Raw genomic sequence first — 72,089 nt, 5'->3', positions numbered from 1 at the left:
TAATAGTCCAATATTACGGAACCGTCCTTTAATCAAACCGCTCTTCACCGTAAAGGAAATGTGGAGGAAATATTTATTACAAATAACGGTAACAGTTATTGAAGAGTCCAAGTCGATCACATTTTTTCGGCTCTTGTTCTGTTTTTTATTTTTCATCTCTCCCGTTATGTTTCCTCATTAAAATCTGTTAAAACTACTTCATGGTTTGTTGAGCTTAATATCATTAACCAAGCCTCCATCTATTGTCGGCTCAGCTAGTGAAGTTCAAATATTGCCATTTAAATTTAATGTCCAAAAACAAAATAACATTAAGAATGATCCTAACAAGGTTACTGTTAGTTGAGAGTGATTTTGCTTATAACTAGCATGATAAGTGTCGGTTGGTGCTTAAATAATTATCATTTATCAATGTTATGCTAGGGAGTAAATTGTATTTGGATGGCTCGAATTGAATCCAGTTCATATGGATCCCACACAGGTCTTTTCATGTGAAATGGTTTGGTTTAGGGTCAGGCTCACCCAAATTGAAGCGTTTTATTATATATTATATATAAAATATAAAGCTTGAAGAAGGTGGAATTGGAAATTGGTCGTGCTTGGCTAACAGTGAAAAAGCTAGACAAGCGACCTTTGGTATTTGTTGAATCAAAAGCATGAAGGGGCTCAAGTTATATCATTGTTCTCCCTTTCCCCCGCTTTTATCCTTTCGATCCTCGAACTGCGCATCAGTTTCTGCAAAATCAACCGACTAACGTAATTCTCGTTTCACAGAAAATATTTTCAAAGAGTTAGTTCACTTTAAAATGGGCTTAATTCACGCGGAATATCACTCAACAAAGACTAGTATAGGTTAAAAAATCAATAAAAATTAATTTAATTAATAAAGATTTAACTAATAACTCATAAAATCGAATCAAATTTCTTTGTTAATATGAGAATCCTGATGGTGAAGAAATCATCTCATTTTTTTCATTGTCCTCCAGATAAGTTCTTTAGCAAGTGGCATGGCCAAACATAAAATTAACATGGTTGTTACTTGCTAAATGCTTGTTTATCATTCAAACATATGTTGTAAAACAGCATCACTTAAAATAGCTGCAATACAAGACTTCTTTGGCATAAATATGTCCAGCTTCCCGTACGAAGTTTCCCGTTAAATTTAAATTACCCCTGTTTCGCGCATATATGTTAGTACATCTAATGTAAAATAATTACCAAACACCAAATATTTTGAAATTAAGATAATTAATATTTTATTTCTTCTAATTTATTAAATTTTCTTCTCAAAGGGGTTACGTAATTTAATAAATATTGTATAGAATTTAATTTTTTGTTGTTTACTGTGATTATTGCATTTTTATTGCTCCCTCTCTAGGATTCATGTTTGTTATTGGTTTTCTATTAAGTGTATTTTAACTTATACTTTAAAGTAATATATTAATTTTTGAGTTTACAAAATATATTTTATGTTCGGTGTACAAGAATTCTCTTGAGTAGATTGTTGAAAAATAATACTTTAAAGAAAAATAATTTTTACTGGGAAAAAGTGTGATAAAAAATTACAAGTTTAAAGATGTGAATATTATCATGAGAGAATTTTAATTAAAAATCATGATAATGAGTCTTAAAAAAATTAAAACTTTGATTCAGTTTAAGAGAATTAAAGTGAAAATAATTTTAACAATAAAAAAATCAAACTACCTTTTACTTATTATAAAAAATTATTATTTATTAATTTTCTTACTTCACTTATTAATTTATTAATATGAATTGTAAATTATATGAATTTACATGTTAATAATTATACTTAACATCAATTATTCAATTACAAACAACAATATCAATTATTAAATTTTTAGCTTTTTTATTAATATATCAATTGTTAAATTACTAATTTTTTTATTAATTTACTAACATCGATCGTAAATTATACAATAATTTAATTAATGTTTGATCTGATATTATTACTCCTCCAATAAATGAATGTAATTTACAACTTATATTAATAAATTAATAAATAAAATGAAAAAAATTAACAAGTAACAATTCGATATAACAAATAAATAATGATTTAATCATGTCACTATTAAAATTATTTAAACTTTAATTTAAAATTTTTTAAAATTCACTAATAATTAAATCTCATCCATAATCCTTAATTAAAATCTTTCCTATTATAACAATAAAGACTAATTGATTAGTTATCTCTTCATCTTTAATGGGATTTTCCGATTCCATCTCATTATCAAACGAGACAATACGATCTCTAGGACTGGATGGGATATGAAACTACATTATAGTCTCGCCCACTTTCAAGTAGGACAGCCTTGACCCCATCCCTCACACCTCCCTAAAGGTCTGGCACATCGAGTCGGCTCAATCGCGTCCCATGTAACGGAGTTGATAAAAGCTTTTACGTTTAATGTCTGATTTTTTTTTTTTCATCTAAGAATTTCCCTGAATTTCTCAGTTTTTGCTCCTTTTTTTTCTATTTATTTTAAAAATTAAACTATTGTCCCATCCCTAAACCCGGCCCAATCTCATTAAGTTGAGAAACTCCAGAAACGAGGATCCCAACAAAAGATTTCCTCGGCATGCACATGAACATGATACCAAGTTTGTGTGTGAGCCAAAAAGGCCATATATGATGGTCCCACCACCCCAATGGAAGAAAAGGCAATGGAGAACCCTGAATTTTCTGAACCTCTCAAATGCCTCTCGATGCTATCATTGTGAGATTTGTGTCGGCCAAAGGCAAATACATTGCAAGGACCATTACTTTTGTGTATGTGTGTCTATGTATTCAAAAGGATCAAATATTCTCCACTAAAAGCCTCATCTTATAATTACAATCCTCATTTTTTTCCCTCATGCTGCAGATCGCAGCAAGATTCTGCACTTTTATGTAACCTCCATTTTCATCTCTCTCTGGTGGTGGCCCCGTCATCCTAGTGACAATTAAGAATCTCCATAAGATCCATTTCAAAAACTTGAGGTTTTGCATCACCCTCGTGAAATTTCATATGAAATCAAACCCGCGTACAGCCCAAAGCCATTGACTCATTCAAAACCTTCAGATGCAAAACCAGCACATATCTATTTCAAAATAGATATATATCAAACTTTCATATTAAATTATTTTTTTTTCCTAGTGATGTCATGGTTGCTCCGCAGTAAACAGTCCATGCCCCTTTAAATATTTACTGATAAGGACATGCAAGAGGGAAAAAAAAAACAGCCTTGTTAATCGTTAACCCCAAAACCAAAAAACCAAAAAACCAAATAAATGAAGGGAACGTTTAACAATTGATAACTGACAGTTAGAGAAGGTTAGAGCCAACCAAACCAGAGAGGCATAAAGAGGAAGACTTGAAGGCTAATAATTAAAAATTAACTCTTCCTCTTGAAGAATGGGTCAGCATTCCCTTCCAAATCTAAGCATATACTACAATTTTTTTTTCTAGGAAAACATTCAAAACTTCAGACTGATACTGAACCACTCGATATTTTCCCATTCTTCCACTCTCCCAGAAAATATGAAAGTGACAAAAAAAAAACAGGAACAGGAACAGAAAAGGCAGCTCTGACTTCATGGTGCGACTCAATTTTTTCCCAGCAGTAGCATCAGCACATCATCATTCATCATCTCCCACTCTGTATACTTGTGATAATAATCAACACAAAAAGATTGCATGGCATCAAAATCGAACAACGATGATGACCAGAAGGTTAGGATTGTAGAGGCTGGTAGTTGAGATTTGGCAAAAACAAAAATAAGAAAGAAGCTGATGGTGATATGATCGAAGCATAACAATGATGGCAAAGAAGGATCTAATAGCTGCTAATACTACTCTATGAAACCAGTCTTGGACAAAATAGCATTTCTTACTTTGCTAAGATCTCTCCCCTTGAGCGTCCTCCCAACCCCTTCACACACAGAGAAAGAGGAAATCTGGTTCCTTGCAAGCTTTCTAGCGAGCCATTCATGGGGAGGAATAATGCGATCTTCATCTCCATCTTCCTCCTCCTCATCACCATTATCGTGGTCATGTTCTTGACCAGCATCAACCTTGGTCCCTCTCTTGATATTTTTCTGATAAATTTTTGACCAGTCAGGAATGTTCAGAGGAGCTGAAGAACCTTGAAGAGCTTCAAATTTATGGCTGGTTTGTGAGTTTGTCCTCGGAATCTTTCTTGGAGCAGCAGGTGAGAGCCATGCAGAGGAAGAACCAGAGGAATCCTTAGAAGCCAGCATCTTCATCACTTTGGGGCTTGAGTCATCTCTCTCGTCCGCCAGTCCCCACACATCTTCTTCATCGAACTCTTCATCGCCTAAGCGTGTTTTACTCAGAACGCCATCCCAAGCTGCCATTTTTTTGGCTGTAAAAACCCTGAAAAGTCAGATGGGTCCTTATGATAAAACAGAGAAAAGGAGGTTTGAGGGATGATGGATGACAGAGTTTGTTGTTTCAGTATATATAGAGAAAGATGACAAACAGAAAATTTCCCCTGATGAATGAGGATACTATGCTAATAGCATAAAATAGGCTTTTTTAATTATTATTTTTTATAATCGAGTTTCTCTTATTGGGAATCAAAAAGCAGAAAGGTGTGTAAGAGAATAACATCAGGAATCTACCTTGCTTTTGTTTTCAAAACCCTCCGAAGGAACTAGGACTTTTCAAAATAAAAATTTCTGAAATTGGAACTCTGAATAAACCTCCAAAAAACGCCAGCCAACCACCACAAAGGAGGATCAGGAAGCTTTGTGAATCTTTCCCTACTCTCCTCCTCACCTTAAATACCTCCAAAGATGTCACAGGTTTTAAGATACCAGGCTCAACAGAATGGTACCTGGAAAAAGACAAATCAAGAGATATAGAAAAAGACAAGAGAAGTAGATGAGATGAGCATAGAGAGAAAAGCTCGGTATTAATATTCCTGTAATGTAACGCCTAGAAAAGAACCTCATTTAGTAAAGAAAAAGCAAAAGAAAATGATGGGTCTTGGCGTGAATCTCAGTTTCATTAGATGAGCCCATTTAATAGGCCAACAAACAAAACTCGCTACCTAGAAATAAAATCAAATAATCTGTAGCTACAGAGGAAGGTTAATCGCTAAAAGTCAAACGAGAGATCAGAGCAAGGACAATGAGGGGGGGGGGGGAGCTCCTCGCCTGCATTGAGCAAACCCAGAGATGTCCAAGTCCCATCAAAGCAGGGTCTCCATTAAGAAGAAGAAGAGGAAAGAGTGAGAAACAGACCCATTTTATCAAAACTTGTTTTTTCTTCTGAAAAGGCTGCAGCTTTGATTGGGAGAGGTGGTGAAGAAGGATTGGGGCGACCGTACTGTTCTGTCCTGGGTGATTCGCAAACCTTATCTAAACCCGCATTAAAAAGCTCGTTCGGCGGATTCCAGAGAGAAAAAGGCTATGTAGGATGTGAGCCTGTGAGCCTGTGAGTGAGGTGATTTTCTCTTTCTCTATCTGTATGCCTATGTGAAAGTGTGAGCCGAGGGAAGGCTTTAATAATAATGTGCATAGAAGAGGGTGCTCACAGCTTATGAATGAAGTAAAAGCCAGTTGGTTGGGTATTACTATGACATTGAGATATGGAGCGACTTGTTGCTGACGAATGACGATGCGGTTTCTCGTTTTCAACTGTTATCCACTCTTCCCCTGCTCTTTTCTTCTCTTTTCCTCTCCTTTCCTTTCCTTTCCTTTCCCCTGTGTGTCTTCTCTCAATGCTTCCCTCCTCCTTCCTGTGTTATGGGACTACTAATACTCCAAAGAGAGAGAGTATGGAGCGAATTGGCTGGGGAATCAGGGGTTTGTCTAAATTCATACAACAGGAAGCCCCGTCTGACTGTGATATGGATAGGAATTACGATCACGTTTGGCTATGTCTTCTTGCCTCCTTGGTATTGTTGGAGGTCCGATGTACCGCTTTTTTTTCGAGGAAAAATATGAAGGTGTGTATATATATAATACGTATACGATATATATCTTATGTGTTATGATACATACAACATGTTTTAATTCAAATATGCTGTCTTAACTATTGTATATTTGCTGTGTAATTTTTTTGTTGCTTATAAATATATCTAGGTGTGATCAGTCTTTTTAACAGGAACTTGAATTTTGAGTCAGCAATTGATGAGCTTTTTTTGTTAAACCGAAATACCGAACCCGCAACCTTTTCATGATAAACCCAATACTTGTATACTCCCTCCAATCCCAAATACAGGATGAAATTATAATGATTGATAATTGTGTTTTGTGTAAAATCCTTGATAATAAGCAATAAAATTTTCTTTACTAATACACAATTAATTAGAACCCGAGGCAATTATTGGACTAAATCCAATTAAATTATCAAGTCTGTAGGTATGGGATTCCAAGTTTTTTAAATTTAAAATTACTTAAACATCATTTAATAAAACATTTAATCAAAATAAAATATTATTATGAAAGTATGGGATATATCATGAAAGTTAAAGGACTCAAAACTAATTGAAAAATATTGAATAATGAAAAACAAAGAGACATCGTGCGGCCTGTGCACATGTGCCATAACTATCCTACCCCGCGCCATACACCGTGGTATATGTGCCATATATCACAGTGTGTTACACGCTATTAAATAGCATTTTGTTGTCAAATGATAACAACCAAGGGCAATTTTTGATGCGCTCCATTTTTCTGTCCAACTTTTAAATGATGTGATTTAAGTATCTATAAAAAAAACTCTTTTCATAAAATAGTTAATGATATGAATTTTACTTTCAAATTAGGTTACATAAGGAATATGAATACCCAAACATATTTTCATAACTTTTTACAACTCAAGGGTGTCTAAAATTTCATACATGTGCTAAAAGATATCACTAACGCCTAGAACACACTCAATGGCTTTAGGGCTACTTATACAACACACTACATACACATAATCTCTACAATTTCAAAATTTCACTTCTTAATCCCTTTAATACCTAAAAATAGAGGGGAAGTTTTAACATTGCATAATCATTAAATTTTAAATCCAACAACATGACAATATTCCCTACACTTACATTAATATTTTGGCCTTATCAACATTTAAACAACTTACACGCAACATTTTATGACCCATAATACATCCCAAGATTATAAACAACAACATAGTACAAGTGCCACCAAAAATGCATTTTCTAATTGACAATATTTTAACTATTACACAATAAATGAGGTTAGGAGGCTTTACAATAGGAATACAAGATTCCTAAGCCTTTAGAGATTTTTTCCTTTCCACACTCGAGCTAAAGCATGTAAAATATTAAAAGAGAGAGGCGAGGATAACCACTCAATAATTAAGGTATGTCTATCTTATACAGTTGCATATCAATTGATAAAAGTACATAAATGGGAGTTAAATACTCAAAATTTTAAAATTACACACAACACAAGTCATAATTTTATAATTTATCTTATTATCATTTTTTACAATCAAATCATAAGGCACATTTCCCCAATACAAAACAATATGTGATAATGGCCGAATTACTATCACAACTTGTCACCAACTTATCAATCATGTGACATATTATATAAATATATGCATGATTGATTTTCTCCTTATACTCTCCTTACTTCTTCTGACTGAAATTATGGGTTATAATATCAATCAGGGCATTATCCGTGTGACTGGACTACCTAAATTCATCAATTATAATGTGTGACCCGGCCAAAAATCACAATACTCACTCTCAAACAATGGCTTCTCCTATTCTCAATTTATTAGGATGTCGTAAACCTTAAGTTAGTTTCCTCAACAAATAGGCAAAAATAGTTAGGTTTAAATCTCTCAACAAATTATGGGACAGTTCTTTAATAAATTATGGGACAATACTGGTCTTCATGCACCAAATTGCAGCCATATAATACTATATGATTTTTTCTACTCTTCTTTCCAGACGAACTCACATTAAATGATCATGCCATGTCTCATACTCACACACACATTTATACATGCTTGTAATTTACTATAACAAGTTTATTATTTTCAAATCAATTAATACATGTGAGCATCAACAATTATCACTTATCATATATACACTTCACTTTACTCAAGCATCAATTGCTTTGAAATACACAATCCTCACATTACATCCTATATACTCCTCATTCCAACATATAATGATAGTTTACAAATCATTTCAATTTCAACTTCACATTTTTAGTTAAAGTAAGGTTAATAAATTATCATATGATTTTGGCATGCATTTACATTCACAATCTCAGTCATTCATGCAAATGAATCATTTCTTGCATTATAACTCAATTAATGAACAATTATATAAAATAAGTTTCTTCTAGTTACCTTAAACCTTTAATAAGTTAAAAGTTTGCCTCTCAATATATACTTCCAAGCTTGTTCTTCAAGGCTGTAAGGATGATTAATCTATAATTAATTAAGTCTAAACTCATCAACATTGTCATATGCATACTTTCAACTCTATTTTTCATCTTTAAAATATCTAAAGCTCTTATTTCTGATATTTAGACTTACCCATTGAGTGTATTAACTTCTATTAATCCCTAACTAACAATCATCAATTTCACATAGGGATGTTAATACCTCAACAACCCTTATAACTTAGATTGAATGTCCATTTTCTTATATTAATAGCCAATCACCACCATTAATGAGTAAACCCATAATTTTTATATTTAGATGCTCAAAACAAATCCCATTAACTCATTAGAGTCAATGGGTTTGAACCCATAATCTATATGGATAAAAAATCATCTTCCATTTACAAACCCTGACCATCAACTTATGAAAATGGAAGAGGGAAGAGAGAAGATGAGTTATGAAACTTACTATTAGTAGTTACTAGCTCCAAAATGCTCTAATTTCCCTCTAGAAGCAAACCCTAGCAAAGCTCCTTGCTGCTTCTTATGTTCCCTCTCTTTTCTTTCCCTTTCTTCTCATCTATTTATGCTTTATTTTTGTGGAAAATAGGTCGTGCGCCACAGTGCACACCACATACACCACAACATGTGGTACACAGGAGATTGATTCATGTTTTCTAGCCCAATACACCATGATATTTGGTACAAAGGCTTCTCTCCTTTTTTTCCTACTTTTGATGCCCACATGACCAAATTTTACTTTAAGCCTAAATTTATGGCTGACCACACACCACATAAATTTTACCTAATTACTTTTAATTAAGTTGATTATCAAATGGTAAATTTTTAGGATATTACATTTTTTTCTTGTGTAAATATATCTTTCACTCATTACAGAGTGTATAAGAAATGAAAACAGTGTATATTTTTATGAGAATGAGAACTTTATTAGTTTGCAAATTTTTTCAAAAAACTACTCATATTTTAGACCAAAGGGAGTACATGATATGCGTATTTTGTATTTGTGTACCATAGATAGGTGCATTGTAAGCAAAGCCATCCTTGACCAATTTTTTATTCTTATAAACTTATATATATCTTCTATACTTCATACATGATATGAGATTTATAAGAAATCAATGTCACAAGATATCTCAATACTATATGGTTATTTTTGCTAATGGTGCAGCATATATTACAATTATTCTTACTTGATGGTTAAAAATCGTCAAATATTTAGGGGCTTACTAGACATTTATTTAAAAATAACTGTCAGTCATTTTCAAATAATCGTCAAGTATGTAAGAATATTTAATAGTTATTTTAAAATAATCGTCAAATATTTATAGTTTGTTTGAATAAAAAGTAGCCTCCTACATAAAGATACATGAAATAAAATAAAATAACTAGCCAACAATAAAAAATAATGCAATTAATGTTTTTATTAAGATTACCATTCAAGTACATTAAAATTCTTATATTTTGAACCTTAAACCCTTAAAAATCTCTACTCATAGCTTATTTATAAACTAAATTGCCAAAATTAAGTGGCCTAAGGCGTAAAAATTGGCCAAAAATATGTAATGTGTAAAATGTATGCACCTAACTAATTATTGGGTTAGCTTAATTGTTGTTGCCACTCACATATTGAACATAACTTAGGCCACCTCTTTAAGGATTTCGTCCACATGTACAACTATATACCGAACGTAGTAGACGTCCTTGAAGTATTATAAGCAAATAGTCACAACAAATTCAAATTAATAGCTAACTATTTAAAGTTGGTTAAAATTCATAATTAAAGTGTAATTAAATTTAATATATTCTTTGTCAAATAATGTGGTAGGGGCATGGAAGATGACATCGTTTAAGAATTTCATCGGATAATAACTACAATCATTGCTTTGATCTGGCTGGAGTGAACACTGTAAAAAATACATATAAATGAAATTGTATAACATATCGTGATTTCTTGATTAAAAACTTGATCAATTAAATGAATACCTTAATGATGACCCATTTCTCAAAAGAGTAAAATGCCTTCATGCTGAGGGACACATTCTTGTTGATCATAATGCGATACAACACCACAGCTTTAAGAAAAAATATCGAATGAATGTGAGAAGTGTGTATGTGGAGGGGGCGGAAATTAAAATAACAAGAAATAACAAATGAAAAAAATTCAACTTACCGACTAAAAAGTATGGTCATATTTTCTTGTTGCTTGATTCTCCATTAAGAGAATCAAGATATCATATTTTTGGAACAATAGAATTAATCACAACAACCATTCTGTAACACACCAATTTTTTTTTAAATAATTTAAATAATTTAACTCAACCATAGCTGGGTTATAGCCACCCAACACATTTTTATATCAATAATTTTAATATAAAATATTTTATAATTGGCTTCAACTCACACAATATAACATTTCAGATAAATTTTTATCTCCCACATGCTATTAGGCTAAATCACATTTGTCTATCCTTATACTCCCAACAAGTAAACTAAACAATTTAGTCAATTTTCAACACAAGCCAGTTATTTAGCCTCATAATCATACCATTTTAATCAATTCAAAGTAAATAAAATATTAAAATTACAGTCATCCAAATTGCACCAACAATATAAATAGTTTGAAAGGCATGATTACATTTATATATTCATATAATTGTCAATAAACAAAAAGCTCTAATATTGGCAATATAACACATTATAAATCATAAATCAAATACCCAAAAGAGACAATGGATCTATGCCACTCAGCCTCTGGGACTCCTCTACATGTTACTCGTGGCTCTTCTCCTGAAAATTATTAACCACATAATGAGACTCAAAAGTCCCAGTAACCAATACCAATTTATGATAGTGTGTACAAACAGTTAAGTGTGTGCTTACTAAGTGAAAACCAAAAATAATATAATTCCAACAAAATATAAGAAATATTACAATATACATAAGCAACCATCCTTATCTCCCTTCATTAACCTCGAGCCGTAGCCTTCACTTAGTGCTAAATTACTCGGCCAAAAGTAGATTAGCCTAAACCCTTACAAATCACCTATTGAGCTTCAAAAGGGGCGTACCACGTGGCACATAAATACAACAACAATAGCAAGTCTCCCAACACCTCCCACAATAATCAAACAAATTCATAATAATATTGCACAATTATACAATATTACAAAAATTTATAATTTTCTCAATAATCACCCAATTAATATGAAGTAACACTAATCATAAATTAAAAGCATGGTTACCTTGTGGCTTTTTCAATAAATTATTCCTTACAATTTATCTCCCACCACAATCTTCACCAATAATACAATCTACAAATAACATATTATTTATAAATATTAGTTTCAATTTTTTGAAACTAATAAAATAATTCTAATAATAGAAATAAAAAATATAACATAACTCCTAATCTCAATCTTAATACAAATCTAGAGTTAATACTATTAAGTAAAATTTTTAACTCCTCTTTTACTCATCAATAAATATTAATAATTTAAAAATCAACTTCTAAACTAATTTCTATTATCAAAATTTTTTTTATTTTATAAATTCGCTTCTAAAATACTCAAAAATTAAAAATTGAGTCTCTAGCTTAGAATCATAATCCTATAGCTATAATAATTTATTTTTATCCCAAATAATCATCTAAACCTCAATAAATCAACATATATTTTTAGATTTAATAAAAATCTAGTCTAGGATTTGATCCATAAGCCATAAATTCAAAAATCATCAATAAATTTATACTTTAGAACATTTATTATACTTCTAACAACCTCATAAATCATATTTATTCAACATAAATTCATCTCTCTTCCAAATCCTAAATTTTTTACCACCACAAAATTAGAAATCAAAGAGGAAGGATGATTAAGAAAAATTTTTAAAACACTTACTTACTCTTGAAAAGCTTGAAATCACACTCTAAATATCCTATTAAAAACTTTTACCTTAAAAATTTAGATCTTTTGCACCAGCGACTCACGCTCACAGACGCTCTCTCTCTACCTCAGCTCGCGCACAGGGAAGAATGAAAAAACGAAGGAAACAGGTGAGTTTTTATAAAAATTCAGTGGGTCTCATATTTTTTTATTATTTCTTCTTTCCTCTATCTTCTTTCTTTCTTATTTTTTATTATTATATGGTAATCATGCGCTGAAAGAGCATGCGCCGAAAGAGGAAGCCAACTTTCTTCTTCTTCTTTCTTTTTTTAATACCTTTTCCCTTTTTTTATTATTATAATAATAATTTAATAATATTTTTTTTAATTTTTTTATTTTAATTTAGAATGATATCCTAAGTTAGATTTAATAATCATCTCCTACTAATTTGCTTACCTCTAAATATTTTTTAAAATTTTTATTAATTTAAATTAACTATAAAAATTTAAATTGAGATGTTACACATTCAGTGTCTCCTAACAAAAAATAATAAGTGTTAGCATACGAGTAAATATAAAAAAACCTTTGCATAGGTAAACAATTCTAGTAGGGTCTTCCGCATGCTTAATTACAAACTTAACGAAATTTGCCACTCTATCCTAATATTCCTTAAACAGATGATTAACAAACATCCATTCCTCATTTATGATTCCTAGAAAGATTACTTCTAGACATTGAGAGAGTTGGATATAAAGGATCAATCAGTCAATGAGTCAAAAGCACATGTTTGCACATTCTCTCTTTAGTCTTGTTTAAAACTAATAATTATTTCTTAATACTAGCCATTGAAATAATTTTAACAAAATAACGGTTCAAAAAAGAAAATTTCTTGAGCTTTATGCCCTTTCTTTATTAATCCAAATGACAACAGCAATAACAACAATGACATAAAGTTATGCAACAATTAAAAAAAAAAGCAATAATACAATAGTTTAAAAATGAATATCTTTCAGGTTTTATGCCCTTAGAAAAATTATATTATCAACAACAAACATTATATATAATTCAATAACAATAATAATAACATCAACAAGAAGCTAAATTTTAATAAAAATTATATAACCCGTATCAAACATTATATATATCAACTTAAAAACTAAAAATTATAACCACATATACCAATTTTCAATCATTTCAAATGACAATTCAAGCTATAAAAAATAAAAATTAATCTTTTAATTACAGAACAATCACCATTAATTACCCAAAACTTTAAATTTTAAATACCCACTAATAAGAATACCAATGGAGAGACAAAATAATCAACATTTAAACAAACCCATTAGTGTGTAAATCAAAATTAACAATTAACAATCCACGAACTCAAAATGAGAATTAATGATTGAGAAAACAAGAACTAACCTCGAGAAGAGGAGAATGTGCAAAAATGGAGAAATGGCAATCAACTAGAGCAGCAAACCCATAAGCATGAGCACAATTGAGTTCAAAACTCTAAAATCCACAATGAATCAATTGCAGAATCATGTGTTGTGGCCATTGGAGTGACGAAATATAGGTTTCGAGAGATTTGGATGTGTTTCTAACAACATTTGAATTGCAGAAATGTAACTTGAAAAGGGTTCTAGAGGGATTTTAAATGTTAATACTTGACGATTATTTTGTAATTACTATCAAATATTATATATCTGATGCTTGTTTTGAAACAACCATCAAATATATTTAAACATACTTAACGTTTTTTTTCCTAAAACAAGCTTCAAGTGTTTATTTTTTAAATTTTTTAGAAATTACACATTTGATGCTTGTTTAAAGATACCTGTCAAATATATATTTATTATACTTGATAGTTATCTTTAAATAAGTATCAATTATATCTACCTCCAATGTAAATTAAGGTAAAATATTTATTTGATAGTTATTTTCATATAACTATCAAGTATAAGTTTAAATACTTGATAATTATTTTAAAATAATTATCAAGTATTTAATGTTTTTTTTATTCATTACTTTTATCATATAATTGTTAAATATGTGACATCTGATTTAACTAATTATGCGGTAGTGAATGACACTTATGACTAGTGTGATCTATAACATAAACTCCATACAAAGGATATACCTAAATATTATATTACATTCCCTCTTGTCTTTTACGTAGACCACATTCTATTGATTATTTGTTTAAATTTAATATTAGTGCCAAATGCCAAGATACTAATGTACTTTTTTTTGCCTGAACCAACAGCTAATGTATTAAACAGCGTCTTTATGCAGGGTAAAAAAAGCCATACTCATGACTTGACTTGTTTTTCCGAGTTAACTCAGAATTCGATTTTTTTTTTTCATTTATACGTATGTACTTCTAAATTATTATTATTATTATTATTATTTGCAGTAGGAAGAGAATCTAAGGTGAAATCAACTGGCATGACATTTTGTATCTTAAAAGGTACTGTTATTGGAGAATAATAACATTCCAACCAAAGAAAAATGGGATTTACATGACCTAATATTCATAAATGCAGGATAGCTTTTTAACCGTGCAAGGTCACGTCGTCGTGCTGTAGCCACACATTTCTCTGGTTGATCGTGATCAGCATCAATTTAACTTCATTTTGATATTAGAAGACCTGGCATGTGAATATGTGATATTTATAGTAGCTATTTTTGCTGGCTCAGCTTATTTATTTAAATTATATTATATTAAAAGATAAATATTTAAAAAAGTGAGCTTCGTTCTAAAAGGAAATTATAATAATTTCCTGTCAATATCATGGCTAACACATGATGGTATAATTAATATCAATATCATGGCAACAATTATGCAATTGAATGAATTGAGTAGGGAAGACTCAATATTTTTTCCACATGGTCAGGTAATTATTCACTTATTCCCAACTAAACACGATATCACGGTAATATCTAAATCTAACTTCACAATACTCCTACTCAATGTGATGACTTGACTTCTCTTTGCAATGCTTCCTTGTGATTATGAGTTGTTCGTATTTAAAAAAAGAAAAAATTGCTCAAAAATACTTCACCATATTATTTATTACTCATTACTCATAAGGACTTGGACTTTGAGAAAGGACTTGGATCCTACAGTATCAACAAATGAAATGATCAAAAGACCTAAATACCCTTGGTCAAATCTTCTCCCTCTCAACTCTCCATCACTTCTCTCGCTCCGCTCCCATGCTCATCGTTTAGCTGCGGCTCATGATTTCAACGGTGATAGTAGGTGTCGCAAATTCAATGACGGCAGCCGCAACATCAATAGAGGAGTGTAACTCTATAATTCAGGCCGAACCTGACTGACTAATTCGAATACACTTAAAAAAAAATTTAAAACTGGACCTTAAAAAATTATAGTTTTTTTATGTTGGGGTCTATTCAGGCTAGCCCAAATAGGTCCGAATGCCCGAATAAAAAAGTTTATTTTTTAAAAATATATAAAATATAATAAATATTAATTAATTTTTTAAGTTTTAGGTCGTTTTATACTAAAATATTATATATTCGAGTCATATACATCGTTTAAGTATAAAAAATATACATTTTTTATTTTTATAAAATAAAATAATTAATTTTAAAGTTAAAAAATTTTAAAAATGATTTTAAAATTAAAATTTAGGTATTCGGGCTTTTCAAATAATCAAGCCTATTCGGATTCAAGCTTATTCAGGCCCCCAAATAGGCTTGGTCCTCTTGAATTTTCAACTCTAAATGTAAGGTGAAGTTTTTGATTTTGAAAATGGTGGAAAAGGGAGAAGAGGTTTGAACCTTGAGAATTTTTCTACTCCCTCGCGAATTCTTTGAAATCACAAAGCTTCGTGCCACCTGGAAAATTTTCCTCTCGCTCTCTCTCTTCCTCTCAAGCGTTACCTCACAAACAAGCATGTTTTGGTCTCAAGCACTCCCAGTGTAAATTTGAATCAGGTAAGATTGGTTTTGTTCAATCTCGATTTAAATTTTTTTGCCCGCATCTCTTTCCCTTCAATTTTTACATTTTGATATTGGGTCTCCATTTTCTTTGAAACCTATTTGGGCAAGGGAATTTGTTCACAGCATCAGTATATCCATACATCACAATTATAGCTAGTAATTCAGGTCAAACCCGGCAAACTAGCTCGAACCCATAAAAAAAAATTAGGGTTAGGCTTTGAAAAATTATAGTTTTTCTATATTCGGGCCTATTCGGGCTTCAAATAAGCCCAAAAAAATTCAGACCAAGCTCAATCGGGTTTGAGCTTGGCCTGAATACCCGAATAAAAAATTTTACTTTTAAAAAATATATAAAATATAATAAATATTAATTAATTCTTCAAATTTTAGGTCATTTTATGGTAAAATATCATATATTTGAGTCATATATCGTTTAAGTGTGCAACATATATATTTTTTATTTTTTATAAAATAAAATAATTAATTTTAAAGCTAAAAAGTTAATTAATAAAAAATATATAAAATATAATAAATATTAATTAATTCTTCAAGTTTTAGGTCATTTTATGCTTAAATATCATATATTTGAGTCATATATCATTTAAGTATGCAAAATATATATTTTTTATTTTTTATAAAATAAAATAATTAATTTTAAAGTTAAAAAGTTAATTAAAAATAATTTTAAAATTAAAATTCGGGTATTTTGACCGCTCGAAACCTGAAGGATTTCAAGTTGGCTTGAGCTATTCGGGCTTTTTAAATAATCAAGCCTGTTTGGGTTCGACCCTATTGTGGTCGAGCTTATTCAGGTCAAGCCCGATTAGGCTCAACCCGCCTGAATTTTCAGCTCTAATCATGATTGATTTGCTATTAGGATTTTTCCTCTAAATAATCCAATATTGTTTTCTTTGATGAAGTAGGGATTTCCCACCTTAAATGGTTTGGAGTCGAGGGAGACTATAATGTCATGGTTATTGACCAAGTCTAGAAGATTTGTTCAACTATTGCAACTGAAAATTCACATTGAAGGCTATATTAATGCTTGCTGATCAATTAGTGAGTCTAGTTGGCAATTGTGCACCTACTGCTCTTAAATAGTAACCCCATCATTTAAATTTTACTCTATATTATTATTTATTTTTAGATTAACAGAGTTGAATACAAGCATTCAAGAGGTTTTCTTCATCGTGATTTAAAGCCAGACAATTTTCTCATGGGCCTAGGATTTAAAGTAAGCCAGGCATGTTATTTAGGAAAATGATAATTAAAAACCCTCTCAGGACATTAATTTTAATTAATGATCAAAATATTTTGAAATCCTAATCAAAGATCATGATTTTTGATTGGGTTAAAAAACATATCTAACTTTACAAAATTACCACTTCCCTAAACACTAAAAGCTAATAGCAAAATAGCTTATATCATCCTCTCTGTTATTGTTTTTGGCTATAAAAAATCTACTTTCATGTGCTCTTGTGCGCGAAAAATTAGTGGAGTAGATCATCATTTTTTCTTTTCCTGATAACAAGTAATTATATGTATTGTTTCTTTTACATCTTCTCCTCTATCATGCATGCAAGAAAAATTTATAATTTCCTTTCTTCTATCTCTTACATCTCCTCTATCATGCATGCATGAAAGAATTTTTATATCTTTATAAATGTTGTCTTACACTGTCTCTCTTTTATAGCTAAGAAAAAAAATTAATATTCTTAATGATTAATAGATTATATGTAGTGAAAAAACAAAAAAGATGTAACATGAATGCTGAATTTTTTCTGTTTTGTGATGAAAAATGCGTTAATGTTGAAAAATACAACATGAATGTTAAATTGTTGTTGTCATGGTTGAGATTATAGGAAGGATAGTTGTGAAATAATAAATTTGTGTGTTGTTTCTAATTGTTGCAGGCTTATTTTCCATGTAACAACTGCTTCAGTAAAAGAAGCATTTTGTTATTTTCACATTAAAGGACATCTTGTAAAAGATTCACAAGGTAAGATGACCTATGAAAGTGAAAAATTAATTTCTAAATTGATTAAAGACAACGTAAATCATGAAGAGCTATTGAAGACGGTGTCATCAATGATAAGAGTTAAAAGTATTCTAGCTAACTTAAAATTTATAGTTAAATTTTTCCACTGAATGACTTTGTGTATAAACACTCACATCATATTTTTTATGCTTGTGAAGGTGACAAGTTATATAAATAAGTTTGCAGTTTATGTTGTTTGTTTTGGGAATAAGACTGCAGAAGTATCATAAAGGTAGATAAGATTTTTTTTGTGTAAAAAGGAATGCAAATATGGTGTACATGTATTGAAATTAATGTAATATAATGCTGATGTCTAGTTCAAGTTTAAATATGCGCTAGTGTAAATGCTATCATTGTATAAGACTACTAAAGTTACTAACGTAGCATAAAAATATTGCTATTGTAACTATTGAAAACATAGAACTTTACTTGAGAATAAATTTTTTTGCAATATTTCAGACTTTGAAGTGTAAATGCTATCATAACATAAAAGTTATTTTTAAAATGTTCCAAGGTTGCTTATAAAAATACAACCATCAATGAAGAAATCACAAACTTCAGTGAAAAATATGAACACTAACATGACTCGTCAAATTTTACCAACTTGACTTATCAAATTGGGATCCACTAACATCACTTTAAAATTTATTACCCTAACTTTAAAAAAATAACTAATGTATATTGTAAAAATATTAAAAGATATTATTTGAATGGATAAAAGTTTTATTGCATATAATAAAAATTTAAATATATATAATGAAAGAATCACAATATATAACTAAAGACTATGCATATGACCTTCTTCAATAAATTGACACTAAAAAATTTTATATTAAATGTTGATATAAAATTATTAACAATAAAAATTTTTGCGACACATTAATAGTAAAAGGGTCTATGTAAAATATTGACAGTAACAAACCTCACTTCTTTTAAAAAAAGTGTTTATGACATTTAATCCTTAACAATTAATGCCAGCCACGAGCCTCATTCTCTAAAAGTCTCCAACTTTTTTTTTAGCAATTAAGTTGGTGTTGATGATGGTTTTTTATAAAAATTAAAAAAAGGAAAAAGAAAAAGAAGGAAAGGGAAGGGAGGCGTAGGGGTGGGAGGCATGAATCAGTCAAATCAAAGGGAAAGAGCGAGCGTGTCGTGTCGCTTCAATGCCAACCAAATCAAAGCAAAAGAAGCAGTGTTGAGGCATCCAGGGCGTTCTCCCAAAATGGCACCCCCTGACGTCACTTTCCTCTTTTTTAGTGCCTCCCCTTCTTATCCTCTTCCTCCGCCTTTTTTTTTGGTCCTTGTCTTCTTTCTTTTCACATCATTATTTTAAGAGTCCACGTCACCGGCCTCATAAATAAAATGATGTTTATGAAGGAGGGGTTTAAGTTATTATTATTTTTGAACGAGTTATCTATTTATTTTTTAAATTTATGTTCATAATATTATTGTTTTCATGGAGATATTAGTGTCCTGAAAAGTGTTACTCATATAAGGTTTTAATTGTCTACTGTTAAACAAAAAAGATTGTCATGAGTCTCACTTTAAAAAGTGGAATAAATGAAATAAAATTTGATAAATGTAACGAGATCTTGCATTCTTTTAGGTGGATTTTGCTTTTGAACTTGAACCAAAGGCATTCTCATGATACGTATTAACGATTCCACGCTCTGTTGGGACGAGTGTAGACAAGCAGGGATGAATGTAGAAATGTTTTCACCATAACTGCCCCTCATTTGGAGTCCAACTTTAACCACTGAGCTCCCAGAAGAAGCCTTTTTTCCCCCTTCATACTTTTGAAACATCGACAATCGTCAGGTTCTTAATTGAAAATAATATTTTGATGAGCACGCGATCACATACATATCCTAATTTTTTATTTTTTTAAAACGTAAGAGTCATATAATTTTGGGCCCATCAAAATATATTTGTGTGCATTTGATTCCAAATGCTAAACCTATTTTCTTTTTAATAAATATAAATTAATATATAAAAACTTGAAACAAATTGATATCTAAAAATATGTTTTCTTTATATATAAATGTAATACAATATATTATATTAGGTAAGTTTTCTCATTTGAATTGAGAAATAAATACATACACTCATTTGAATTGAGAAATAAATTAATAAACAATGATTTTGGCTGAATTGGTGAATCAATATAACAATCCCTCTATATTTTGACCCTGAGGCTTTCTTTTCTCTTTGTTTTTATTTTCTTCTCACTGAATGGATAACCTTGGCTGCAATCTCAATCTCATGAGCTTGGTAGTTAGAGCCATTAATTAGGATTACCCAATCCTAAAAGGTATGTCTTTAAAGACTCAAGGTTTAAATAAACTGGCCTTAATAAGCTCGATTATGTTTCAGGTTTCTTTTTATAAAGCCTAGCCTCAGCCCTCAAGGCTAAGAGGTTGCCCTTAAAACCTCGACCCTTTTTTTTTCAATTTAAAATCTTAAAAATATATTTATAATTTTAAAAAATTATTATACATAAAATTAAGTTTAAAAAATAAATTTAAATTAATTTACACTCCAACAAATAAAAAAATTTAAAAAATAAATTTAAATTAATTTACACTCCAACAAATAAAAAAAATTAAACATTTAGGTCTAATATTAAATAGTAATATCAAAATTAATATCAATAAAAATTAAACTTGGTTAACATTATTAGTTAAATCTTAATGAATAAATGAAGGAGAGACAAATGAGTCTAATATGTTCATTTCTTTTAGTTATGTATTTAATCTTTTATTTTTTTATATTGTAATTTTTAAAAAAATAATAAAAAGGCTTAAAAGGGTGAGCCATTTATTTTCAAGATTAAACCCTTTTAAGCTTGAATTATTATTATTTCTTTCAAAATAGAAGCTTGATTCTAGTTATTTTTGAATTTAAAAGGGCCGATTTGATGAACTTGATTCTAATTGACAGCTCTATTAATAGTATATCAATTATGCAAACATAAAAGATAATATTAAGGTAAGCCACTCCAGTCTTCATATGCCTTTCTCTTGTATTGTTTATCATTGTATTGTGCAATTTCTGTCATAATTTGCAATGCCTTATATTATATTTAATATATTGTGTAGTTTATGTTATAATTTTTTTAGTTTTTTATTTCTTTTAATATTTTTCATAATATATTTTATAAGCCATATTTTTTAGGATTGCAAAATTGATGTTTTTTCAAAAAAAAATATTACTTCATGGCTTCACAATAAGATAAAAGATAAATTTTTTATTAATTTAATAATAATTTATATTGAGAATTAGATTGCAAAAAAGTTTACTATAAACATGATAATTGATGCCTTTTATGTTATAAAAAATTAATGAGTAAAACTTAAAAAATGAAAACACATATTTTTGTTGATTATATATTTATAAAATTGAACGTGAACATGCTTGTTAAAATATTTATGTTATATATATATATATATATATTCTCTCTATTTAAAAATATAAAGTATTTTTTAAAGAGTTGGATATTTAAAAATACAAGATAATTTTAGTTTTTTGAGGTGTAATCATTATCTTTTTTTAAAAGCACCTATATTTATAATGACTTTATAGTTATTGTAGGTAGAGCTGTCAATTAGGATCAAGCTTGTTGGATTAGCTCTTTAAGCCCAAAAATAACTAGGGCTGAGCCGCTATTTTAGAAGGAAAAATAATAATTCAAGCTTATAAGGCCTAACTTTTTTAAATCCAAAAATAAAAGGGCCAGCCCTTTTAAAACATTTTATTATTTTTTTAAAAAATTGTAATATAAATAAAAGAAAGATTAAATATATATAACTCAAAGAAATGAACATATCATTCATCCATCCCTCATTCATTTATTAAGATTTAATTAATAATGTTAGCTAAATTTAATTTTTATTGATATTAACTTTGATATTATTATTTGATATTAGACCTAAATATTTAAAATTTTTTTATTGTTGTGGTGTAAATTGATTTAAATTGATTTTGTTAAACTTAATTTTATGTATAATAACTTTTTTATGATTATAAATATATTTTTTATAATTTTAAATTAAAAAAATTTAAAAAATGGGCCCAGGCTAAAGGGTTAAGGCCGGGCCTTGTAAAAGAAAACCCTGACATATAATCAGGCTTATTAGGGCCAGCTCGTTTAGATCTGGTCTTAATTGATAGTTCTAATTACAGGGTATTTAATAGGAGTAAATATAAAAAAGTAAAGTTAGTTAAAAAGTAGGTAATTATTTTATTAAAAAATAAAATTTAATTAAAAATATTTTATATTTTTAAATGAAGGCGTATTCTTTTCTTAATTACAGTAGCATATATTTTGCGTTTTGGCCACCCTAATTTAAAATTCTGACTTTCTTGTGAAAAAAGTCACATCTCTCCACCAGTCACATGGATTAACGCAAGCACTGCAACAACAAACCACTAGAGCCGGGAATTCGGACGGGCACCCAAATAGGCCCAACTTTTTGAAAAGCCTGAATAGCCAAGCTCGGCTCAAATTCCTTCGGGCTTCGGGCAGCCTGAATACCCAAATTTAATTTTTAAAATTATTTTTAATTATTTTTTACTTTGAAATTAATTATTTTATTTTATAAAAAAATATAAAATATATTTTTTAATACTTAAATAATGTATAGGACTCAAATATATGGTATTTTAGTATAAAATAATCTAAAACTTAAATAATTAATTAATATTTATTTTATTATATATATATATTTTAAAAATATAATTTTCTTATTCAGGTATTCGGGCCAAGCCTGAACCTGATCGGGCTTGGCTCGAATAGATCCGAACATAAAAAAAATATCTTTTTTTAAGCCTGGCCTTAAGTTTTTTCGGGCTGGTTCGGGTTAGCCTGTAAGGCTTGGTCTGAATTATCAGCTCTACAAACCACAAAAATTATTACTGTTTGTGGGTGTTGGCAGCCAAAGCTCTAACTATAGCAACAAGAGATCCAAATGTCTCCAAGTCTTGCCAATGCAAGACTTGAAATCACAATCTCTTTGCTTACCTAAGAATACTGAAAATTTCAATTCTCTGAATTTTTTAATTATTTTACACAATGAAAAGGAAAATTCATCTTGTTAATTATACAATTCTGCAATTGAACACCTCTTCTTCTTTTTCTTCTTTTTTATCTACAATTATTGCATGAAGTATGGTAAATAAATCATACACTATTATCCATGAGTTGGAACTAATGTGATTTGTTAGAATTTTTAGATAACAAGCGGATACGCTAATTTAAGTTTAAGTTGGGATAATTATACGTATGTTCTATGACATTTAAATGTTATAAAGTGTATTTACAACTAAAATTTGATTTGCTATTTTTTTTATTATTCACAGAATATCCTTGTATTAAAAATAAAGGTAAACATAACTTTTAATTTTTATATTTTTTTACTATTTTAAGTCCTAAATTTTTATTTTTATTATTTTAGATCTTTTTAAGATCCTTATACTTTGCTCATAGAGGGATCAAAAATAATAAAAAATAAAAATATAAGGACCTAAAACATAAAAAAAGTATAGGGATTAAAATCAAAATGAAAGTAAAATACATAAATCAAAAATTTTGTTTATCCTAAAAATAATTATATTCAAGACATAATAGAGTGTTAAATATGAATATTTTTTCTGATAAAAATTGAGATTGATTGGTTATGTTATCAAAGATTAACTTTTTGTTGCTAAACCTAAACTTCTGGGTGTTTGATTTGCTATTTTGTGAAATAACGTTATAGTATTTAAATCTATTGCGTGTGACTCAAACCAATTCTCTCTTTTAAACTTGATTTTGGGGGAAAAAAAAATACAGGCGGCGCAAATGCAATAAACAGGACAAAGGGCAGAGACAAACAGAACAGAAGAAGCCCTAGCTAGCTTTCCCCGCGCCTTCCCTTACTTTGAATTCTCCGCCTCCATTCATGCCTCTCTTCGCACACGAGACCGTTGTTTCCCGCCACATCCTCCTCCTCCTCCTTTATAACCTTCACCTTCCCTACCATCTGTGTGTGTGTGTGTGTGTGTGTTATATCCAGAAACCATGAGAGGAAGTACGGCGAGGAAGCCGTGCGCAAACCTTGCTTCCAAACAGAAACCAACGATATGACTCTCACAATAGGTTTCTTAAGCCTGGAGCTCTGGCCCGTTTCAGGGACTTCAAACTAAATGCAAGATCCCGGATCTTCGATTCGCATGCTCAGATTTCTCTATCCGATCTTCTTGTATCCCACTCGTCCTCCTCCACTTCATCATCTTCCTCCAGCGATCAGACCGATTCGGTGCTCAACCAAATCGGTTTTGGGGTTCCTTGCTTTGCTTTGGGGATCAATCGCCCTCGATGCTTGCTCAGAAAGAAACTCTGCGCCGTTGCTCCAGTTTTCTCGGAGAGTGAGCAGTTATAGACTTATAGTTTCCTGATGTTTCAATAATTGATCTATATGATTCTTGTCTAACCTAATAAATGGCACACTTATTTTTTCTTTCCCCTTATTAGTTTCTGATATTCCTCTTCGCAATGTCTTACACCTTTTTGGTCAATCTGGATCCCATTGTGGTCGATTCACACTAGCCATTCATCATTTCATGTAGAATCGGAGACGTCTGCGATCTTCATTAAATGGATCACATCAGTCGTTGCATTTGATTGAGAATTACTTGCAAATGGTAGAAAAAAATAATAATGTATTGAGCTGCTTCACATCTAAATGAAATGATCAAATAATATATGAAGCAGTGATCAAGTGAACCACAAAAAAAAGTAACAACCATGAACTCCTTGGATCTCATTTGGCAAGAGATTAACAAGAAGTCATTGCTATTAAATGTAGGAGTTTTCTCCATCGCAATCCTGAAATCTCAACAGAGTAATGTTAGGTTAAAAATGGCCCAGTAGGATCATAACTTTGATCAGAAGGATCTTGGTGATTATAATAAAATTCGTCAGTTAAGTTCGGGTTGAAAATAAGTTAGTCTTCATAATTAAATGAAATCACAAAGAACTTTTAAACACACAGAGCTTTCGTGTGAAGGGGCTCAATTTTAGAGATTGTAAGAATATAACAAATGATTTTTCACTTTAGGGTTAAACATTTGTACTCGAAATGCTTTTGACTGGATGAACTCAAGTCTGCTGTGTTCGTGTTGAAAACTCATACACACTCTGTCCCCCCCCCCCCCCCCGGGTTCTCTCTCTCAAACGCTTAACTTACCGTTCATTTCACTTGAAGATCGGCTGTCATAACCTTAAATGGTTCTTTCAGATATACAGTGTCTTTTGGTCATCTCGTGAGCAAGAGTAGCATATTGTGTTCTGTTCCGCTCCGTCTTCTTTACTGTGCCTGCAGTTCATTGTAGTCTGCTTCTCCAGGTGAACTTGGATTTGATACTGCAAACTAATCTCACGGCCAGCTTGGCAATCGGAATAGCATCTTATCTGGTTATGTACTCAAGATTTTTCCATTTAAATCTGAATTAAAGCTTCGGAATAATTAATAATACACCAACGTAGAAGCGACACTGGATTATGTATAATACATCAGACTGGTCGAAATGTCTTGGATCATAAGGAATTGGTGAATTTCAAGACTTACCCAATCGACATGAGGATCAAGTTCTGATGGAGTTTCCAGACACTCCTTAAATTCCATGAATTTGACATCGTAGCTGAATTAACTTCAAGCTGTGTGTATGTACGAAAAGTCAACCGAGTCTTAGAAAATATCTGCGTGAAATTTTCGTAAACTAGATACATTCGCACTTGCATTTCATGGAATTTAAAGGTTAAGTTATTTATAATTTGTAATGTGAATAATACAGCTTGTCGTAACTTTTATCATATATTTTCAATTGATCTGCATCTTCTATCTTGTGCCTCATGTAGATTGCGGAAGCATATTAAAGAAAATTTCAATGGCCCAACTGAAACAGAAGATTCTCTTAAAAATAGAATCCCGGGACAACTTGGGCCATTCATTAATTTTTAACTGGGCCGAGATGAAGACTCATCTGTAATGGGAACACAATCCAGATTCCAATGGACGTTGCATTATCAGGCTCAATCCAGAGGCCAGTGTTGAATTGGGCTGCTGGTCCATTTCATGTTTCTTGATTGATTGTAGACTAGGATCTTTTCCACTGAGGAGTACTGTTGTGTGGCATCAGACCCTTAGTAGTGTTAATAGTTAGAGCATCAATTGGTTAAGTTGTTAATTTTGTCAGAAAGTTGGGTCCCTGCTATAAAATAAGGGGATAGATGTGTGATTGAACTGATTACCAACGTCACGTCATCTAATCCAATACTATGGTTTTTACTTTTTTGGTTGATCCAATTCATTTAAGCTATATTTAAAAAAGCAAGTGATTAAGCCGACTTGAAGATCATGTGAACAAATTTGACCCGGACTATATCTTATGAAAAATTTTTCCAAAAAAATTCCCGAGCTCGAGGGCACTACATATTAAACTATAGATTTACGCATCAAACATGAGCCACCCATGGCAAATTTTCCATTGGTAATTAGTTGCGAGGGAAGCATTATTCCGGCGATATAATTTAAGGTTTGAAGTAGCGATCATAAGAAATACAATCAATCAATCAATTTCACCACAAACTAGGGGTTACAACAATAAATTTCTGTACATCATGATTAGTGTACATGAGCGAAGCCCAAATTAAATTTTTTGCTTCATATTTACAAAGAAAAGGAATAATGCCACTTGGGGAGTGCAAAAAAGAAAATTAGTACGAAGCATCATTTTCATTCATTCGCAAGCAGAACTTGAGCTCTGATTTACTTGCTATCGTCACAACTACAAATGATAATTAATACCTAAATTACCAATATGGACAAATGCTAAAAAACCTAGGTTAGTCAAGATGGTGCATCAATCAATCATCTGTGATTATCACCATGGCTGGAACTTTCAACAGTTAATCCTATATTCAAACCTGATCTTGATTTACCAGAATGCTTCCGGGGCTTTTTCGGGGTGGCAAAGACAACAGGTCCCAGATGCAGCTGCTGTACCATGTCTATAGCATGTCTGTCCTCGGCGCCTGCTTTGCCGCAAGATTTTGACTTCTTGCCGCATCTGCCAGCGGGAGACAATTCAACGTTTTGGGAAGTTGGAGCGTCACCGATTGCATCCACCTGCATGGTTTTGCTGATTCTGCCGACCTCATGAACGGTCTTTGAGAGCACAGCATTATCTGCTGAAAGTGAGTCCAAGCTCAACCATGCAGTGCTACTTTGGTCGCTCTTTCCCTCACTAGACACAGCCATTTTTGATGCACACGTATCATCTATGAGGAGACTATCATCGGCTTGAGTACTGGAATCGGACCTGAGTTCAGATGATTTTCCTGTAAAAACTGTGTCTGTCGCAACTTTTTCCACTGCCGAATTTGGGGTTTCCTATCAAAACAAAGAAGTAATAAAGAAAATTAGTTTTTAAGAAAAAATAAAAAAAGATCTCAACAGAGATCTCAACAGTTAACTGAGAATGTGAATCAGCAATTCAGCATCGTACAAGAACAAGATGATATTCTTCAAAGTGATATGAACGGTAACGCAAAGCGTATGACTGAACATACATTGGCACAAAGGTTGTAGTGAAAGAGAATCCTAAAGTCGGTTCATAGTGCATCAGGTGGTCATGATCCAAGAAGCAGCCAAAAAAGAAGTGGATAGCTTGACAAATAAATATCTTTATCAAGGCATGAGACAACAAAATTAAGAGGATTTTACATAAACGAGAGAATAGTTGCGCTTGTAACCAACAAGTCATCAAGCCCTCCTTTAGACATTGCTGGCTGGGAGGGCCCTGGACCTGAAAAAGATAATGAGGTTCCAAACTGGAATATTCTTTTATTTGACCCTTAATTGGCTTTTGATTGTAATAAGCTGAAGGTTGTATAATCTTAAACTCGAGGGGAAGCGTTGAAATAGTTTGAGTATGTCAAGGTTAAGGCAAGCTATGTTAGTGATTTGGCAAATGGACATGTCCCAAATGACCTTTAATTGGCGAATTGACAACTATGAATAGTATGTTGCATGCCTATCTAAAAAGTCACTGCCTTCCCTTCCATACTCTTTCCCCAAAATAACACAGCAAAACTTTGCAGAATTTTCAGCTTGAGAGGAGTGTTAAAATAGTTTGAGTATGTAGTGATTAATGGGCCTGGGCTTGTACTGCATGTACTAAATTTGTCTCAAGTAACACTTTAAACAGACGTCCTAGATTCTTGGTTCGGATGGAGGGAAAAGTGGGAGGAAAATAGAGGGGAAGGATTATTAGGAGGGAAAACTATTCTCTCCTAGTTTTCTTTCCTCTCTAACTCTCTCTCCATCAAACCAAAGGTTAAAGTATTTTTCCTTTCTTTTATTTTTCTCCCTACAATAACACGAGGAAAGTGCATTTTTGAGAAATACACTTGATTCCTTATCTAATGCTCCGCAAAAAATTGCATTTATGATCTTTAAAAGTTTAGCTTCATGAAATAAAAAGAAAAAATAATTGTTTTTAGTGAGGAGTAGACATTAAATTAAATTTCTTGATGAAAGGTTATAGTGTTATACTCAATGAAACATTCGCTAGCAAGAAAATCACAGTAGAAAAAAAAATGCCAGCAACTAATTAAAAAGACACACAAATTACCTTATCATGTGCCTCAACAAGTTGTTCGCAGCCAGAACTATTTTCTCCTTCAGAATCAGCCATCTCCTCACACTCAAACTCCACGTGTTCTTCCATTTCTTCCTCAGAGTCACTTAATTCTTCCTGTTCCATCACAATCTCAGGATGAGAATTATCACCAAGATCGTCCATGTCACATCTGCTGATATTATCAAAAGAAACCAACAGCTGGGGATGAGCACATGAAACAAGCTTGCTACTGCTAACTGGAGGGCTTTTTTCACCCTCCTGACTGCATGGAACACCAGTCTCTAAAGGTTTTGCTGCAGTTCCACAATTTGTTGCATTTATTGTACATCCCATTGCATCATTTGCTTCTAAGTGTCTGATTTCAATAGATTTCTCCTTTCCAGATGCATGACTTAGGTGAATATCCAAGTCAAGTTCACTGGACTTTTCATTTACACTAGAAGATGTATCTATAGCTGGCATACAGCTAGGAATTGGTGACTCAGTCTGAATGGCATCAAAACTTGTTTGCAATTGCGAGTCATTTGATTTCTGCAGAAGTGGATGGAAATCAAAGCCACTGGACCCTGAAGTGCAACCTTTTGACTTTGAAGATTTATTAGAACCATCATCAACATGGTTTTGCTGGTGAGGCCGATGGAAGAGACTCAGATTTAATTGTGGTTGAGCTCCTGAAAAGAAACTGAAGGAGCTAGAAGTACCAGAACTAAATTTCAATGGATAATGAGACATATTTTCAGTGGCTTGAAACAATAAAGGATGCATCTCAAGATCACTACTAGGGCCTTTTTCTGCAGAAGATCTGCCCCCTACAGTCACAGATCTTTCAAGCTGAGAACCAGTACCATTGTCTTTTGCAGTGAGCCTTGTACTCATAACTGGATGAACACTTCCATATTTTTTAACAGGTGAAATTGGAGCAGAATGATCTTTTCTGTGAGAAGCAACACTACCTCCAGAAGGGTAAATCTTAGATCTTCCACACTGGTATCCTTTAAAGGCTGTCTGAGAAACTACACGAACAGATGGAGGGAGATTTACAGGGGGCAGGTCTGGTGCTAATTTCACCAAGTGGGAACTACTTACTTTCCGATAACGATATGGTCGACAGTTGTATTTGGAGCTAGAGGTTGTCATATCAAAAACTGGGTTTCTAGATTTGATGGCACTAGGAAAACCACCCCTCAAGTCAGATGAAATTTGACATTGTGGAAGCTTAGATACAAAAGGAAATGCATCCCTATCACCAATCTTAGGTCCAGCTTTTTCACACAAACTGTTTTGAGTTTGTTCACAGTTGTAGTTTTGAGAAGCCTCTTGTGACATAGCATCATTGACAAGGTTCACTTCTCTGTCTTTTGCAGGCGAGCGTTCAGGACAAGTAACAATGGATGTCTCCGGCCTCCAATCTGCCAAAAATGCCTGATGGACATAAGCAACATCTGAATCATCCATCCAATTCTCTGTGCCAGCAGCTTCATCCTCACAACCCTGCAATAAATCACAAAACGTTATGAAAATAAATCCATTATCAGTCAGTGGATTGAACTTTCAACTCCATAGCCTCAGCCCTATTGCAGATTCATGAACTTGGCAGCAGGGGCAATAGCTTGGCTTGCAAATTTAAGTACATGAGTTCAAAACATCTTTACGTTCAAATAAACCAATCACCAAATTTCAATATGGTATGCTTTCACATTTACCAGCACCAACATCAATTTCTAGTGATTTATAGCTTCCTATACAGTTGCATTTGCGTATTAGTTGAATGGTAAATTCAAGACAGATTCTTGTAAAATTTTCAGCCTGAATAACATTCGTCACAAGCCATTTGGGCAGTCCCCTTGAGCTACATTCAAGTGAGGCATCATGACAAATCATGGTAAATATGGGCAAGGCCCAAAAACAAACCTCTTTATCAGATACGGCTTGCCAACTCTCCAAAGAAGCAGCTTTCAACTTTCTTCTTTTTGACTCATACAATCTTCGCTTCTCCTTTTTGGCTGCATCTAGCTTATATGACTTTTGAGTCCCAAGTGCAATACGCCACTGACGTGGAAGCAAGGATGGATCTCTATGTGGAACAAGATATTGCCATACTGACATCCAATCAAATTTACAAACCTTAAGTCCCTGTGTTTTAGGTCATTTATCAACAAGTTATAATGCTGCCTGTCAAAGAAACTATATACAGATTTCAAATCCTATATATGCTGCTCAATAAACTACCTCATGAATACGTGCTATCTCCTCTGCAGTTAATGGAGAAGTTTTCATTCGCCTTACTGCCTGCATGAAAATGGCAAGCAACAATATCAAGATATATATTAATTAATTTATTAAGTTACTGTCATTACATGCATGCTATACAGCACAAATATGAAGTCTGCTAGAGTGCAATAGCTTCAAACAAAAGCTTCCTGTTCTTTTAATTAACTGATGCCAAATCCCTTTTAAGTTTAGTATCTTATCCACAAACAATGAAACTTTTCTTCATTGCATCATGAACCATTCTTTCATTTTCTTTTTCAGAAGACAAATCAGTCTACATTCTGAGACTGCTCAACACCATAATATCTTATGACCAGCATACTAGACAACCTAATATAGTTGAGCAGCTCACCTAATTATAAGGTAACTTTTCAATCACAATGCTTTTTTTTTTTTAATCTATCTAATCCTATCCATTAAAGCCACGCAAAGTTCAACAGGCCCTTCTCCTTTTTGCTTTGGAACTATATGGTTGATAAACCCTGCTTCATGAGGAAATTGAAAGCCTTGACGGAGAAAGTCAACTTTCAGATTACAAAGGAGGAAATTCTCACAGAATTGGATTCTTTAGATTAGTTGGCATCCAAGATACAATTATCGTTAGCAGACTAGTCATAGAAATAGTTGAGGTATGGGTTCAATGGTTTGATTATGATTGAAATGGTTGTAATAAAATCAAGATATTTTTAATTTATTATATCTAAATATTTCAAAAGAAATCAAAAATAATATAATTATAAATTAAATTTAAATTAACTAATTAAATTGCATTAGATTCTTACATGACTTGGTCAAGAAATAAAAAGAAACAAAGAGAATAATATAATTAGACTCTTGTAATAATATAACTAGATTCTTTTTTGCCTTAGTCAAGACCAGAGAGGTTCTGCTCATTACCATCAATTCATTTGGATGCGGTGGAATCTAGACCATCATCTACTTCACTTATACCCCAAGAATCATCCACAAAAATTTTAACTTTTTCATTTGTATGCATAATGGATATCATCTATAAAGTTGAGCAAGGTGGAAGTGGTTTTGCTTGAAAAAGAATGAAATTAAGGTGGCAGGTCTACATGCACTTGGACTTGACTTCCAATGAATTAATAAGGCTCAACTTCTTCAGTTTCATTTTTATAAACCAGTTTTCTCTGAACTGGTCTGGTTTCACTGGTTTTTGACCGGTCATGCCAGGCCTTGACTGATTTTCGTCTTGTACAGACTAGACCAGACCTTGTTCACCAATTTTCTGATTCGACCAGTTGGTCTAGTCTGGTTTTTATAACATCAATCATTGAAGCAGCAGGGAAAAGGGAAATCTTTAAGTTATGAGTTTCTCAGGGTGCTGGTTAGAGAAGAAATTGTTGAAGAGGTTCTGGCTGAAGAATAATCAATAATCTAGGATTTCAAGAAGAAGAAATATCATTAAAAGGGGGATGCCAGCGGATGACTTATGGTCTAGTATATTGCTCTTGATAAGCAATTTGGAAACCAAAACTCCTAAAGTAATTTATTTTTTTGACAGCAATTCTCAATGGGGTAAGTAGTAACAACAAGCCTGTTTGATGGCTCCATAGAGCACTTCCCCCTAAGTGAATAATGTGAAAATCTGAGTCAGAAAATTTGCCGTGTTTATTTTGTCACTGTCCAGCAGTGAGTTACCTTCAGAATAAACTTTGGTCTTTTGGGGAGAGAGAGTGAGAGAGGGAGGACTGCAACAACACAAAAAATGTTTTACAATACCTTGGATTTTCATCAACAAAATTTACTCTATCTACCACTATAAACAAGAATACATTCATCAGTGTGAACTCATCATATAATTTAAGCACTTGAATTCACCTTTATAGGATTATCTGGAGCTTTAGAAGAGCAGCGGTTTTTCTGCCTGACAAAAATCTGTAATCAAATGAACCCATATCATATTAGATCAGTCACAAAGTTTCACCGCTATAATGAATCTGCTTGTCTAAACATTACATCTAAAACCGAAAGCTCAGCACAAACCAAAACAAAAGAAGCAGAAATTTGCATTTCATCATGATAATGAACCATCAAAATCACAGAACAAAATCACCATGATATGATAAGTGTAAAATGTACTATACTGAATAGCAATAAAATTATTTAAAAAAGATTTTTGAAGCTTTTAAAAGCATCTCAATCCATCTACAAATAAATAATATCATGTCATGCCGTGAACATGATTTATATGTTCAAAAAACAAACAGCCAAGCAATACCTATAAACTTTTCTTCAGATGAGAATGTTCACAACAACAACAACAAGCCTTATCCCACTAAGTGGGGCCGGCTACATGGATGAGAACGTTCACAAATCAGACAAGTTATCTTCAGGAAGAAAACCAAGTCACACAAGCTCAGCATGCATGATATGTTTGAAAATTGATGGAGTCTCTGTTGGCTCACAAGAGGATTAAAGTAAAAACAAGATGAATAGGCTTCAACTTCTCCTCCAATAAATGCAGCAAAATTTGTTCTTAGAAAGCATAATCAATAGTAATAATCACCTGATGCTTAGACTTGGAGGGAAGAAAACGTTGTTGAATTGCTTTCCAATCTGTATTATATTCTAATAACCCTAAGGCCAGTAATCTGTAATAAGATCATAGAGAGAAATGTCAACTCCATGAGCTTCTTGTAAACCAGGAGGATAAAAAGCAGTAATAACAAGGAAAAAAAATGCAAAAAATCCAAGTCAACTAAGAAAACAAAGGGAATGTATATATTAAAAGGACAGAAAAAACATTAGTTGGTCGTCTTACACCTAAATAGGACTAGAATAGGCTATCTTACATTCTATAGAAAAAGGAATTTCATTACAAGTGAATAGGTCTGGTTTACAAGACAAGGAAAAGCAAGAATAGTTTAAAAGGTAAAGAAAGTACACAAAAACAATCAAAAAGAAAGAAAGGAAAAAATTAGCAAAGAAGAGATGATGAAGAACAAATGCACTAAAAATTCCTTTAGGATGATTCATCATAGCAAGGTCGTCTTGTTGCACATACATGTAAGGTTAAAGATAGGGCTAATAAATTACAAACAAAAAACTGGTTAACCAACAAGCTCAAGGCAAAAAAGTTAAGACCTTTGAGCAGAATAAAGATCAAGAATCATGACCAGAAAAGCATTCAATACAGATGGTTCAGAAAGAGAAGAACTGCAACTCACTCATCCTCTGAATCAGTGAACAGCACCCTATTTACAACAGCTGGTGGGGGTGGCTTATGTGGAAATAATGCCGGATTGAACATAGGCAGAAATCTTCGAGCTAACCCAGCAATTTCCTTAGGTACTAAAGCGATTGATTGCTTCATTGTACTTTCAACAAGCATGGCAGCCAATGTTTTCTTAGGCTGTTGCTGACCAGGTGAAGTTGAGACCACATTAACAGCTGCAAAGGGTGTTCCACTTGAAACTTCATTAGTAGCACTGGTTAATGATGGAAAACAAGGAAAGAGAGGTTCCTTCTCGGCATGCATATCACATCCAGATTTCAAGTAACGGTCCGACACTCTTGAATAGCTGCAAAATTGCAATCCAATGCCTAAATATGTAAAGATCACTCTTCTTAACCAGAATGTAACAGCAAAGCACATAAAACACTTGACATCTTTAATATGACTTACCATAATGAACATCATCTACAAATTTCCCAACTAAATTAAGTGGAGCAACATCAAGAATAGATATTATAGGGCCTCTGACAGAAGATAACTGTAAAGAACCCTCAGTGTCTTGAGAAGAATTTGACCTGCTCGAATTGAATCCACATCTTCCTTCAGAAGAACGCTCATTTGATTGGGAAAGAAACATTCTCTGTGCACCATATGTACCAGAAGATTCTATGTCATGCTGACCTCCATTGGCGACTAATGAGGAAACATTTGATGGATAAAAGCAAATGCTAGGATATGGCACACTTTTCGAAGATACTATTTTGTCGAGATTGTGAAGCAACTCAAAAAGCAAATCTTGAACCTGAGAAGCAATCTGCTGCCGTGAAGGATCAAAAACTGACAATGAAAATACCTGAATAAGAAGCTGCACATGCTCGTGAATCAAAATGTGCAATTGACCAATCTGTTGAGGGGTAAACCCATTTACAAGACCATTTCCTGAAGCAGAAGACTGAAAGCTCAAAGTAACATCGGGCATCAGAACTTTCCCTGAAGCAAGCGGCCCATTAGACAAATTTGGCAAAATGGGCCGCAATGGCTTCTTAGCCAGTCCTAAAGTCTTCTTATCACAATGAGAAGAAGACTTCTGGCGCCGATTTTGCCTAGTCTCAGGTCGTCGTGCAGCTCCTTCATGCTCTTTCTGGGTTTTCACTGCTTCATTTTCATCAATATCACTCTCTAGTAATTCTTCAAGCTCGATCTCAAAGTCTGCATCATTATCCTCATCTTCATCATCAACATTTTCATTTTCATGAGGGGATGGACCTTCAACATCTCCACCTTGTAACACAGCTGCAAGAAATTTCCTATACTCTTCTTCATCATCAACATTTTGAAGGTCATCATCATCATCACTCTCTTGAAGGAAAGTCTCGAGTTCATCAAGACTGAAACTTGCAAGCGAATAGCGGGCTCTAGTGCGAGTACAGATGGCGTCATTATCGTCTGTTTCTACTACTAGACTCTGGGGTTTTGTTGCATTATTTAATTCTCCAATCTTCAATGCATAATCATCAGTCTTACTACTTAAGCCATTGTCCTTCTCTTGATTAGTTTCTGATTCAGAATTCGAAGCTGGTTTTCTGTTTTTAGAACTGCAAGTAGCATTCTTTTGCAATTCTTGTTCACATGTCCCATCCTCAGAAAGTGATGAATGCATTGCAATTTCCTCCTCGCCATGGTCACAATCTTCAACAGCACATATTTGCTCTGTAGTGGTTAGTTTCGATAAATTCATATCCACAGGTAAAATGCTGTTGACAGCATCACCATCCACACCATCAACCTCTGAGCTCAAACTTGAAGATGCTTCTTGTGATGGGGTTTCCTTTACAAAAGGATTGAAATCTGCATCTTCCTCGTCTCCTTCCTCCTCTTCCTCCTCAGTTTGTGCCTCCTCAGGTTTCAAAATTCTTTCATGGCTATCAGTAGAATGCAACATACTCCAATCCTTGGCACAACCAACATTTGTTGACTGTGCAGTTGAACAAGAGGGCATCTTAAACAAACAATATATGGTTATTTCTTATTCTAAAGAGCCTTAGAGGATTCGAAAGTGCTTGTGGGAAAAAGTATTCATACAGAGGTTGAAATCACTAGAGGCCCTGAAGAAAGCAAAAGCCAAGAACAATTAAAAATCTCAAGAGATAGTATGTAATGCACAAGCATCTATGTAATTATTGTGCATTCATAATCCAAAGGCCGTCACATCTAAAATGAATGAGATCAATTTCAATTTTGAACATGCTGGTTTTCTACCAAATGCAAATGCTACCAAAGATACAAAAGAAAGAGATGAAAGGTGAAAGTAATTTGTGAAATCTCCCAATTTACCACATGAATGGGATAAATTGGTCTTGTTCTCCGAGAAACTTTTGGACAAAAGCATATATGGGTGTAAAACAATGGATACAGATTCTTTTTTGTTTCTTAATTTGTTGGGTTACAAAGGAACTAAGAAGCCCTCCAATTTTTGTGACCTAGGAATGGGGGGTGGTGAGGGAGGGCAGAAAGAGTAGTAGTCAAACCCATTCACATCAAGTACACTCCAATCTTAAAAGTTGAGGCCAATGCCAAGGAAACTATTAGTACTAACAAAAATTCTAGGGTTTCACAAAGTTTATGAACTTCTTTGCTTGTCCAGCACCCTCCTGTTCCCTATGAAGAAGGAAAGCACACTTCTTTCACCCAAATAAGAGTGACATAGCAGTTACCGAATATAGACAACACAATTCTCAGGGAGTAAATATCAGGCAAGGACTTTGATTGATCACAGAAGAGACCAATCTCTGATCCTATAAGTTAATGTACCCTTGACAATCATCGCATTCGCATACTACTCTAATCTCATTGGAAAAAAATGAAATAATGAAATAAACAAACTGTAAAAAGAAAAGTTGTAATAAAGTAGCTTAGACTAATGTACTAATGTAATTAATGGTGTTGTGGAGTGTAAATTCAAATTGATTAAACAAAGCTATCAGTGGGCATCAGCTTTACTCGTGCATGAGTGTGATCATTACATGCTTAAACAAAGACGAACCGTTGCTTCAGTCAGAAAATAATAACAATAATAATTATAGGAATATATAGCAAGTAACAGTTCAGAAGCACCATTTGCTATGTATGATGTAACAGACCCCGCCACATTTTTCCAAACCAAGACAGCTTTGTAGGCACACATTGGTTCGTTGCCAGCGTACACCAATATCAGAGGATTTCAATTGCCACTTCCACAGCCCAAAGGAAATAAACACGGCGCTCCCGTTTTTAAACCCGTCAAGGACGTCGCAACATGACTTTCCAGCGTAAAGTGTACTAAATTCACCAGTCCGGAAAAAATTCTAGTTCCAAACTGACGACATAAATCCCAATACTCCCTTTGAATTGTATTAAGGCACTGATCATAATTAATTCAAGGGGTAGAAGCGAGCGAATTGCAGTTTTCATAATGGCCAATATAGCCCAAGTCATAAACCCTAGCAATCTAGAGCGACAATCTCAAGAACATCGTGAAGCAAGTGTGAATTATACAGAGAAGCAGAGAGTGAACAAAATAGAGATCAAGAATGGGCATTTACCTGCGACGAGTTGCGAAGCTACTCCGGACCGAATTTCTGCACCAAAAGACTGCCGGAGTGCCGTGGAGGAGCTAAAGGTTGAAGCAGCAATACGTTGTCGTTTGCTTGCTCTTGGATTTGCATAGTTCCTGAGAAACGGACATTTTCCCTCCTTCTCCGTGCGTTCTCTCACGAGGGCTCCTCGTCCCCACAATGCAGCGCGCGACACGGTTAGGAGCCAATCACTAATGATAAACGACGCCGTTCCGAGATGAGCAATCTGGGCCGCTCCTGGTGGAATAAAATCGAGACCGTCATTCACAGTCGGCGTTTGAACAATAATTGCCTATTAATTTTATATCAATAAAAAGTTTATCATAAATTGTATTATTTTCCTTAAAATAAATTAGGATAATTACCACATAGCATGCTGAGATCAGTGTTTGGTGGAGAGAAAATGTGTTAGCTGAAGAGAGTATGTAGCTTAGAGAGTTGTGCAATCCACACGACATACAATGAAGGCAAGCTCACACTTGGAGAAAAGCAATATATAATTATATAGATTACTTTTCATAAAATTCAAGAATCAAAATGCCCCTATCAACTTGAATTTGATAATGTACATATTCTTTAAATTGGAGTCTCTTCTGATATTATTCTACCCTATTATGATTTATTTAATTAGATTCAACTCCTTTCAAAATACTCTTTCAAGTTTTATTTATAAAACACCTTTCAGAAGTAATTTTTGATTTAAAATGTATAATGCTTTACATAATTAAATTATTTTTTTAATTTTATCCTTTTCTCAATTAATGTAATGATATTTAATATAATTGTATCTCTATTTAAAATCAAAGATAAAAATAAAAGTACATATCATTTTTTTATAATATAAAAAAAAATTTTTAAAATGTGTAAAATAGTTGAAGATGTCTTATAATAAAAATTAGAGAGAGCAATACATAACATAATATAGAAATTACTTAGTATGTATTTCGTTTTCAAATTGTCAAAAGTTCATTTAACAAAAATTGATTTAGTGAAAATTAGTTATTATAATAAAATTTATGTTTTAATATAGTTTTTCAAAAGTTAATTTATTATACTGAAAGTTGTTTGAATTATGATAAAAAATATACTTTTGAATATATAATTATCAAAAAGGACATTAATTTTTGATAATTTATAATATTCATTATACATTTGTAATGTATTTAAAATATTTAAAAAATATGATAAATATTTTAAATAATATAAGATTTGATTTATAATGCTAAAAACTTGATCTCTAGTTATTTATAATTTATAATTTATAATTTTATAAAATATGATAAAATTTTGTAACTTTCATTATACATTAATGCTAAAAATTAATATGATTAATTATCTAATTTATAATACTAAAAATTGATACATAATAATAATATTATTATTAAAATTATAATTATATTTTTAATGAATTAACTGTTTTTAAATAAAAAAATAAAAATTAAACTTGAGATAATATGATTCAATAATATCTTATTTTTTAAATTTACTTTTTAAAAGTCTTAAATAGTTATATTTTTTAAATTCACTTTTAATCACTATTTAAATATTTTTAAGATGTGCTTTTCTATAAAATATTTTATTAAAATAATTTTCAACATTTTAAAAATAAAACTTTACTTCTTAAATGTAAAATATAAGAAAATCAAGCGGGTCATTAGACCTTGCTTTGTTAGAAGGAAAGGAAATTTTAAAAAAATTTTCCTCCCCTCTATCAAACACAACGTTTTAAAAAACAAACCAAATATCTAACCTAGATTGATCAAACCAATCAACAATAAATTAATATATTTTAAATAATATATATTTTAAAACTATTAATCAAAGTTTTACATTAGCATGAAAATGCTATTTAAAATTAAAAATCACAAATATTAATTCCCAATGTAGATGTTTCTCCTGATTAAATTCTTAAACAAATATTTTATTCTCTTAACTTGCAAAATTAAAAAAAGAATAGCACAAAATCCAGAAGCAATTTCAGTTTTAGAATTAAAAAATTAAAGAAAGAAAACTAAGGTGGGTATATTAAAAAGCAATTTCCAGTTTCAGAATTCAGAAACAAAAAAAGCATACTGAATTCAACACGTAAAGTGTGGCAGAATAGTGCAGAAAATGGGAAATGAACCTGGAACGCAGCCCAAAAAAAAAAAGGAGATTTATCAAGGATCGAAAAATAGATGATGGTGCCAAAGACGTTGAAGGGTGACAGATTTCGGATGACTCGAAGTTCTCTCTGGCGAAAAAACGGCGCCTGAAGCGAAGGAAGAAGAGAAGGCTAAAGAGTAAAGACTGGATCATTGCAGATAGACACACAGCGCGGACGACTTTAAGATTAGGGTTTTTTTTACCCCAAAAAAAAAAGGTAAAATAATAAAACGACGTCGTTTTCTAGATGCAGTGCATATAAAGCACGTATTACTTCTTTCCTGACGTGAAACTTCAACACCAACGAGGTAGAAAAAGACTGAGACGGGTTCCTGCGGCTTCATTGTCAAAGGTTTTAATGATTTATATCAATTTTAGGACCTGTTTGGTAACATAACATCTACCACTCAGAAAGTCATTTCCACTTTTAAGAAGTCTAATGTTGTTTGGAACAATTTTTTCCCCAAACAGAGTTTTAAGAGGTTTTAAGACGTACATTTATGTAACGCAAGGCGAAGACTCTTGACTACCTTACTATTTTTATTGCCTATATTTTTCAAATATTTTTTATATATTGTATTTGTACAACAAAAATTATAAATCATAAAAATCAATGTCTTTTTCATAATTTTACATTCAAAAAGCACTTTTCATCATATATAATCAAATTAATTTTTAATTTACCAAAATAATTTTTAAAAAATATATTTAAACACAAATTTTATTACAATAGTTAATTTTTATTAAATTGACTTTTGTTACGTAAGTTTTTGTCAAACTATCTTTTGATCACCAAAAATCCAAACAATCACTTATTATAGTTACTTAGAGGGTGCTTGGTTTCACAGAAGAAACCATCAAAACCATACTTCTATTCTTTTTTTTTTTTTGGGCCAACTAAAAAAAAAAAAAACTTCTATCAAAACCGTAGTTTTGATGGTTCTCAATGTAAACCAAACATGTATTCTGTTGACGTGCTGGCATGTATCACGCACGAGTGGTTTTGAATCAATCATCCATGCGCATTGATAAAGATTTTAACAAAAGAAGAAGAATTATAGAGATCCAATTACAAATTTTCAAATGATAAACATTAAATTAAAATTTGACAACAACTCTAGAGACTAGTAGCACATTGACATAAAAGATTTAACATTTTCACTACTTGCAGTTGCAGGTACTTGATCTCTGCTTTTCCTGGACGCCACCTGGATTACTGCTGTCAGAGTCACTGTCAATTTGATCAGAGGCCACTTCATTCTTTCCACTTCCTTCTAATAACTTGGTCATCACTGAGGAACTATAGGTTGGATGATTGAAGTAAGGCTGTGACTGGAAGGAGATGTAATTTGCAGCAGAAGGAAAGCAAAAGGAAATGTACTTGGTGGTGGAGGCCAATACACTAGAGGCACGTAAGCACTTGTTGGTTGCGGAGGCAGCATCTGATATGAGGCATGCTTGTTTGTTGTCTGAGAAGTATTTTGAGAAATCTGGGATGGGATAGCAGAATGAAATGCTGCCATAGCTAAAGTGTGAGAAGAGGAATAACCAGTCAGGCCAAATTGAGAGGGTCCTGAACTTGCGGGGATTGACTGTCCTGCTGAAGTCTTCATCTGTATCTGTAAGCTCTGAGACCTGTTCATGGAGTTTGTGTGTTTCTTTCCTCCAGCTTTAGCAAGAAGTGACTTTCTGGTTGAACTCTGAGTTTCAGCAGTGACGTGCTAGAACAAGAAAAAGTAGAACTTGTCGCCATTAAGAACTTAACACAAACATCGGTGGTTTGGAAATGAACTTAACACAAACATTGTAGCTACTCTATCTTAAATGCAAGAAATGGATTCTCAATTTTGTTCTGGGTACGATGTTTAATCAAAAGTTGAGGCTTGATGGTCACTTTGTAATGTTTTGTCACGGTATTAAACTAACTTAATCCAAACAGAAGTACAAATTTAAGGAGCCGCATTCGAATCAGATCACAGGTATAGTTTGGGATCTGTAATCTTACATTGTCACATGCAATTGGACGTGGAAGAAACAGCTCCTCTTCAGCAGCATCTTCATCTTTCCTGTGACAAGAAACTTTGTGTGCGTTAAATTGGGGGAAAAAAGTAGGAGAGATTTCAAGGTAGAATCAATCTACCAAAGATAAGTGGAACAAGTCAATGAAGAATAAATATGTTACCATGTTAAAGTGGGCCTCACTGAAGAATTTGCTAGCAATTTTACGTATTCATACATGATTGACTTAGTTACTTATCTTCTATTGATTGAATCTCTTTCAGCAGGGCCAGACCATAAGTTCCCTAAGGTCTCTTAAATAGGTTAATCTCTGTTCATGTTTTCTTCTGATGGGAAGATATTTGCATAATTCATGTGTTGCTGTTTCTATCCATGATTATGTTTAAATTTTTGCAGTATATTTATTTGAAGAACCTGTAATATTTCTGAAGCAAGTCTAGGTTCCGGTATTTGGTTTCTCTCTGAACTATATTATCAGGAAACCCTGCCATGAACAGAAGTGTGATGCCTAAGGCCTTGAAGAAAAAGCTACCGCTCCGAATATGAGCCAAAATTGCCATTCTGCAGATCATTGGTCCAAAAGACTTCAATTTGTTCCTTCCCATCCTCTGCCTCACATACCTGGAATGATTCAATCCAAAATCAAACTCAGATTATTCTTCAAACAGATATATTATTCAAGTTCTTAAACCATTCATCTTCTTCAATAAAACTATAACATGTGGAGATCTTTGGTCCTTATAACTCAACAATACATGGTTGACTTTTGCAATGTTCTGCATAATGTGTAAATGCTTGAATCCCTTACTTGGGTAAAACTTACTCATTTTGGGGAAGATTTCTTGTTCTTCCACCATACTTAATGCACAAAAATAGGCATGAAGGACAACTAGCATCAGATGGACGCATGAGTCTTTCTTCCTCAAGTATCTGAACAGGACATAATATTGGATTCTCTCTATTTGGGTAGAAAATTTTCCTTCGAACACCAGGATTCTCATATAAAACATGTTCCTGCATAGAAATAGAAATCTTCACATTTTCAGAAGACAAATATTTAGCGCCATCTAAAATTAAACTAGCCAATAGATATATAAAAATTTAAAAATTATCTATAAAAAAATGAGAACTTCAACTAGTGACAAGGTGCACAAGCTTCAAATAAATATGATATCTATAGCTGCCAACTACCATTTAATTACTGGGTGTTCCTAAGAATAATGGAAAAGCAGGCTGAACCTACGCAAGAAAAATCTGAAAGTTAGATGTAAACACAAACGGACTTTGCTTTGTACAGACAGGCTATAATTTGTGAGCAAAATATTCATTATAGTCCAAATTGTTATCGAGATGAACTACACTCATTCAAAAGCTCATGGTCATTATTGTCCTGGTCGATATTTTGAAGAAAGGTGAAATTGCCATGCACTGAAAACTTCACATGCCATTACCAAGATAACAAATATGCTGCTGTTAAAGCAAACAGATTTTACTTTCTTCTTGTGAAAGTTTTGAATGAAAATATGAAGGTCATGGTTTCACTTTTCATGGCCAAATCAATTCGGAGAAGTTATCTACTGAGATGACAAAAGAGAACAGGATATTTAGTGGCAATAGGACCATCTATCAAATGTTGATCCAAATCTTATTATTCTCACCCAGATAGAGGAACTTGCAAAGTCCATATAGCATATTTGAAAGGTGAAAAAGCTTAATTGGTTCAAATTAAGACATTATCCCTAGTTTCAGTAATGTAAGCTAAAACAACGTTGGAATCTAAGTAAATGCAGTCTCTTACCCCAGGGTTCCTAGGAGATATGTATGGTTCTCCTTTCTTCAAAATGCTAAAATGGTTGAAATCTAGCTCACACATATCTTCACACCCATGCCTTATGCCAAGTGATGCAAAAACTATGATTTTCCTTATAGTGTGAGACTGAGCATTTTTCTGTAACAGGACTTCAGACTCAAGTATACTCTTAACTTCCTTGGGGCAGAAAGCTACCTTCAGACGGTTTCTATTTGGTACACTTGTAAATCCTGATGATCGAGCCTCTTGTGGTGCTGCTGTACAGTAATAACCCTCGGTCTCTTCAATTTCTGTCTCTTCATGTGTTTTGACTTCATTCATCTTTTGATGTTCATGCTCCTCTTGTCTAACATCAACTTCTGCATTTCTGTGGCCATTATCTATGTGGTCATGATCATCATAGTTATCATCACTATCAGTTTCATCAAAATCTCCAGCACAATCACTATCTTTGAATTTTTCAAGGTGAAGATTTTGGGTGTCATCTATGCTCATCCAATTGACCAAGCTTCTTTCAGCAGCATTATTCTGTGAGGTCATATCACTTTTGAAATCTTCTCTGTTGCCCTTCTCTTTGATATCACCCACCATTTCCAGTTTCCTCCTTTTGGATCTCTTGTAGTTGCTTGCCGCTTCATTCTTCCCCTGACACCAAGTTGAGGTGCTCACATTTAGTAATAGAACTGCTGAAAAAATTGATAATCATGGATAAATCATTGTTTTAACTAAGCTTAAACTATAAAGTGAAGGGCGATGATTGGCCTTATTATTATGGCTAATCTGTATCTCTTACACAAGCCCTTTGAGCTTGATCCACCACAACTTAGTTTGAAACTTAATTTTAACTAATAAAATAGAGCTGTAAGTATTGAGCTTTTGACCACTTAATTGTGAAGGCTTCGATTCTTGTTAAAAACTGCGTCAACTCCACAGCCAATCATGAAAAATCTAATTAATATCCATGCTTTAGCATTTCTAGCTGATGATAAAAGACTATTCTGAAGCAAGTAGAAGAGTGTTGTTACTGTATAAATCTAAAACACAACCAAGAAAGGGACAGGACCAGAACCCATCTTTACTTCTATATTTTCCCTTACAGCGATCAGAGGATTAAGATGAAATGTGATGAGTAACGTTGATGAGTCAAAATGAGAAGACGGGAATCAGCACACACATTAATGCTCATAATACATAAACGCAATAATGCAAACAGGATACATAGTATATCATACTTGTCCAATATCTGTGACTAGAATAGTTTCTTCCTTCTTGTTTCTATCTCGTATCTGAGCTTCCAGTACTGATATTCTCCGCATCAGCTCTGCATTTTTCTGTCTCTCTCTCTGCAACTCGGCGGACAAAGCAGAGACATTCACTAAGGTAGCACGAGATTGAAGCTCCACCATTTAAAAAGCAATCAATGATTCTGTCTCAATCTCAAAATGTAGACAACAAGTTACGTAAAGCCAGAGACACACTTTAACAGAAACCTCAATAAAACACTTCTTATGACCAAAATCTCCTGTAAAAAAAAAAGGAACTATTCAGAGAAAATTTCCTGAAGGACTAAAGAAGCAGAAAACCCATGACTTGAAAGTCATTTCATAAGGCACATATTGTTTAACAAGGTCGGCACAAGTCAAACAGCTGTGATCGGAAGAAAAGGTTTCATGAGAGACTGAGAAAAGCAGAAGAAGAAGGAGACGCCATCTATGAATGACGTTGATGGATAGAGGAAGATGATAAATATAGTGATCTCAATACTGCAAAGGAGAACTGTGTTGGAATTTTGGGTAAGACTTTAATTTGTTGATTCAGTTTCGGCGTTTTGTTTGCTTGCAAAAGGAAATGATAAATAGAAGGGTGAGGAGCAAGGAAGGCATGCATAACCACGTGCGTCTCGTCCGCCCTCTTTCCTCTTCCACTGTCCTGCGGGCCCACACTTGCTGTCTACAATTCATATTCATACTACAATAAAAATACAACATCTTTCATAAAACAGGTTGCTCCTGCTTCAGTTCTCGCGGAAACTTATATAATTAGAGTCAACAAAATGGGCCACTGCACATACTACATAAAAATACAATACATTGGCTACCTGTAAATAGCTGTTATTTCATTGTTAGGATTTCTAGATGTAAATATATTTGAGTAGTCGATGTGAGAAGCATCATATCAGATAAACTTATGATTATAATTAATCTATAATAAGATGGAATGATCTATAAACTTAAATTTTAATATTTTGAGTTAAAATATGATATCATTTTGTTACTCTTCTCAGTTCATTTATTCTCCCTATGCTTCCAGATGGCCTCTCTCCATTTCCTAACATACCCAAATAACTTCTGTTGAAGATAATAATAAGTTTACCTAAATGATAGCAGAATGCAAATCATTAATGAAAAAATAAGAATGATTAAGTAATGTATGTTAGTGCAATAATTTGGAGAAAGCAAATTAAAGCAGCATTAAGGGGGTGAAGTTTTAAATGTGAAGGAGAAGTCAGAAAGTGAGAGCAGATAAAAATGGGATTGTCAGGTTATGCAAGGCGTGGTGACTGGCGATGTTGCCCCAAGTAACAGCATGATAGGAGCATCCGAGGCACTGTTTCATTTAAACATTATTTAATTTTCGTTCAACAATAATTTAAATCGATATTTTTATCAGTATACCAAAAATTCTGCTTTGAAGCGTGCTGGTGGAAGACACTAGGAGTGGCATTTCCAAAATAATAAAGAAAGAGGGTGCACACGTGCATGTATAATCAACCGAAAAAAGAACCTCACGTGCATCATCGCTGTACTGGCTAATTAGGTAACAAATCTTTATTATAAAATATGCTCGCATTTAACATATTATAAAAATTCAAGTCAATTTATCTGATTGAATTAGTAAATTATTAAATTAATATTTGACTGCTTTAATAAAAATATTTTATTTATGATTGATTTAATTATGATCCGGCTATAATTTTAATTATTAATTCTTGAACCAATATTTTGATTGGTTTAATCATCAATTTAATTTTTAGTACCATGATATGTAATATCCAATCATACTTTCAATAGAAGAGTATTAGTGTACAATTAATATAAAAATTGAGTAGGCTGGGAATATGAAGCTGCAACATAGGATACCTTCCTTTCCCTCTTTAACGATTATTAAACAAATCTTCTTTCATTACTCATCTGATATTTCTGCCTCCCTTACTTAAGCTTATGCTTACCCCAAGAAATATCACCTACATGGCACTTTAGTTCTCCCATACTGCTACGGCATAAATAAATAAGGAAAATTAATAATAAATTTTTTTAAAATATATAAATGACAATTAGGTCTCTTAAGATGACATAATCTCACTGAAGTTCCTAAAGACTTTTTTATCATTAATGATTTTATATAAATGATCAAATTACCCTTATTGAAAATAAAATAATTCACATGTTTTGTTTAAATAATCACAAATTTTCTTTTTATATTCGTAACAATACAATGACAAATTAAAAATTTAACATGCAAAATTGTAAAATTATATTGTTATGAATATAAAAAGAAAAGTTGTAATTATTTAAAAAAACTTGTGAATCATTTTATTTTCTAGAAGGACAATTTAGTTATTTATATAAATTCATTAATGACAAAAAAAAATTTCTAAAGACTTCACTGAAATTATAACATTTTAAGAGATCAAATTATCATTTATATATTTTAAAAGGATTTTATTATCATTTTTTCAATAAATAAAGCAAGAACCCTCCTTCATTTAATGATATATATTTGTGTGTGTGTGTGTGTAAGCACTTCTCCAATAACAAATAATAACAGCAAACCTCGTAATTTACATTAATTTACATATTAGTCCCTATAGCTTACAAGATTTTAAACTTGTCCTTACACTGTTTACATGCTTAATCCTCATACTTAATTACAATTGTAAGCAAAATAATCCTCCTAAATCCTAATGCTTATGTGGCTCAGTACGTAGTGTTGATACGTACCGGATAATTTGGCTAATTGTTGCCAAGTCACCAGCCATTTTGAAGCCATTTGCCATTCAATGCCTTCATTTCTTGACAACAGTGACTACATTTTTCTTTCGGTGATTGAAATTATCAGTTTCACGTCTCTTTCAAATTATACTCTTTTTATTTGTCTCTTTGAGACAAAAAATAGAGCTAAACCAAAAATAAATAAATAAATAAAGAGACATCAGGCATGCTTAATGGCACAAGCAAATGATATAATGTGTTGTGTATCTTACCCAGAAAAAAAAAAAAAAAAAAGACATAACGTGTGATTGGCTATCAGTTGGAAGGTACAAACTGACTTTCTACGAATCCAATTTTAATATATTTTTATTTGGGTGACTAAAAAAATTATTTTCATAAAAAGAAATATGAACCTAAAATGGCATTCTGCAACTGGAACCTGGTTTACCAATAAGGACATCACAAAATTATTATTTTTTTTTTTGTGATAGATTTGCAATGAATTTGCAATGTTTGTTGCAAAAAACGTCACAAAAATTTTACAACTTCATTATAAATTATGTCAATTTTTATCTTGTTACAGTAAACAGATGCTATAAAAATTCTCCACCGCTGTGAAATTTAAATGTATGCCTAGGTTTTAAGTATGCTGAAATTATTTATATTTCTTGCACCCCACATTAACCTGTCTTGATATCATATATCTTACTGTTACACATCACAAGCCTCTTGAAACAGATGGATCGTGTCAACGAGATTTAGTGACATTTTATCATGGTCAGTCTTCTGGAGTGTTTTCTCTCCAAGATGGCCAAACCTATATTTCAGCATCACGCACACAGAGTCGTTCAAGTTTTTTTAAAAAAGAAAAAGAAAAAAGAAGCAGCAGCTACAGTTGAAGAATCTTTCTATGAAAAGGAAGAAAGACCTTCAAAGACTTGACTTAAGAGGAGGAAGGGGGAAAAAACTGAGTTGGATTGTTGGGGTCCTCTTCAAAGGCTTGACTTTTGTCACTTTTAAGATCTCGAAAATGAAACCTGGCAAATTTTTATGCAGAACATAGTCCAGAACTAGTCCGATGATTAGGTAGCCACACATGATGTTACCATAAACAGTCAGCCAACATAGAACTTTAACTTCCATAAAAGTCAAGGAAATCAGCTCCCTCGCCTGAAAATCTCATTACTCAGCCGCATCTTATTTAGGAAAAAAAATTATAGCTCGTCATGGGATATCATGGTTCAAGTTTCATAAACATAAAAATTTTGGGTTTAAGAAGATGACACTAAAGAAAATTGTGAAAGCTCACAAAATGATCCTTCCCCAAGCAAGCCTTTTAAGCCCTGCAACTGAAAGCACAAAGCCAACTTTGTTATGGAGATCTCGACTTTGATGGAATCATCTATGAGTGATGCCGCTGTGTTACACAATCCCAGAGAAGAAAATGTTTCTTTCCAGCACATTCAGTCGCTAAATATATCTGCTCCGATTGTGATTCCCCTAGCTTTTTGTAAGGTTTAGCCTCCCGTGACTGAATTTTAGAAAAGTGGTCCTTGGTGCTGCATTCCACTCCTCATCATTGTGCAGAATTCCTCATAGTTTATTCTCCCATCCTGTTAATACAGAAACCAGTGACAGTATGACCTTTATTTTTAAAAAAGAGTTCTTATGATTAAGTTCAAACAAACTTACGTTATCTGCATCCACCTCGGATATTATTTCCTTAATCGTCGCTTCGTCACCCATTCCATGCTGTGTCATAGCAGTCTCCAATTCATCTCTAGTAATATACCTGTCCGAAAATTCAGAGAAGCAGTTTTTGAGATTGCATCATTTGCTGCTATCAAGACCTTCAAATCAGTAAATCTGAAACGGCACGACTTATTAAAATCCAATTTAAACGTCTATTATTAGTTTGGTTAAATCCATGATGTACTGTATCAAAAATCAGGCCACGGAAACAATGTGGTAGTCAAGTTAGTTATAAAGAGAGAGCTGGCGGATATGGACTCAGACTAGAAATATGGTCAAATCTTTTCAATTTTATATAGAAACGTTGGAAGAAATCAATTTCTGAATAATGACAGAGGATAAAACAGCTGAAAACTCGAAAGATTTGTGTGACGTGACTAACAGCAGAAATCAGCCAAAAGTAAGATATCAAGTACTCACCCACTGTTATCCTTATCAAAATACTGAAATGCTTTGTATAAGTGCTCATCTCGCTCAAGTCTGTGCCTATGCATTGTAGCTGAGATGAATTCAATATAGTCAATCGTTCCATTCCCATCAACATCAGCCTGAACCATATCATACAGAGGTTCAAGAATGCCAAGTTTAGCTTTTTTTTTTTTTTTTTGGCCATAATGTCAAGTTTAGTCTTAGACGCAAGTACTACTCATACGATCAGCTGATTGAGCTCTTGAGAGTTGTGTTACTACTTACAGCATCCATAAGTTGCTTCACTTCAGCCTCGGACAGTTGTGATCCAATCCTGGCCAAACCTGTCTTCAGTTCTTCATAGGTGATAGAGCCACTATTGTCAGTGTCCATATTGGTGAACATTGCTTTGAGACCTTTAATCTCCTCTTCAGAAAGATTTTCAGCAATAACCTGCAAAAATTGCCGCCAAATTGATAATGGAGAACTACTCAAAGAAGTACTAAGTTTACATGTAACTCATAAGGTGAAAGTGGCTGCTGTTTATAACAGCACCAAGGAAATGTTGCCAGAATGAAATTAGGATCTAGAAAGTTGTTAGCATCAGAAAATTCTAAATGTCTTCCAGGTGTATACATGCACACTTGTAACAAGATCTACATCTACTATTTACAACTTGTGCAAAGAAAAAACTAGCTGAAAGGACTATATAAACAGGATAAAATAACTAGTTTTAAGTGAAAACAATAAAGGTCACAAACTAATATGAACAAGTTCTCACATAATATCAGTATACATACATCGTTACAAATTGGGTGGTTCTAAGACAGGGCGTAGAAATTAAACCCAAAAGAGAAAATGGGGGTTCTTTGACAATTTCTTGCACCCATGAACAAGTACTGAACAGAGTTGCTTCTGATTAGAATTTGATATCAAACCTTCAAAGCAAGCTTTTTGAGCTTATTCATTGCCCTGAATTGCTTCATTCTCAACAGAACTGCGCTGTCAATTGGCTTATCTGATGCCTCCCCACCTTCTCTGATCCACGGGTGTTCTTACCAAACAAAACATCATTAATGGTCAGGTTACAGAGTTGTAGTAGAAAAGGCAGACAAACTAGGTGTAAACAATACCTTGTTACATGATGACTAATGGTTTGACAACATTCTATGCTCATATTATTTCACCTGAGTATATTATTTTTGTCTCATTTGCTCAGCTCATAAACCAGTACTCTCAGATTTCACTCATAGCAATGCATTGCCTTTGACTATATAGCACACAACTTCAGCAGCAGCAGACAAAGAGAATTTTTGACATTTCTAATAATTAACAAACCAGAAAAAGTCTAAAGTGTAAACAAAAACTAGCAAAAGAAAACATAGCTTTAAATTTGATCAAAAAAGAGCATGAGAGTGACTGAAGTTGGTTGACCCAAAGTAGAGGGTGGTCATCTAACCATACCAAGAACTTGTGCAGAAGTAATTCTCTTCTTTGGGTCCTGTGTCAACATCTTCCTGACTAAATCTTTAGCACTATCTGATATTGAGGGCCATGGTTGACTTTCAAAGTCAATTTTGCCTTCCAATATAGCATCAAATATTCCCTTTTCATTTTCTGCAATCAAAACCAACATTTCTTTTATCCCATTGTAAATTCAAATCTTAATAATCAAAAATGAGAAAAAGCAGAACAATTTGCAAGCATTAAAAAGTTTGGGGGAAAAAACTATTTGGTCTCACCAGCCCAAAAAGGAGGCACGCCACTAAGGAGAATATACAATATGATGCCTGCACTCCAAATGTCTATTTCTTTCCCATAACTACGACGCAATACCTCAGGAGCAACATAATATGCACTGCCTACCATATCACGGTATACCTTCCCTGAAATCAATTTCAGAAAATAATTAAACGAGAGAGAAACGGAAAAGAAAACAGATGACAGCTTTCAGTCTTGTTGGTATACATGCCATTACCAGCTACTGCAAGGAATCAGAAACAATGCATTTAATCTAATTCTGTTCATTATCAAAAACAGTCGCCAGGAAGTGAAGTTATCGATTAGAACAGTAGAATACCTAGTTACCTACATGACCAATTGGTCACTGCAAATATAATAGCCAGTAAAGAACTACAACCCTGCATGGCATTTTAGCGGGGTTGCATTCAAGGCAATGAGCCAAGGACCAGAATCCCAACAATTTCTTCATTTGCAGGGAGACAGATAAATTAACCATAAATAAATTGAAGATAAAAAGAACCAACTTTCTTGCATCTCTCTAATTTTCATCACCAAATGTCCAACCAATAATCAAAGAAACGAGAATATGATTGAAATTTATAACAGGGGTTGACCACTTCGGCATAAATGTGATTAAATTACAAGTATACAATTGAAACTGAGAAGTAAAGATTCCACCTTCTTCAATAAATACAGATAGTCCAAAATCAGTAGCCTTAAGCGTCGCTCCCTCATCTTTGCTAGATAGCAGGAAATTTTCAGGCTTCAGATCGCGATGCATCACCCCCATGAAGTGGCAAATGTGCACAACATTAACAGTTGCTCTGCAAATTGATGCAGCAGCTCTCTCTGAATATTGACCTTGAGCTATGATTCGATCAAATAGCTCCCCACCAGCACAAAGCTCCATTATGAGGTGCACAGAATATCTATCTTCATAAGCACCCTTAAACTCGACAATGTTGGGTTGCCCAGATAAATGCTGCATAATCTGGATTTCCCTCTTCATATCCTCCTTATCCGCTTTAGACACAAGCTTCCGCTTCAATATAGATTTGCATGCATAAGTGTGGCCGGTGGAATTCTCAGTACACAAATAGGTAATCCCAAATTGCCCTCTACCAAGTTCTTTGCCCAGAGTGTAGAATTTCTTAACATCTTCAAGAGGCTTTCCCAGAATCGTGGTTTCTGGCTTCTGCTGCGGAGGTTTGACATTCAGGGAAGTGGGTTTCGCCGGGACTGTCACTGGCGGCTGTGATGGCGGCGGCGGCGGCGGCTGGGGCTTGGATTCTGATGTTCGAATCTGAGACTGGGTTTGCGTTGAAAAATGCTGAACAGCGTTGTAATTTTGATGGGTACTACCACTACCAATACTACTCGTGGCTGATCCATAGCCACTAAATTCTGCCTTCGATTTTTTCTCCTTGCTGCTGTGACAGCCCATTTGATTTCCTGATCAGAAGCGTAATACAAGTCAGAAGTGCGAAGTTAATTTTCTGAGAACCCAAGTAAGGTATTTTCTGAAGGAAATTAATAGAGTGAGTGAGTGAGTGAAGACTTACACGCAGAGAACTGGAATGTGATGGGTTGGGAGAGGAAGAGAAGAAGGCCAAATGTTGATCAAGTTTGTTGCAGCCTAATCCCGTGGGAAAATTACTGTGGTTTGAAGATGGAGCCCCAAGTAGAAGAAAATTGAAAATTTATCATCATGGGTTTGACTTGAAAAGTAAATTATTTTAGGAAAACAATAAACAATAATCATGTCATTAATAATTTTATTTTTTTAATAAAATATTTATTTAATTTATTATATTTTTTCTCAATTATTAGTAATGATATAATTAATTTATTTTTAATGTCATATAAATATTATATTTTTATTCGTATGAATATCATGATACATTGACTCTGTATAAAAATTTCTCCTTGTTTTATCCAGAATGGCTTTGCCAAGTCATACACTTATACTATAATGAGACATTTCAATATGAATATCAATATTAATGATTGATATTAACATTGATATTGAAATTTCTCATGAGGTTTGCATTGAAGGAAATAATAAAACAAACAATTACACTGAATATACGCAGATACGTTTTCGCATCGCTGGTCAAAAAATGTTTTCATGCAATTAATTATTAATTTTGTTTGGACCCTTTAAATGATGTATGGTTTTTTTATTACATGGATTACAGCTACTATGTTATGTGACAAGTCTTTTATAGAAAGCTCCAACTTTAGAACGTATTCATCCACTCGACTTGAGTTTAGCAGAAAGTATTAATCATTAATAATATAACAAATCAAAATTAAATATTTACATTTAATATTCAATTGTGTTTTAAGTAAAATTATTCTTAATATATATATAAACAATAAAAAAAATGTGCTCGCGGGACCTTTGTGTCAGTTGCATTCAGAAATATATGACACAGTCAGAGAGCCTCAAATGCCACCTCGATCTCCTCAATATTTTTAACTTTAAAAATTTATTATACTCTATATCCAATATCTTTTTCTTTCTTAATACACAACCATAAAAAAATCATGCAAGGAATAAAAAGGAAGATCATATCAAAAATTGTTGAGTCTTTGCATCCTAAGAGACGAGGGAGGTCATTATAGATAATAAATCAAAGTTGCCTCTTGGTGTAACACCCTTAAAAATACAAATCGATTTTTTATAAATTATTAAAATTATTATCATGGTAGAAAATTTTCTTACCATGATACATCCAAGACAATATACCACAGGTCTTAAAATATCTCAAAAAGCAATTAGAACCATGAGGGACAGATAGGATCCTCATGGCATGATATTTAAATTAGGTCATGAATCAAGAGGGACAAACATAATCCTCTTGGTCAAATAAATACTTTTAATAAAAAAGATTAGAGTTTACATGCTTCACAAAGAAGATATGTCCTAAGTTGGCACAAGATACATTGTATAATCCAAAATAAGAGGCAATGTAAAAGATGGTGTTTCATACACCATAGTTACACCTCTGGTGCTTTCTCGGCCGGACTCGCTCATGTAAAAATATTAACCACGGGGAATGAAACTTAAAAGTTTCAGTAACCAAAAATTAATATGTAATGATGCATGTGATTGTAACTAATCATGCGATTGCTAAGTGGGCACACAAAACATTTAACCGAACAATACTTTCAAATAAACCGAACAAGTATTTAATTTGCATGACTGCACCTTATATCCTCCTTTCGCCATGCTCGGACGCCAAATCACCCGGCCAAAGGTGAGTTGGACCAAGCGACACGCCACTCATTGGGTCCAATAAGGGCCTACCATGTGGTAATAATTAACCGAACAGAAATTTCCATTAACACCATACATTAAAATACCCTGACAAGTCATGCATCATTCAAATATCTAAACAGAAATATATCCGAACAATAATATCTCATCATGATAAACAAAAAATAAATTTTTAACCCACTTGGCAATGATTTCACGGAAGTATATAACAGTATTTATTTTCAATAATTCATAATTTTTCCAAACAACAAAACAACACATAACCATTCACAAACACACCCATCACAACACATTAATAATGGTTACCTTGTGTCTTGAATAACAAGTTCCCCTTCACAACTCCTTTTTCACCACTATCTTTATCAATATAATCTATATAATTATTTCATAATACTATATATTAATTTTACATTAAAATAAATAACTCTAATTTAAAGAGTTAGAAAGTCTTAGATCTATAATCCATATTAATACTAATTTAAGATTTATGCCTCATTTAATTCCCAAATTCTTTTCTAAAATTCTCGTACTCTAATAAACTATTTTTTTATCCTCAATTCACTTCTAGTATCACAATTTCATCCTTCTATATTCTAAAAATTCGTCCAAAAATAAATTAAAAATTTTAAAATTATCCTGAAGCCTCAAATCACCTTTCTATAACCTCAAAAATACCTATTCATACTTAAATAAATATTTAATAATCATAGGTTTATCCCTACATCTCAGATTCCACATAAATTCAACCATATAGATCTAGATTTTAACTCAAAAATTCTCAAATATGAGTTTCAACCTCAAAAAAATATTATATAATATATATTATATCCCTAAGAGTTTTAACCTATATTTTTAATCTATCATATCATCAGATTAACTATCCTATAGAAAAATCCTAATCAAAATATTTACTCTATCCTACAAAATAATCATATCACTAGAAAGCTAATATTATTTAGAAAATAACTATAAAATTAATTTTGTAATTAAATAAATTTTTAAATGCTAATCTAAACAGGAAAGTTAGAACATACCTGAAGAAAAAGAAAATAATCCCCCCTTGCGAGAAAACGCCGAGCAATGTGAAAGGAAGAGAGAAAAATAATATAAAAATGAGATTGTAAGTCCCAAAATTATATTAAAAAAAACTATAGGTTTGAATTTAATTATTCAAACCTTTAGGCCAAAAGTTTCAATTTACTCTAAATTGCATCTTAGCCTCTCATACTTCCTAATGCACACACCCCCTCCTTTTTATACATGAAGGCACCTCTTCTCTTCCCTCATCTAACCAATGTGGGACTTAAAAACAACAACCTTCCACCCCCCCTTTTTTTTGTTCCTTCTACCTTCTCTTTTTTTTTAACACACACATAAAAAAAATTATTTATGTATTATATCTTAACTAAATATTGCTTATGTAGTTTTAAATTTAAATTTTTAAATTTATAATTAAATACCTAATCATAATATTATTTCTAAATAACCTCAAATAATATAAATTCCTATTATTATCATTTTTTCCTCAAAACCTAAATTCCATAATTTCTTTATTATATAAAAATCAGGATGTTACACTTGGTACTTGATGAGCAAGGAGATCAATACACTTATTCACTACTCTGAATGCATGGTCAAGTGTGATAATTTAGTTTCTCATAATAAAATCTCTAATTTTATTAATGATTTTAGATAGGAGGTGATTCTTGCAGAAATTGTATTGGATGAGTGACAATTTGTAAAGAATCAAAGTATATGTGAATTCTGATGAATTCAACATTTTAGCAAAGCTTGATTCTCTCCAAGACACTTATGATTTTGACAATTGTGCTTCAATGATATTCGAGATATTTGAAAAAGCCCTTGATTAAGTTCCCTTGATCATCATGTACGAGGCCTCCACAAGCAGGCAATAACAACCTCGTTGACATTAGCTAAACTGTTGATATCAAGTCAAACCCAACCTGCTTTAAGAAGTCCCATTTAGCTTTAAATCTTTCATTTCTCTTACTTAGAATGTTAGTTGTAAGATGAAGTTTGAGGTCATTTAGGATTTGTTGGGTGGAGCAAAAAGTAATAACATTTTCTTTATGATCTTCTTCAAATAATATTAAGCTGCATTAGCTTTTCCATATGTTCCAAGAGACCTGAGCAAAGAGTTTTTGCCAAGGTGTTTTTCTTGTTTTTTAGCCCCAACATCATTTTTTACATTTTAAATTATTCAATCCTATACACATAGAGAGAAGAAAGTATTAATCTTAGAAGGATTAATTATTGTCAAATACACTTCTCTAGCTTTTTTGCAATCACATAGGACGTGAATAAAAGAGTCAAAAACGTTACAACTAAAAGAACAAATTTGTTAATGAGGTCCTCTCCCATTATTGTTAATGAATTTAGATTGGAGTCTGTCCCAAGTAACTTTCCATAAAAAGTATTTAATTTTTTCATAGGCGGGTCATTTTCAAATCATCGACCAGATATCAAAGTTCGTGTGATGGTCTTGATTTTCAATTGCTCTGTACACAAATCTTATAGAAAAGTTTCCATTATTAGACAACCTCCAGTAAATAACATCTTTGTCACTAAGAGGATTAGGAGGCCAAACAAGAGATATGATATCGATTACTTCAAGGTGCAAGTATCATTTTAATTGTTTGAAGTTCCACCCCCTCGTGCTCATATGGAAATCAAAAATTCTTGCATAGAGGACAGAATCAGCTTTAGGATAAGCATAATTAATGAAGGGTTCAGGGAGAGAGGTCTATTTGTCATACCAAAGAGAAATTTGGTTGCCTTTACTGACTTTTCATCCCACATGAGTCGTGAAATTATCCCAAATTTTGCAAATATTATGCTAAGTTTAAGATGAAGTAGTGGGGTTTTGAACTATAAGAATGATAGGTTTGACATGCTTATATTTATCCTATAAGATATGAACCCAAAGACTGCTTGGTTTAGTAATGAGACCCTAGTAGAGCTTCATAATGAAAGCTATATTTTGACTTTTAATCCTTTTGAAACCCAAGGCCCTAACATTTTTATCTATAGTGACGTTGTCCTAAGATAAAAGATAAGATTTTTTTAGTCCCATCAGGTACATCACAAAGAAAATTTTTGAAGCATTTCTCCAAATCATTTAAGACATTGACGAGTAAGAGCATAGTTTACATAACATAATTAGGAAAACCTATGGTCCTTGTATGCAAAAACAAATATGAAGACCAAATTGCCCTTCTGTTAAATAGAAGAAAGGAAGAATGATAGTGGAGACCTAAGAAAAAAAATAGCAGTAACAACCAAATATAAATATAAACAAATATGAAGACCAAATTGCCTATATGTTGAATAGATAAATTTTTAGTTGTATTTAACCATTACTAGTATTTTTTTCTCTTCTGAAACCTTCACTGCTATTTTCCTAAGAATAAATCATCAACTCATTTAACATGAAACAAATCTTGGTTGAATAATGTTCTCGCTGCTACTTGCAGGATTTTGGATGTCAATCTCCTTAAGGGGAAGGTGAAAACAAATTTTTTCCATCATAAAAATTAAATTTAGGTACTAATAGAAATTGGGTATAATAAAAAGGAGTAGCCTTTCATAACATGACAAATCAAGATTCGACTCCCTGTTGAAAGATGTGCTTACATTTAACAACATACAGTAACTCGAACAATGTTGTTCAAAACCTGCCAATGTAAAAAAAAATGAAATTATTGTTTTTTCAATTTTTAGAGTTAAAGGGATGTTTGCATTTTCTTCCAAAAATAATAATGAGTAGTTTTTTTTATAAAAAAGAAATCTTTGTTTTAACTACCTGACCCTTAAGGTCATGAGGATATGATAGTTGAACTAACATCAAATTTTTTTCCAAGATGGTTGGGCGCTTGAACTTTTTTTATTAAAAAAATGGCTAGAAACTTTGACTCATGCTAATAGAGTTTGTCTAGTGACGTAACATACAGGGAAGAATTTTATTAGTTCAATATTTACTAAACATTTCAATAAAATTAAATTTGGATTATTACTCAATGGACAAAGTTTTTTGCTTTTGGTTTGGGTGGTGCGGAAAGTTAAAACTATAAGAAATGGGCAAGTGAGAGGTTCGTAAAAAGTTGTTGGAGAAAGTGACTCCAATTATTTTATGCATAAAGAATCATTGCAGAATAAGTGGGATTGTGAAGACGGCTTCCCTCCACTAAGGGAAGCTAAAGGCAGAAAAAAATTAAATCACCTATATTTAATTTGGGCTGTTTGAATTACATATTTTTAATTTTTATTTTAAAGTTGTATTTTTAAAATAAAAAATATAAAAAATAATAAATATACTTATTAATTTGATAGTCTAGATTCAATACGAATGGTTCAAATTTAATATTAAAAATTTAAATTAACTTTTTAGATATATTTTGGACAGTGCAAATATATTATGAACGGAGCAATAAACTTATTAAAAAAATTTAATATTAAATTTAGATCATACATATTAAATCTAAACTATTGGATTGATAATTATATTTATTAAAAAATTATATTTTTCATATTTTTATTTTAAAAATATAAATTTAAAATAACAAATAAAAATATTTAATATGGACAGTTTAGATTTTCCTTTGCCTCAGTGGAGAGGCAGAGGAGGCTTCCCTCAGTGGAGGAAAGCCAACTCTTGGGATTGTTGTAGAAAACTAGCTTTTCGTCCATTCAAATAAAATTTTATTACGTCACAAATCAAACAACCTCAGCATTACAATTTAAAAAAAGGAAATATATAGCAAAATAATAAACCCAACAAAAATAAGATTCCATCACAAAACAAAGTTTATCCTAAAATGTCAATCATGTTGCTTGATTAAGAAGACTTCAAGTTTCACAAAATCTCCCAAGGGAATATAGCACGGGAAACAGTTACAGTTTTCAAAGGTTCTATTTCCATGTCATGGAAAACATATATATGAATAATTGATTATTACAAGATTGTAAGTTAAACCTCTACCCGTTATGTTTACTTATATAGTTTATTTATCACGATTCGCACAAGATCACAAAGGATCAATATGTTATATGCTCAATAACTAATTAATACAAATACATAAAATGTTTGTAAATATAAGCATGTCGCCTTCAAGGGTATAGATAGCAAAACAAACTCTTGGGTCAGTGCTCAACAAGAGTTTATTCAAGTTGATGTTGATGTTTCAGTAAATTTCAACAATCAAGTTGCTTATGGTGGGGTAATTAAAAATCACGATAGGAGAGTGGGTGATGGGATTCAAGCATAAGTTTAGTTATAATGCTGAGATTTTAGCAATTAAATTAGGCTTCAAAGTTATGCAGTCAACAAGGTTTTAAAAAGACACAACTCTTTTTTGATTTTATTGATACAATAAATCTCTTGTTTTGAGATACATTTAGGAATTGAATATGTTTCCCATACACACTTGCAAGTGTTATAGAGCCCTTGCAAGTTTCCCAAAAAACAACTTATTATAAGAAATTGTAGCATAATCAAGCACAATATCATAATTTTCATATTTTCAAAAAATACAAAAAGTTCCCATTGGGTTCCTTCCTAACCAAAGAAATGAGGAATGATTTGACCTTAGGCTTCTTTAACAACCAAAATGGTAAGATTTTCTTAGTAGTTAGGCATTTGAGATGGGTAGAATTAGAAGTTGGTGAGGAAAGGATTGGACTATCTTGAGTCTAATTTCCATCATTCATTCTGTCTAGAGGAGGATACTTGTCTTGTGTTAGAAGAGGATGGAATAGAGTTGTTGGAGGTGGGTTTCAAGCTCTTATTAGTAGAGATGGAGGGAGTGCAAGGGGCAATGAAGATGAAGGAGAAGTCATCAAAACAGAGGAAATAGGAAGTATGAGTGAGGTTGCCAGTAGAAAGGTCAGATTTGGCAACAAGCAACATGCTAAGAAGTGTTTTACCGGTGAACAAGAAGATAGGGATACCGAGAAGAGAGAGTGAGAGTAAAAAAACAGTCTATTAGTTACAAATTAATAGTTGGCGTTGGGTGCTACGATTTAATTAATTGTTTTGTTTTACACCACCTTATAGTATATGCTACTTATTGATTCTCAGAGAATATTATGTGACAAAATTTGTGCCTTCACCCTAATTTTTGCATGCACCTATATGATTTTCTCGTTAAATTATCATTTAATTATCATGATTTTTTAAAAAATATCTATATATACTTAATCACTTATCATGCTTTAATGTTAACAAGAATACAAACTAAAATCACTGTATTGAAGAATCACCAAATACAATCCAAATGCGCAAAATGAGAAAACTGAGAGAAATTTTTTTAAAAATAATAAATAAATTTTCTATTTCTTGAAATTTCTTCTCCAACTTTTCTCTCCCTATCTGCTTCCCAACTTTCTCCATCCAAGTCAAGCCTTCTTTTTAGATGCGGACCTTAAGACAAGACGTGCTTAACTGTTGGTTTGGGCCTCTTATCAAGCCTGTAGAATGGGCCAGATCCATATTTGCATCATTTTTAAAATAATCCTTTGATAATGTCGTTTCTTTTTTTGTTTGCTTGAACCATAGTCTCGTTTTTGTTGATTATTAATACTATGACTTTACAACTCATCTCAGCAAAGAAGCATCATAATTAAAGGGAAAAAGAAATCGTCAATAATGACGAGCAAATAAATATGTTATAGGAAAGAGACCCTTTGGCCAAGAAAATTGCAAACATATGTTGTGATGGGAAAAAAAAAAACATAAATGCTTGGAATACACGAGTTTAGATGTCAATTAAAGCGAAAATTATTGAGGATGAATTTGAAAAGCACTTTGGAGAAGGCTAACAATAGCCTAGAGATGCATGATAAGTTATTTATTTATTTTGGGTAAAAATATGATAAGTTATTTAAATTGAAAGCAGGTCCCACACAGAGGAAAAGAAAGGAAGGGATAAGTGCTTGTCTTTTTTTCCAATTGGTCAAAACCTTTGAAGTGCTTATCTAAAATGCACATGGATGATTGTGGTATTGATAAAATAATAATAGCGTAGCCTAAGTCATAAGTACCAGAATGTCCATAACACTTTCGAGGGGAATGCGAGAGCAAAAACTAATGGTCCTAAAGTCACATAATTTGCGAGCCCAACACAAAAGAGAGAGATTTAAACTGTCATTTTCATGGAAAAAGTTGCAAATGTTAGCCATTGAATCTGATTAATGCGGCTCTCAATGCTCTCTGGCCTCTTGCTATGCTTTGCCAATTTAGGGGTACCATCCATCACTTGCCCATTAAAAGCACTGGGTGTCCTGCTCTCATGGAGTGGACCCTATGATTTTGTCCACAAACTTCTTTTTTGTTTTGGTATTTTTATTTCATAAATAAGCGAATATTTTATTTTCAGAAGACCACAGGTTTTGTTTGAGTGAGTAAATGGAAAGATTCTCTCTGGAAAAAAGAAAAAGAAAAATAAAGAGTAAATAGAAATTTTTAACGATGGTGGGGAGAGTTGTCAAAGTGACAAGGCGCTGGTTGCAACAATTATTAATTCATCCTTATATTTAATTGATAGTGTGACTGAGCACTTGAATGTGTGAATTGACAAACTTGAATAATGTTGGATTAATGGTAATATCAGGTTAATTGTCAATTTTATTCTAGATGAAGGAGCATATTGAACTATCAAACTTATGTTCTAACAGAAGCAGCTAGATTCCTTGTAAGCAAATATTACATTTAAGTAAAATGATATGGGTTTAAGTTAGTGTTAATTTATAAAACTTTTGAAATGAACATTCTTATTGAAAGATCAATCCGACTTAATCAAGATTAGTTAAAGTATGATATAACTTTAGATGGTGATTATTAGAGTGTAAAAAGAAGTCTCACATCTATAAAATTAAAAAATAATCATGATATATAAAGTTTAAGAAGTATTGAATTAAATGGCTTAAGTTATTTTAATAAAATATATTATCCTTAAACATATTTAATATAATAAATATAACATGGTATCATGAGCCATTCGATTTGGGGACAAAAAAAGGAAAAGAATAAAAGATGAAAACAAAAATACAACAAGTTAAAAAAAAAAAAAAAGAAAAGAAAAGAAAGAAGAAGAGAAGAAGAAGAAGAAGAAAGGAGAAGAAATTAAAAAAAAAAAAACCTGAAACCTCTAAGACTAAAAAAGGACAAGCTCAGGTGAAAAGAAAAAAAATAAAAAAAAACAAAAGGAAAAAAAATTAATAGAAAAAATATTAGAGTGTAAAAAGGAGTCCCATATGGCCATATCTAAAAGATTAAAAAATAAATTATGATATATAAAGCTTAATAAGTATCGAATCAAATGGTTTAAATTATTTTGTTAGAATATATTATCCTTAAGTTTACTTAATATAATAAACCTAACAATGGCTTATTTGCTTTTTTTTTTAAAAAAAAATGGTATATTGAAATTTATGCCCAATATAATATCAATTAATAGAGAATATTTGAACAAATTTTGTTGGTTTTGGCTAAATGAAGTGCAGTTCACGCGAAAACGTTGGGGCAAGTATCGCATACAGGACAAATAATGCATGTGTTCTCATTGATCCAAATACCAGATAATCCAAGCTGAGTGAGAGTGAGACTCGTTTAATCAGACGATCGAATATTCATTTGAAAGTGGTTTGGTAATATAATATTCTGTCTTGGTTTTTATATCCCATAGAAGGGTTATTGTTTTGCAGCCTAATCCAAACAAACAACATTATTGGTCCTGAATTATAACAGCCCTACCATTTCACCCTCCCTCCCTTCCTCTCTCATCTCTCTCTCTCACGCGCGCGCGCGCGCACGTTCTTTCTCTCCACTTTTGCATCAACCTTTGTTCTGACCTCTTCCCATCTCATCTTTCATGTGCCGAATAATCTATTTTTCCAATTACCATTGTTGATTTTTGATGGATGTTTTACATGGTTAAAAAAAGATGAAATTTTGGGTAAAAATAACAAGAAGAATTTGTTCTGAAATTTGGATCATTCTGTCAAAGTCACTGCAGCAATTCATGTGATTCTCAATGAATGAAAGCCAAACAACCAAGGTTCCATTTGTTCACCAAAAAGTTTCACCTTTGATTAATTTTTTCTTTAATTGAGTATATGTGTGATTCTATTAGAAGCACGGTCCAATATCAAAAGTGGGCACCTGAAAATTTAAATTTTGATTCACTATATTGTGAAGAAATAGTCTCCTTCGCTATACTTAATGTCCATTGATCCTTTGTTCAATATTTTATTCTCAATAATCATAAAAATTGATGAGAAATTCAATTTCTTGGGTGATTTTGGGAGATCATGTTATCTCAACTTCTGGGCTTCTGTGTTACCATGATTCATGGATCCTAAACATGGAATACTGAATCTGCTTAAACAAACAGAAATTAGAATACAAAATTATTCAAAAAGGGGAGAGATCTTGATCAGAATCTAGAAGGTCCAGATTTTTGCTCTAAGGCTCACTCGCCTCTGAGTCAGACTCTCCTCACTCGAGTCAACCCAACCGAATCATCGTCCCGGAAACAAAAATCCCCAAAAAAACTAAAGCTATATAATATATTTTCCCAACTAAACCGTCCTTTAGACTGAGAACGACTGTAATTATCAAATATAATACCGGTCTGAACCGGCATACTCACCCATCGAACCCGGTCTGACTCCACACCGCGTCGCGAACCCTTCTCAAGTCCCGACCCTTTAGCGTCCGGCCCACGCCCTCGAAAACGGAGTTCGCTGCCATTTTCCGACTCCGCGCGTACTCACGCGCCAAGTACTCATGTGGAGGGACCATCTCCGATTCGTCCTCGAAACCGCCATCCATGCCGTGAAGTGATTCGGTCGAGTCAGACCGGAGTATCTTGCTCCAGTCCGGCACGTTCACGGGAGCCGACGTGGCCATATGGTGTCCACGTGGTGGCGCCACGCTGTCGTGCCCGTGGTGGCACTGGTGGAGAATCCTGGTGGACGTCGTCGTACCGTTGTTTCCCGAATCATCGAATGCCAGGGACAGTCCCCCCACGCAGCGGTGATCGTTAAGGGAGATCCGACGGCCGCCTCTGATCGATATCCCACCGCCGTTTATCTCCGCAGCCGAACGTGGAGGCCTCTCTCCAAAAGAGGCATTCATTGCGCGGTCGTCTATTTCGTCGACGGTGGACCAGACATCGTCTTCAACGAACTCCGATGCGTCAGTAGCGGCGACGGAGGGTTGGCTGTGGAGGCTGTAGCTGTAGCTTCCCAAGAGGCGTTCGCTCCGGTGACTTGAGGTCAACTTACGACCCTTGGCCATGTAGGAACGACGGCGGAGTTGGGTTTCGGGGTGACCCACCCACTCCGCACAAAGCCAGAAAGGAAGGAAAAGCCGTTGACGATGTTAAGAATCCATAAGCTATGGAGGATTGGACATAAGCAAGACGAAGGAAGGTGAACGTGTATATATAGCGTTTTCGTTAGCGTGACCCACCATTTCGAATTTCATTTCAATTTGAGGTTCATTTTGTCTGCATTTCCTCCAATTTATACCGTTAAAATGGAAGCAGACTCTCTCTGGTTTTTATTAGCCAACCAACGGCGAGTTTGGGATTGTCAGAGCTTGCTCGATTTCTATTTTTAAAAATTACTTTTTATTTTTCAAAACATAAAAATTTAAAAAATTATTTAAACAAGTATTTTTTTATTTAATTATTTTTAAAACTGATTTCATTTTTTAAAAAAATAAAATAAATATTTTTAAAATATATTACATTTGATTATTAAAAATTATAGGTATTTTGACTAATTTTTATTTTTAATCATCATCATTAACTATTTATAATTATTATCATTAGTCTATTTTTTAATTTTAAAATTATTTTTTAATAGACATGACCAAACAAATTCTCATTTCATTTTGTTTTAAAAAATAATTTTAAAAATGATATAATGAAACAGATTTTAAAAATAATAAATGAGAATAAAAAATCAAACAAGTCCTTATTCATTGTTCTTTTTTTCTTTTTTAAGTGAATTTATTTATAATCCAAAATAATTTTAATTAAACAATTCATTTATCGTATTTATTTAATAACCAGGCTATGGTTTCGTTAACAAATATGATTATATTTAATTTTAATTGTATGGTAAATTTTATATTTATTGACAATTGCAAATTTTTAGGTGACCTTTTAAATTTAATATTTATTTTAGTTAAAGACTATTGTCGCTTGAATGGCTTTTTTTTTTACCATTAATTGTTTGGTAGACATACAACATTAATTATAAGACATGATGATATAACTTATCAACATTTGGAAAAACTTAAAAATATATCATGTATTATTAGATATTAAATAATTATTAATGATAATGATGAATTATGAATTTTAAAATACACCATTGAGTTTGACAAAAAAATAATAAATTTAAATATTCAAATAAAGTAATTTCTGCATAATAAAATTTAGGGTGAATGATAGAAAGACTCTAAGGAGATCAATTAATTTAAATTAGATCTTAAGTATCAAACTCTAAAAATTTATAAATTTAGCTCTCAAATTTATAACTTGTGTTTTAAATTTTAACAGAAAAAAATTTATTCTTCAATCATGTTAAAATTTAAAAAATAAATTATAAATTTATTATAATGAAGTTGCAAATTTAATATACGAACTTGAAAATTCTTGAAGTTTTGCACTTGAGACCCGATTTAAATTAATTGATCCTTTTGAGACTTATCTATCATTCTCCTTAAAATTTATATCTATCTTTTTTTGAATATCACAAGTATTATTCATCAAGAGTAAAATCTAATAATCTGGCTGAGTTTTTACGAATTTTGAGTATTTTGGGTGTTACTAATTTCCTATTATATTAAAAAAAAAGAAGACTAATCTTGAGAGTGAGAGTTGAAGCCCAGTAAGTATTTTTTGACTGAAATATTTTTTATCTAGTTTCCTTAGTAATTTTTTTAATGGGAGGATTTTTTTTAGAGGGGAAATATACCATTAAAGGATGAAAAACCCTCCTCTTTAAAATAGGTCTACATGCCAACAAAACTCTACCCCATAACTTATAAAATTATGGGATCAAATTTCACTATCAATGTAAATACATTATTGCTAGAGTTGTAAATGAGGGTTAAATTTGAAGGGACACCCTAACAACTCTATTTAAAGAAGGGCATGGGCTTCAAATGCAGGAAATTTTTAAGGTAATCAAGCTTTAGGCTCGACCATAATAAGCCTTAAAAAAAAAGAGTTCGAGCAGACCTCCAAACATTGTTCTATTTTTTTTCCTTTTATCTTAAAACGCACCATTTGACAAATAAAAAAAAAACCTATACACCTTATCATTTCAAGTTCTTTAGCCCTCTTTGTCTTTCGACTTAACCTCCTCCTTACCATCTCCTTTTCCCTGCTGTCTCACCTCTCCCTTTTGGCTCTCTTCATCTCTTGACTCACCTCTCTCTCTCATCTCTTGACGTAGTGTCTCTTGATTGAATGTCTCCCTCTTGACATTCCATTGCTTTAGTTTTTTTAACTCTCGTATTCTCAAGTAATTTCTGTTCCAGCATAGACTTTTTTTAGATTATGGATGTTTGAAATTTCAATTTAATGCTCGCTTTTAATATTTCAATTTGATTTGAAAATTTTAACCCCTCGTCTTATTCTGTGAGGATTATATTGATATACCTCATTTATTATTTTTGAAATTTTGTTGTGAATTATGATGATATCAATTAACATATATTTAAGCTTTTAAATCTTTTATTTATTTTCTAGATGATGTGAGACATTGACTTAGTTTGTATTGAATTTTAAAGCTAAATTATAATATTAAATATTATAATTTTAAATTAAATTATTTTTTAGAAAAACAAAATTAAATTATAATGTTAATTCTTTTATTTTTTTAAAAAATCGAGTTTTCAAACCCAGCCTAAGCCCTTTCAATAGGTGCTAAACCTCAAGATTCAATCAAAATTTAAAAAATCAAGCTTCAAGGTCTAAGTTATTTAGAACCAGGCCCGCCCATATTTCAATGTCTAATTATTGATGGAAGATTTATAAATATTTTTATAAATATTTTTTAAATCTTAAAGTATGCCTTTGATATGATAAGTGTCTGAAACTCAACTCACTTTAATTTTTTAATAAAAAGAATAGGTGGACGTGTGATTAGCCAATAAGTCATTGGCACGTGGCTTTCTCTCTATTATTTGTAGGATGCAACATCATTGAGGATATATTCTTAAAATTGGATGACAGGATTGGACTGAATTCGGTTTCAGTGCTCATCATCATGCTGCCCAACACCAATTTTGCAATGTTAATTTTTTTCATTTCTTTTTTAAATCACAAGATTATTATAATAATAAATAAATATTATAAAATTATTATTTTATTATTTAATAAATAAATATATTTAACTTGTTAAATTTTGACGTAAACAATTCATATATAAATTTTGGTTTGAATAGTTAAGAATAGTAGTAAAAAAATTAGAACCATGACTAAATATATTTTATAAAATATTTTTTATTTTATTGATTTTTCACAATTGTCCATTTATGAGAAGTAATATTATGTAAGGTATGATTGGATATTAAATATAAGTACTTTTTTTAATGAAAATTTAAACATTGTTGTGCTACATAGTAAGAAACTAGCTCATTCTGCTAAACTCAACGATCAGTCCTTATTTTGAACTTTTCAAGTCATTTTTTTATAATTTTTTTAGTATAGTTTTAAACTGTTTAGATCAAAATTTTTGTCTAGCCTGTTCAAGTCAAATTTTAATAAATTAAATTTATTTATTTATTAAATATTAAAATAATAATTTTATAATTTTTATTTATTATAATAATAATACTTTTATAATTTAAAAAGAAAAGAAAAAAAAATAACACCGCAAAATGCAGTGTTAATTGGTGCTGAGCACCACGGTCCTCATATGATGTGCACCGAAACCGAATCCGATTGGGTCCGCCAATGTTGAAGCACGTGGAAGCAATCGCCGATTGATTAGTACAGCGCAACCACTAGTTGGGAGTGATCAATGGACATGGATGCAAGTTTCTAAATCGAACGGAAAGACATTCATCCTACTATCTGGCATTAATGGCTTTTCACTGCTTTTGGCTCTCAGCAAATATTCCGGTTCCCTCATTTCGCTTTGGTCACACTTGTGTTTTTTACATTCTTCCTTAAACAATATTAAAGCAATAAAGTGATTATCTCAATGCTTGCTTATCTTGAGAAGTTGAAATTGATAAGTATAACTAAAGTTGCCTCAATGATCCAAAACAAATATAAGCGCATAAAACTTTCAAAGTTTGTAATAAATTACGTAATTTGCAAATACTTTATTCGATCGTAAATATAAAACCCAGTCAATTAATTTAATTCATAGGTATTAGAGAAATTGAATAAGTTATTTCTTTTTAATGATCCTGTAAAAATATTTGTTATTTTTCTAAAACACCCGATCCAATGAAACTATTGAATGCGAGAGGCACATGGGATAAGAAAAGTAGACATTTTTTAAATAGAATTGAAAGAACAAAGAATGCATTTTAAACGTTGGATTTTAATTTTCATAGATATTGTGAACTGACTCGTGCACGGCAATTGATGTTTCGAGAAATATATGAATAAGAAATTATCATCCAAAGGATTCACTGCTTGTTCGTTGTAAATAACTATTATTGTATTATTTTCTGTGCGAATGTTACAAACTTTTGGCGTGTTCAAAATATTCAATCAAGTCATTGTCTTGAACGAATCAGGGAAGAGGAGCGGTAGACAAATATTGCCACATCCAATTCTTTTACAACTTATTATAGGAATAATATTAATTAATAATTTCAATTTTGCGTTGTTATATCTTCAAATTGGATGCATGCACTGTCAGAATATAATTTAAATGTTCCCTGGTCCATCGCCAAGTAATAATAATAATAATAATAATAATAATAATAATAATAATAATAATTTTGCAATCAGGCCAAAAAGCAGAAGATATATATATATATATATATATTAAAAGAAGAAGGAGAAGAAAATAAGTATGATTTAAAAGAGTCAGTGTTGATAAACTGGGCAACATTCCTTAATGTTATACTTATGCTCTCTCCATTAAAAAATATAAAATATTTTTAATCTTTCGAAGTGTAACTATTACCTTATTTTTAAAAGTTTTATTAATAATAATTTTATTTATTATAGAGTGTTTAATAGGGGTAAATATAAAAATATAGGGTTAGTTTAAAAATAATTAACTATTTTATTAAAATAAAATTTAATTAAAAATATTTTGTATTTTTAAATGGATAAAATATTATTTAAGCATGTCTTCATCAAAAGTACTGTTTTTTTTTATTATATATATATATATATATATACTAGGGATAAAAGTATATCAAATCAGATAAATTGCAATAAAGAGGAAGGAAGAAGGAAGAAATTACTAGGAAGAGGTAAAGAGCACCCATTGTGACATGACGATTTGGAGCAATGTGTTAAAACGTTGGTTTCATTTAATCAGAGATATCGAATTTGAGTTTTTTTGGATGCAAGGCTTTGATGCCAGAACGAAAGGGATAGCGTAGTAGCGGATACTTCTGTTATGCTCCAACCTCTCACCACCCACCACGTGTACGATTCTCCTCCCTCGCCTTCACTCTTTTTGCCCTTTTGACCAATTCAGCAATTTAAAGGATCCAAATCCTCTTTTGACCCATTACATTATCCAACTAAAGCCGGAAATAAAAGTTGGGTCTAGAGAATCGGGTTTAAAAGTTCAGTTTAAATAAGGGTTTGGATTTTAAAAATAATTTTTTTTAAAGCAATCGGGTTTGAGGGCTTGGCCCTGATAAGCCCTGTAAAATAGGGCTCGGACCCGGGCTGCCCTTCAAGCCCTGTTATATTATTTTTATTATTATTTTTTTAGTAAAGCACTTGTTTGAAATCAATGACCTGCTCACCTGATCCTACACACATTATATTATTATTAATTTTAATTCATTTTAAAATTAATTTAATCTAATTTAATAATATCAGTGTATAGTATAAAACTTATGATATTTTTTATTTTTCTATAATTATTATGTTTGTATATTTATAAAAAAAATGAACTATTTTTTAAATGAAGATTTAAATTTTATTACTAGACTTCTAATGTATGTTATTTAATTTTTAAAAAATTATGATAATTTTAATTTTTTTAATTTTAAAATATTTTAATTTATTTATAATGTTTAATTTTATTTTAATTTTTTTATCTTTTAATAAAGGGCTTACGGGCCTGGCCCTGAGCCCTAAGTATAAGGGCCAGGCTTGAGAAATGGGGGTCAAAGTGAGAAATCGGGTTTTAGGGCTCAGGCCTTAAAGGGCCGAGCCCATAAGGACTGGGCCTGCCCGTATTTTCAGCTCTATATCCAACCTTCAATCACTCGCACAAACACACACACTCCCTTTGATATTTTACTCCCTCCCTTTTTATGTATAAAAAAATATTATTTATTATTTTATTTTTATTTGTAAACAAAATTATGCATTTCAATATGCATTTATCATAATTTTTTTAAAATTATTTATCATAAAATCATAATTTCATTCACAATAAATAATTAATGCAACCCTATTTAATAAAATACAATGGTATTTTAATTTATTTTTTATTTTTAAATATAATTATTATCGTTAATCAATTTTTTTAGAATGCATGATATAATTATTTTTTCTTATATATATAAATGAAAGGGAATAAATGAAACTCTTAAAACTCAACGAGCAAAGATTAAAAAAATTACATAGTAAAAAATAACTCTAACTAAATTTTTAAAATTTTCAATCTATAAGC

At 32.2% G+C, this 72,089-nt stretch overlaps 6 protein-coding genes across 12 annotated transcripts in view; all 6 read right to left on the bottom strand.

Moving 5' to 3' along the window:
• LOC129284836 (probable beta-1,3-galactosyltransferase 2) overlaps positions 1 to 59 on the bottom strand; it is a 5,932-nt gene extending 5,873 nt beyond the window's left edge. For 2 of the 3 annotated variants that reach the window (XM_054920324.1, XM_054920322.1), the window contains exon 1: positions 1 to 59. This exon is cut by the window's left edge and continues 84 nt beyond it. The gene's annotated coding sequence lies outside the window, so the exon portion shown is untranslated. The other variant, XM_054920323.1, reaches the window with a different exon arrangement.
• A 3,324-nt stretch (positions 60 to 3,383) lies between these two features.
• LOC129287183 (protein S40-5-like) lies at positions 3,384 to 5,686 on the bottom strand. 2 transcript variants are annotated; one of them, XM_054923374.1, is made up of 3 exons: positions 5,071 to 5,686; positions 4,640 to 4,854; positions 3,384 to 4,380 (listed from the first exon to the last, which is right to left on the bottom strand). In XM_054923374.1, exon 3 carries the CDS (start codon positions 4,370 to 4,372, stop codon positions 3,848 to 3,850), a length of 525 nt encoding a protein of 174 aa, XP_054779349.1. In that variant the 5' UTR covers positions 4,373 to 4,380; positions 4,640 to 4,854; positions 5,071 to 5,686; the 3' UTR covers positions 3,384 to 3,847. The 2 variants fall into 2 exon arrangements, with proteins under 2 accessions (XP_054779349.1, XP_054779348.1); XM_054923373.1 differs by having other exon boundaries at positions 5,264 to 5,686.
• Positions 5,687 to 26,899: 21,213 nt separating this feature from the next.
• Positions 26,900 to 38,243, bottom strand: LOC129286107 (uncharacterized). Its single transcript, XM_054922131.1, has 9 exons — positions 38,036 to 38,243; positions 34,905 to 36,559; positions 34,447 to 34,822; positions 33,786 to 33,870; positions 33,098 to 33,154; positions 31,214 to 31,273; positions 30,896 to 31,117; positions 28,976 to 30,475; positions 26,900 to 27,732 (listed from the first exon to the last, which is right to left on the bottom strand). Exons 2-9 carry the CDS (start codon positions 36,451 to 36,453, stop codon positions 27,211 to 27,213), a joined length of 4,371 nt encoding a protein of 1,456 aa, XP_054778106.1. The 5' UTR covers positions 36,454 to 36,559; positions 38,036 to 38,243; the 3' UTR covers positions 26,900 to 27,210.
• Positions 38,244 to 41,224: 2,981 nt separating this feature from the next.
• On the bottom strand, positions 41,225 to 45,844 carry LOC129287099 (uncharacterized). 3 transcript variants are annotated; one of them, XM_054923253.1, is made up of 7 exons: positions 45,275 to 45,844; positions 44,031 to 44,687; positions 43,056 to 43,246; positions 42,647 to 42,853; positions 42,219 to 42,279; positions 41,595 to 41,934; positions 41,225 to 41,513 (listed from the first exon to the last, which is right to left on the bottom strand). In XM_054923253.1, the coding sequence occupies exons 1-7, from the start codon at positions 45,446 to 45,448 to the stop codon at positions 41,503 to 41,505; spliced, it is 1,641 nt and encodes a 546-aa protein (XP_054779228.1). In that variant the 5' UTR covers positions 45,449 to 45,844; the 3' UTR covers positions 41,225 to 41,502. The 3 variants fall into 3 exon arrangements, with proteins under 3 accessions (XP_054779228.1, XP_054779227.1, XP_054779229.1); XM_054923252.1 differs by having other exon boundaries at positions 41,225 to 41,934; XM_054923254.1 differs by having other exon boundaries at positions 41,225 to 41,934; positions 44,238 to 44,687.
• Positions 45,845 to 49,171: 3,327 nt separating this feature from the next.
• LOC129285976 (calcium-dependent protein kinase 2-like) lies at positions 49,172 to 53,632 on the bottom strand. 2 transcript variants are annotated; one of them, XM_054921994.1, is made up of 9 exons: positions 53,500 to 53,632; positions 52,616 to 53,389; positions 51,937 to 52,080; positions 51,659 to 51,811; positions 51,133 to 51,248; positions 50,480 to 50,647; positions 50,207 to 50,334; positions 49,727 to 49,826; positions 49,172 to 49,647 (listed from the first exon to the last, which is right to left on the bottom strand). In XM_054921994.1, the coding sequence occupies exons 2-9, from the start codon at positions 53,379 to 53,381 to the stop codon at positions 49,573 to 49,575; spliced, it is 1,650 nt and encodes a 549-aa protein (XP_054777969.1). In that variant the 5' UTR covers positions 53,382 to 53,389; positions 53,500 to 53,632; the 3' UTR covers positions 49,172 to 49,572. The 2 variants fall into 2 exon arrangements, with proteins under 2 accessions (XP_054777969.1, XP_054777970.1); XM_054921995.1 differs by lacking the exon at positions 53,500 to 53,632 and having other exon boundaries at positions 52,616 to 53,484.
• Positions 53,633 to 64,595: 10,963 nt separating this feature from the next.
• LOC129286690 (protein S40-5-like) lies at positions 64,596 to 65,657 on the bottom strand. The gene has a single exon (XM_054922675.1). The coding sequence runs from the start codon at positions 65,536 to 65,538 to the stop codon at positions 64,885 to 64,887; it is 654 nt and encodes a 217-aa protein (XP_054778650.1). The 5' UTR covers positions 65,539 to 65,657; the 3' UTR covers positions 64,596 to 64,884.
• Positions 65,658 to 72,089: the final 6,432 nt, after the last annotated feature.

Source organism: Prosopis cineraria, unplaced genomic scaffold (genome assembly GCF_029017545.1).
Source record: "Prosopis cineraria cultivar Desert tree isolate PC_DT_omini unplaced genomic scaffold, ASM2901754v1 PC11, whole genome shotgun sequence".
Classification (NCBI taxonomy): domain Eukaryota; kingdom Viridiplantae; phylum Streptophyta; class Magnoliopsida; order Fabales; family Fabaceae; genus Prosopis; species Prosopis cineraria.
Note: the sequence above shows the minus strand (reverse complement) of the source record. Positions and strands in the feature narration are given on the sequence as shown.

What these genes read in the sequence shown, in the direction of transcription:
- LOC129285976 (XM_054921994.1), bottom strand. Translation starts at nt 53,381, where the DNA reads ATGGGCTGTCACAGCAGCAAGGAGAAAAAATCGAAGGCAGAATTTAGT. An exon ending in TGAAGCAACTTATGGATGCT is followed by an intron (nt 50,335 to 50,479) that starts GTAAGTAGTAAC and finishes GATATGGTTCAG; the next exon opens with GCTGATGTTGATGGGAATGG. An exon ending in CCGAGGTGGATGCAGATAAC is followed by an intron (nt 49,648 to 49,726) that starts GTAAGTTTGTTT and finishes CTGTATTAACAG; the next exon opens with GATGGGAGAATAAACTATGA.
- LOC129287099 (XM_054923252.1), bottom strand. Translation starts at nt 45,448, where the DNA reads ATGGTGGAGCTTCAATCTCGTGCTACCTTAGTGAATGTCTCTGCTTTG. An exon ending in TAGTCACAGATATTGGACAA is followed by an intron (nt 44,688 to 45,274) that starts GTATGATATACT and finishes ACTTGGTGTCAG; the next exon opens with GGGAAGAATGAAGCGGCAAG. An exon ending in TATCTCCTAGGAACCCTGGG is followed by an intron (nt 43,247 to 44,030) that starts GTAAGAGACTGC and finishes ATTTCTATGCAG; the next exon opens with GAACATGTTTTATATGAGAA.
- LOC129287183 (XM_054923374.1), bottom strand. Translation starts at nt 4,372, where the DNA reads ATGGCAGCTTGGGATGGCGTTCTGAGTAAAACACGCTTAGGCGATGAA.
- LOC129286107 (XM_054922131.1), bottom strand. Translation starts at nt 36,453, where the DNA reads ATGCCCTCTTGTTCAACTGCACAGTCAACAAATGTTGGTTGTGCCAAG. An exon ending in TGTAGATGATGTTCATTATG is followed by an intron (nt 34,823 to 34,904) that starts GTAAGTCATATT and finishes TTACATATTTAG; the next exon opens with GCATTGGATTGCAATTTTGC. An exon ending in CTCCAGATAATCCTATAAAG is followed by an intron (nt 31,274 to 33,097) that starts GTGAATTCAAGT and finishes ATTTTCATGCAG; the next exon opens with GCAGTAAGGCGAATGAAAAC.
- LOC129286690 (XM_054922675.1), bottom strand. Translation starts at nt 65,538, where the DNA reads ATGGCCAAGGGTCGTAAGTTGACCTCAAGTCACCGGAGCGAACGCCTC.